The 72,089-nt window shown below is 40.5% G+C and overlaps 1 protein-coding gene and 1 pseudogene across 2 annotated transcripts; both read right to left on the minus strand.

Annotated features, from left to right (window-relative positions):
• Window positions 1-9,820: 9,820 nt before the first annotated feature.
• Window positions 9,821-45,275, minus strand: PI4K2B (phosphatidylinositol 4-kinase type 2 beta). Of its 2 annotated transcripts, none has more exons than XM_050790696.1 (10): window positions 44,814-45,275; window positions 37,196-37,350; window positions 34,382-34,582; window positions 32,987-33,118; window positions 30,135-30,273; window positions 28,744-28,811; window positions 24,850-24,949; window positions 20,807-20,940; window positions 20,180-20,239; window positions 9,821-11,887 (listed from the first exon to the last, which is right to left on the minus strand). In XM_050790696.1, exons 1-10 carry the CDS (start codon window positions 45,268-45,270, stop codon window positions 11,714-11,716), a joined length of 1,620 nt encoding a protein of 539 aa, XP_050646653.1. In that variant the 5' UTR covers window positions 45,271-45,275; the 3' UTR covers window positions 9,821-11,713. The 2 variants fall into 2 exon arrangements, with proteins under 2 accessions (XP_050646653.1, XP_050646651.1); XM_050790694.1 differs by having other exon boundaries at window positions 30,135-30,288.
• LOC126955907 (uncharacterized) lies at window positions 39,017-39,111 on the minus strand (annotated as a pseudogene).
• Window positions 45,276-72,089: the final 26,814 nt, after the last annotated feature.

The raw sequence follows: 72,089 nt of genomic DNA on the forward strand, positions 1-72,089 counted from the left end.
TGATCACATAATTGGAAGTAAAACACTCCTCAGCAAATGCGTAAGAACTGAAATCATAACAAACAGTCTCGCAGACCAAGCACAATCAAATTAGAACTCAAGATTTAAAAACTCACCCAAAACCACACAACTACATGGAAACTAAACAACTTGTCCTGAATGTCTCCTTGGTGATTAATGAAATTAAGGCAGAAATCAAGAAGTTCTTTGAAACCAAGGAGAACAAAAAGACAATGTTCCAGAATCTCTGGGATGCAGCTAAAGCAGTGTTAAGAGGGAAACGTATAGCAGTAAATGTCCACAACAAAAAGCTAGAAAGATCTCAAATTGACATCACAACTAAAAGAACTAGAGAACTGAGAGCAAACAAACCCTAAAGCTAGAAGAAGACAAGAAATAACCAAAATCAGACTGGAACTGAAGGAGATGGAGACACGAAAAATCCTTAAAAAAAATCAACTAACCCGGGAGCCGGTTTTTTGAAAAAATTAATAAAATAGACTACTAGCTAGAGTAGCAAACAAGAAAAGAGAGGAGAATCAAATAGACACAATAAAAAATTATAAAGGAGATATCACCACTGACCCCACAGAAATGCAAGCAACCATTAGAGAATACTATAAACACCTCTATGTGAATAAACTAGAAAATTTAGAAGAGATGGATAAATTCCTGCATATATACACCCTCCCATGACTGAACCAGGAAGAAGTTGAATTCCTGAATAGAACAATAACAAGTTCTGAAATTGAGGCAGTAAGAAATAGCCAACCAACCAAAAAAAGCCCAGGACCAGATGGATTTACAGTTGAATTCTACCAGAAGTATAAAGAGAAGCTGGTACCATTTCTTCTGAAATTATTCCAAACAACTGAAAAGGAGAATATCCTCCCTAACTCATTTTATGAGGCCAGCATCATTCTGATACCAATACCTGGCAGAGATACAACAAAAAAAGAAAACTTCAGGTCAATATCCCTGATGAACATTGATGCAAAAATCCTCAATAAAATACTAGCAAACTAAATCCAGCAGCAAATCAAAAAGCTTACCTACCATGATCAAGTTTGCTTCATCCCCAGGATGCAAGGCTGGTTCAGTGTATGCAAATCAATAAACATAATTCATCACATAAACAGAACTACAGACAAAAATCACATGATTATCTCAATAGATGCAGAAAAGGCCTTCAGTAAAATTCAGCATCCCTTCATGTTAAAAACTCTCAATAAACTAGGTATTGATGGAACATACCTCAAAATAATAAAAGGCATTTATGACAAACCCACAACAATATCATACTGAACAGGCAAAAGCTGGAAGCATTCCCCTTGAAAACCAGCACAAGACAAGGATGCCCTCTCTCACCACTCCTATTCAACATAGTATTGGAATTTCTGGTCAGGGCAATCAGGCAAGAGAAAAAATAGAGTATTCAAATAGGAAGAGAGAAAGTTAAACTGTCTCTGTTTGCAGATGACATGATCCTATACCTAGAAAACCCCATCGTCTTGGCCCAAAAGCTTCTTAAGCTGATAAGCAACTTCAGTGAAGTCTCAGAAAACAAAATCAATATACAAAAGTCACAAGCATTCCTGTCCAAAAACCATAGACAAGCAGAGAGCCAAATCATGAATGAACTCCCATTCACAATTGCTACAAGGAGAATAAGATACCTAGGAATACAGCTAACCAAGGAAGTGAAGGACCTCTTCAAGGAGAACAACAAACCACTGCTCAAGGAAGTCAGAGAGGACACAAACAAATGGAAAAGCATTCCAAGTTCATGGATAAGAAGAATCAATATTGTGAAAATGGCCATACTGCCCAAATTAATTCATAGATTCAATGCTATTCCCATTCAACCACCTCAGACCTTCTTCACAGAATTAGAAAAAACTACTTTGAACTTCATATAGAACAACAACAACAACAAAAAGCCCGTGTAGCCAAGACAATCTTAAGCAAAAAGAACAATACTGGAGGCATATTACTCAACTTCAAACTCTACTGCAAGGCTACAGTAACCAACACAGCATGGTACTGGTACAAAAACAGACACATAGGCCAATGAAACAGAATAGAGATCTCAGAAATAAGACCACACATCTACAACTATCTGATCTTCAACAAATCTGACAAAAACAAGCAATGAGGAAAGAATTCCCTATTTAATAAATGGTTCTGGGAGAACTGGCTAGCCATATGCAGAAAATTGAAACTGGACCCCTTTTTTACACCTTCTATAAAAATGAAAGATGGATTAAAAACTTAAAGGTAAAATCCCAAACTGTAAAAACCCTAGAAGAAAATCTAGGCCATACCCATTCAGGACATTCGCATGGGCAAAGATTTCATCACAAAAAGGTCAAAAGCAATTGCAACAAAAGCAAAAATTGACAAATGGGATCTAATTAAACTAAAGAACTTCTGCACAGCAAAAGAAACTATTATCAGTGAGAAAGACAACCTACAGAATGGGAGAAAATTTTGAAGCTAGACAAAGGTCTAACATCCAGAATCTACAAGGAACTTAAGCAAATATACAAGAAAAAAACAAACAACCCTGTTAAAAAGTGGACAAAGGACATGAACAGACACTTCTCAAAAGAAGACATTTATGTGGCCAACAAACATATGAAAAAAAGCTCAACATCATTGATCATTAGATAAATGCAAATCAAAACTACAGTGAGGCTGGGCACGGTGGCTCATGCCTGTAATCCCAGCATTTGAGAGGCCAAGGCAGGTGGATCACTTGAGGTCAGGAGTTCAAGATCAGCCTGGCCAACATGATGAAACCCTGTTTCTACTAAAAATACAAAAATTAGCCAGGCATGGTGGTGTGTGCCTGTAGTCCCAGCTACTTGGGAAGCTAAGGCAGCAGAATCGCTTGCACCCAGGAGGCAGATGTTTCAGTGAGCTGAGATCACACCCCAGCTTGGGCAACAGAGCAAGACTCCTTCACTCGCACACACAAAAAACTACAATGAGGCCGGGCGCGGTGGCTCAAGCCTGTAATCCCAGCACTTTGGGAGGCCGAGACGGGCGGATCACTAGGTCAGGAGATCGAGACCATCCTGGCTAAGACGGTGAAACCCTGTCTCTACTAAAAAATACAAAAAACTAGCCGGGCGAGGTGGTGGGCGCCTGTAGTCCCAGCTACTCCGGAGGCTGAGGCAGGAGAATGGCGTAAACCCGGGAGGCGGAGCTTGCAGTGAGCTGAGATCCGGCCACTGCACCCCAGCCTGGGCGACAGAGCCAGACTCCGTCTCAAAAAAAAAAAAAAAAAAAAACAAAAACAAAAAAAAAACTACAGTGAGATAACATTTCACGCCAGTCAGAATGGTGATTATTAAAAAGTCAAGAAACAACAGATACTGGCGAGGGTATGGAGAAATAGGAACACTTTTACACTGTTGGTGGGAATGTAAATTAGTTCAACCATATGGAAAACAGTGTGGGGATTCCTCAAAGATCTAGAACCAGAAATACCATTTGATCCAGCAATCCCATTACTGGGTATATACCCAAGGAATACAAATCATTCTATTATAAAGATACATGCACGTGTATGTTCATTGCAGCACTATTCACAATAACAAAGACATGGAATTATTATTATTATTGTCAACCCAAATGTCCATCAATGATAGATTGGATAAAGAAAATGTGGTACATGTATACCATGGAATTCTATGCAGCCTTAAAAAGGAATGAAATCATGTCCTTTGCAGGGACATGGATGGAGCTTGAAGCCATTATTCTCAGCAAACTGTGCAGGAACAGAAAAACAAATACCACATGTTTTCGCTTACAAGTGGAAGCTGAACAGTGAGAACGCAGGGACACAGAGAGGGGAACAACACACACTGGGGCCTGTTGCAGGGATGGCATGGGACAAGAGACAGCACCTGGATAAATAGCTAATGCATATGAGGCTTAATACCTAGGTGATGGTGATGGGTTGATAGATGCAGCAAACCACCATGTCACACATTTACCTATGTAATAAACCTGCACGTCTTGCACATATATCCTGGAACATAAAATAAAATTAAAATAAAAGAAAAGAAAAGTAAAAATATTTCCATCATCTCCCAAAGTTTCCTTATGCCTCCGTGCAATCCAGCCCTCCTTCAATGTCCATGCCGAAGCAACCACTGGACTGTTTTAACAATAGTTTTCATTTTAGAGAATTTTATATAAATGGAATTCATACAGTATGTTCTGTGTCTGGCTTTTCCAGTTACCGTAATGATTTTGAAATTCATCCATGTCACTGTGTATTAGTAGTTCATATCTCTTTACTGTATGGATATGCAGCATTTTGCTTATCCATTCACCTATCGGTGGACACTTGGGTTATTTTCAGTTCGGGGTCAAGGCTGCTATGAACATTTTCATGTGGATGTTTGCTTTTATTTATCTTGGGCAAGTATGAAGAAGTGGAATGACTGGGTGGTATGATAAGTGTATGTTTAATTTTACTCATGGTTTTTATTTGCATTTTCCTAATGACTAACAATGTTGAGTATCTTTTCATGTGCTTATTGGACATTCATTCCTACGTCTTCTTTTGTGAAGTGTCTATTTAAATATTTTGTTTCTTAATTAGGAATATTCTTTTATTATTGTTAATTAATTTTTTTGAGACAAAGTCTTGCTTGGTCATCCAGGCTGGAGTACAGTGATATGACCTTAGCTCACTGCAACCTCCGCCTCCCAGATTCAAGGGATTCTCATGCCTCAGCCTCCCAAGTAGCTGGGATTACATGCATGTGCCACCAGCCTGGCTAACTGTATTTTTAGTAGAGTTTTGCGATGTTGGCCAGTCTGGTCTTGAGCTCCTGGCATCAGGTGATTCATTTGCCTTGACCTCCCAAAGTGTTGGGATTACAGGCGTGAGCCACTGCGCCTGGCCTGGGAATATTCTTGAGTTGCAAGATGACTTCATGCATTCTAGAATTCTGGATACAGGTACTTTAACAGATATGTTTGGCAAACATTTTCTCTCAGTTTGTAGCTGCAAACTGATTCTCTCAGTTTGTAGCTAGAAATGTCAGTTTCTTAAAAGTGTCTTTTGAAGAGAAGTTTTTAATTTTCATGAAGCCCAACTTCCTTTTTTTTTTTTTAATGGTTTATGCCATTTGTAGTCTAAGAAATCTTTGCAAACCCAAAGCCATTAGATTTTCTGCTCTTTGCTTCTGGAAGTTTAGCTTTTATTAACTCTTTTAAGTCTATGAGGTGAAGGTGATGATTCATCTTTGATTTTTTTGCCTATCTCCCCCTACAGCACCATTTGTTGAAATGACTATCCTTTCCCATTGAATTGCCTTGGCACCTTTGTTAAAAAATCAGTTTACCACATGTATTGGGTTTATTTCTGGATTTTCTATTCTGTTTCATTGATCTATGTGTTTATACACCAATACTACAATGTCTGATTATTGTAGCTTTTTAAGTTTTGAGATCAGGTAGTATAAATCCTCCAACTTCATTCTTCTTGTCCAGCTGTTTTGGGCAAAACATTTCCATATACGTTATAGAATTAGCTATCAATTTTTACAAATAAATTCAGATAGGATTTTGAGTTGAATCTATAAATTTGGGAAAATCAAGGTCTTAATATTATCAATACCTAAGCATTGTATAGCCTTCCACTTATCAGAATCTTTCAGTTTTTCCAATGCTCTCTTATGGCTTAGTGTAGAGATCTTACACATCTTCATGGACTTATTTCAAGGAATCTAATGTGTTTTGATGCTGCTGTAAATGATATCTTTTTAAATTTCAGACTAATGTTGCTCACATGTAAACCTTGCAAAATTCACTTATTAAGGCTAATAGGTTTCTGTAGATATTTTTGAATGTTCTACATGCATAATTATGCCATCTGTAAATAATAACAATTTTCTTTCTTCCTTTGACTTCTCCTTGTTGTCTTACTGCACTGGTTAGGCTCTAGAGTATAACACTTGAGTAAAAATAGCAAGAGCAGGTGTCCTCGTCACATTACTGATCTCAGGAGGAAAGTGCAAAGCCAGAATAATAGTTCCCAAAGATGTCTCTATCTGGGGAATTAAAAAGTTGCAAATGGAATTAAGGTTGTATATTGGCCGACCTTAAAATGAGGAGATTATTCTAGATTATCTGGGAGGGCCCAATGTAATCACAAAGGCCCTTAAAAGTGGAAGAGGAAGGCAGAAGAGTCCGTTTAAGAGCAATGCAATAAGAAAAGGATTTAACCCACTGCCTCTGACTTCGAAGATGGAGGAGGAGAAACAGAGCTGAGTAATGTGAGTGGCCTTAAAAAGCTGGAAAGGGCGAGAAAATGGATTCTCCCTGAAGGCCTCCAGAAAGGAATGCAGCCCTACTGGCACCTTGATCTTAGCCCAGTGAAACCTGCATCAAGACATCTACCTACGGACTGTAAGATAATAAATCTATGTTGTTCTGAGCCAGTAAGTTTATTATAACTTATTAGAGCAGCAATAGAGAACGAACACCCAAAGCTTTCGATTTTTCAACACTAAGTACAAAGTTTGCTGTTGGTTGGTTGCAGATATGTTGTCTATTTGCACTTGTGTCCCTTCTAGTTTACTTATTTTGTAGAGATGGGGGTCTTCCTATGTTGCCACGGCTGGTCTTGAACTCCTGGGATCATGGGATCCTCCTGTCTTGGTCTCCGAAAGTGCTGGGATTACAGGTGTGACCCACCAGGCCTGGCCTTATTTTTATTGAGACAGATCTCACTCTGTCGCCTGGGTTGGAGTGCAGTGGTGTGATCATAGCTCACTGCAGCCTCAAACTCCTGAGCTCAAGTGATCCTCCTGCCTCAGCCTCCTTAGTAGCTGGGACTATGGGCATGCACAACCACACCTAAATTTTTACATTTTTTTGTAGAGATCGGGGGCTTGCCATGTTGCCCAGGCTGCTCTCCAACTCCTGGCCTTAGGGATCCTCCCACCTCGGCCTCCCCAAGTGCTAAGATTACAGGCATGAACTACCATGCCTGATCAGAGTTTTTCCAATTTTTGTTGTTCTTTCTTAGCTTCCATGGCTTCTTAAATTCCTTCAGCATGTTTTAAAACATTAGGTTACTGTTTTCCTCTGCTTTAAAGATGTTTCTGGGATACCTTCATTTTCTGTGGGTATGTTATGCAGATTGTAAACTTTTTTTTCTTCGAGCATATTGTAAGATGTAGTCTTACAATTTGTAAGATGTTTAAATCAGATGGATTTTCCTATATGTTTCTTCCTGTATTTTTTTTTTTTTTTTTTTTTTGAGACGGAGTCTCGCTTTGTCACCCAGGCTGGAGTGCAGTGGCCGGATCTCATCTCACTGCAAGCTCTGCCTCCCGGGTTTATGCCATTCTCCTGCCTCAGCCTCCCGAGTAGCTGGGACTACAGGCGCCGCCACCTCGCCCGGCTAGTTTTTTGTATTTTTCAGTAGAGACGGGGTTTCACTGGGTTAGCCAGGATGGTCTCGATCTCCTGACCTCGTGATCCGCCCGTCTCGGCCTCCCAAAGTGCTGGGATTACAGGCTTGAGCCACCGCGCCCGGCTTCTTCCTGTATTTTTAAAAGATTCCTGTGTAGGAGATGAGGGTGGGCCAGGACAGTTTCTGAGCTTCCTGGCTCTTAGGGCTCTCTCTTCTGTCGTTACTACAGAGTATTAGATAAGACGGTTTTGTGTGTTCCTCCCTCTTCAGTACTTTGAGTTGTCTCATTCATTTGGTCCCCTCTTCTCTCATTATCTGAGCCACTCTCCTTTACCCCTGGGGTCCTTCCCTCATCTGTGCATGTTCTATTCCCAGTAGTTTTTCTCAGTATAGCCCTATGTCCTCTCACTGGTTGTTTTTGAAAACTACAAAGACCAGATTGCCTTAGTACCTTCATACCTTTCTGCAGGCCCTTTTACTAGCTACCAGGTGAATGCTGGACAGCCTTCTACTAATTTTGATTACGGTTTTTGGTTTTACCAATTGAAATTTCCACCGCTAGTGGGGATCCTTCTTGTGGGGGCTTGGTACATGGTGGCAAATTCTGGGTTCTTTAGCTCTTAGGACCATCAAGAGTCCTAAATCCCCCTTCCCTTCTCTCTGCTTGATCCTCCGAAGCTGCTATTGCCACATGATCTTCTTGGTATTGATTTTATTTATTTTAAGAGATGAGGTCTCACTATGTTGCCCAGGCTAGTCTCGAACTACCTGAGCTCAAGGGATTCTCCGCCTTGGCCTCCAAAAGTGCTGGGATTACAGGCATGAGCTGCCATACCTGGCCATGTATTGATGGTTTTAACCCAAACTATTCATATTCTGGAATTCAAAAAGACAATCTTTCACCTAGCTTTAGTGAAGAAATGTTACGGTATGCCTCCTATATTTAACAGTGATTGGTACTTTTCTATTTACATCCTAATGTCTGGGATAGGATAGACTAAGCTAGAGTAACAATTACATTCAAAACTGTAGTGACTCAACACAGCACTTCTTTCTTGCTCATGTCACCGTCCAGTGTAGACAGGAGGCTCTCCTAGTAGCTTTCCCCAGCAGTGCCTCCTGTGCCCTGGCTGCTTCCATTTTGCAAATTCTTTGTTCATAGCTGAATGGAAAGACAAGAGAGTGGTCAATCCTGACAGTCTTACTGCCAGGCCTGGAAGTTGCATATATCACTTGTCTCCACATCTCACTGGCCAGAACTCAGTCACGAGGTCCCAAACTAATTGCATGAGAGACTTGGAAACACAGTACAGCACTAAGAATCTCTGGTACAACTCTGTACAGTTGCCCAAGCAAGTTGGTGAAAGAAGGCAGGCTATAAAACCTAGGATGCTGCCTGTCTCTTCAAACAGCTCTACAAGGATTTCAGATGTAATTTGATCAAAGAACGTGGCGCCATCGTTTTTAAAAAAGGTTTTAATTCCATATAATACAGTACTTCTGTTGTTGTTGTTTGTTTGTTTGAGACAGAATCTACTCTGTCACCTAGGCTGGAAGCAGTGGTGCGATCTCGGCTCACTGCAACCTTGGCCCTCCCTCCCGGGTTCAAGTAATTCTCGTGCCTCAGCCTGTCAAGTAGCTGGGATCACAGGTGTGTGTCACCACGCCTGGGTCATTTTTGTATTTTTAGTAGAGATGGGGTTTCACCATCTTGGCGAGGCTGGTCTCGAACTTCTGACCTCAGGTGATCCGCCCACTTCGGCTGCCCAAAGTATTTCAAATTTTGGAAAAGTTTTGTGAATCAAATTATCTTCAAGTATGCAAAAACCATGTCTCCACAAACAGTCTTCAATTGCTGACCAATTTTGCGGTGATAAGGTGTTGGCATATTTAATTAGGTACAATTAAAATGTCTTTAATTATAAAGGTTTCAGTTAAATATCTTTTGGAATTATAAAGAATTAGGCTAGGCGTGGTGGCTCACACCTGTAATCCCACCACTTTGGGAGACTGAGGTGGGCAGATCATTTGAGGTCAGGACTTCAAGACCAGCCTGGCTAACATAGTGAAACCCCATCTCTACTAAAACTACAAAAATTAGCCGGGCATAGTGGAGCACACCTGTAGTCCCAGCTACTCAGGAAGCTGAGGCAGGAGAATCGCTTGAACCTGGGAGGTGAAGGTTGTGGTGAGCTGAGATTGCGCCACTGCAACTCCAGTCTGGGCAACAGAGTGAGACTCCATCTCAAAAAACAAAACAAAACAAAAATTAAATTATATCTTTAATATATGAAGAAAATGGCAGTTTGGCCTCGTTTATAGTAAATGTGTTCACAAACATTCTAAATATTCCAAACACATACATACAGAAGAACATAATCTTATGACTTTTATTACCTTTAGTCTATCACATTTGACACTATAAATATACTCATTGGAAAAAAACCATACTATTTAAGAACTCAGTTCATGAAAGTTTACAAAATACAACCAATGTACTCTGACTTGTGGTTATAGCTTAACTATCTCAACTTCACTTTTCTGGTATGGTCAGATCTTTTGCAAATATTTCCATAGTATTGTAATTTTATGATATAAAACAGTAGCAATTTATTAAGCTTTCCATTATAAAAATTAATATGGCAATTCTCAAAATACTGAAAAAACTGTTTGATGAAAGGAGTACCCACATCACTGCAAAGTATTTCCTTTCTCTTAGAAAACATCTTCAAAAGGCACATTTTAATTACTAGTGTTTATCTAAAGATAGTAGTTTGAGTTTTGAATTTCCAGTCAATTTTCCATTACCTCAGAATCGAGCTAATGGAGGGTTGGAAGAGGTAGGAAAACGCAGGTTTCCAATGAACTCCCTCAGGGCAGCAGAATCCTCATTCATCTCATCCACGAAGACCAAAAGAAAGATGTAAGGGAAGTGGGAATGGCAGATCTGTTTTGCATCCTAATTTAACCTTCTACACAAAATACTTCATTAAAAGCAAATAAACAAACACAAGACAGTAAGCTTAGAAAACAAAAGGCCTAGACCACAAATTGCCCGGTTAAGCCCGAGTGGTGATATTGGTTTTAAGCCTCAAGAAAATGAAACTTCTGCTTCTGTAAAATCACATCTTCATCTGTTCAATTTAAATCACTTAGTGCAGTAACAATGTTACAAATTCCAATATGTCAGACATATGGATGATATTCAAAATAAAGTACAAAAATACATTTCAAAATCAAATATAAATGACTTTATGGTTATCTGCCATGCTCCCCTTTAATTTGACCTGATAGTCTATATTTGACTGTAATTATAATAACATCTGTAATTTCAAGTACAATAGTACAATAATAATAATTTTGAAGAACGTATGACCTAGGACCCCAAAATGCAATCCAATATACAATCTGGAGTATGGTTTCCTTTTTAGTGAAGTTTAATACTAATTGAAGTACTAAATTGAACAAGGCCAGTACTCTGAAGTACTAATTTCAAGTACTTGATCCCATGTAAGAAACAGAAGGGAATTTTTAAGGCAATTTTGGTATTCCAAAATATTGAGGATCTACCTTAACTTTCTATTATTCCCCTCAAGTCTCAATTGAGTGTTTCCACTTTTTTTTTAAAAAGGGGAGATTTCTTTAGATTTTTTTCCTCACTACAACAAAGTAATTCACCAAAAATATTCTCAAGTACAAAAACCAAAATGGTCCTCTATTACTTAGCCAAGATAAAATTTTCTGGTCCCTAATAATGGTCACTTTAGGAGTACTTATTCAAATTCTAAAATAGCAGCTTTTAAAATTAAGGCAACATTGCTTTATTCTTACCTGTTTTTCTATTAGCTAACTATTAAGTTTATAAGAGCAATTTCAGACATAGGCATCCTCAAAGGCCTTTTGTAATGTAAGAAGAGTTAACATGAACATTCTTCTAATATTAAAAGTTACTGTATTCTACTTGGAATTCTAGAGTAATTACAGTCATTCCAGCATGTGTAAAATTACCTTTTAAACTAACAACAACATAAAATACAAATTTTCTACAAAAATACAATATTGGAGATACAGCACTTCTTCCCTGAAATAGAAATTTAATATTTGGAGAAAAAACTGTAAACTTTTGGTTACATTCAAAATATAACCTTTTAAAGACTTAAATTATTTGAGGTTTTAGCAACTGGAGCTCCTAACAGCAGATTTACATTACTACAATGTTTTTACACCACAATAATTCTAAACAGTTTGTTTATCTTACTCTTATATTTACTACCAGGAGGAAAAAAATGGCTTCCTGCAATTGACAGTCTGGGTAAAGGAATTGCTCAGGTGGACAATCCGACCCTGACTTCCACCTTGACTGCGTTCCACAATCACGCAAGGCATCTGTACTAGCTGGAAAGGACTCTTCCCGTCTCTCAATGCCTGAGTAAGATTTAAGATCTGTGGGAAGAAGAGAGATTTTTACCAATTTAAAGAAGATAAAAAGCTTCACTTCACTGACATTTTTTAAACCATTTATTTATTGTAATTTTTATTTCATCCATTTATGAGCAACAGAGACTGTGATGATGAGTACCTGTTATAAATATGTATTATAAGAATGTGTGTATGTTTACACACACACACACACACACACACACACACAGCATTAACTTTTGCCAGATGGTAAGTTTAAAAATATTCTAGAATATCCTCCCTACGTCCAGAAGCAATGGAATCAAAGAACAGCAAGTGAAGAGGTCTACATACATATTCAATTTAACATAAAATCTCAACAAATACTGGTTTAAACAGTCTGGTTTTAACTAAATACTTGCCTTATCCATTCATTCAACAAATTTATTGCATGCCTACTATGTGCGAGGTTCTGCTCTAAGTGCTGGGCATACAATAGTTAAAAAAAAAACAAGCAAAATTGCTGCCTTCATAGAGCTTACACTTTAGCAGGGAGAGGAGTCAATAAACATGAATATGTAAATTATGCCATGTATTAGAAGGTGAAATTGCTATGGGAAAGCATGAAGCAGGGCAAATAGGTTAGACAATGGGAAGGGAGCCATTTCAAATAAAGGTACATTTAAGAGTTTATTCTTAATAAGAAAAATAAAATAAAATTATTTTATTTTAATAAGAAATTAAATTATTATTCTTAATAAGAAAAATAAAATTAGGGAAACTAAAATATATTATATATCATGTTCAAAGATACTCTGAGAATTTATACTTCAGCATGCAAATAAAGTTATGAAACACAATACATAGATTATAGTTTATTCTGTTCTCTGTTCAGGTAAAATAAAATTATAGCAATTCATTTTCTTTTTTTGCTGCATATTAGGAGAAATGTTCTTTATTGTATATTTTAGAAATACAGATTTCTCCTTCAGGTATTTGAAAATATCTAATATATACATCCTATGCATTTCACTGGTTCTTGTAAAGACTAGTCAATAGTGATAAGCACAAATGTTTTCACATAAAGCCATACTAATAAATAAACTTCACAATACTTTAAGTATAAACTAGATGGTTTATTGATTGATTGATTGATTTGATTGATGATTGTAGAGATGGGATCCTGCCATGTTGCCAGGGCTGATCTTGAATTCTGGGCTCATGTAATCCTCCCACCTTTGCCTCTTAAAGTGCTGAGATTACAGGTGTGAGCCACCACAGCTGGCCAAACTAGATGGTTTCAGTTTGTAGAATATTTGGAGTATTTAACACATCAGGAAAATAGATCTTTACTGGTAAGGTGTTACAGGGTTATAGGTTATATTTGTGTTTTAGGATCACTTTTAAGTTCTTCCCTTAAAATTTTCTTTTTCTTTTTTTTGAGACAGGGTCTTGCTTTGTCACCCAGGCTGGAGTGCAGTGTGCAATCACAGTTCACTGCAGCGTCTGCCTCCCAGGCTCAAGCGATCCTCCCACCCCAGACTCCAGAATAGCTGGGACTACAGGCACACGCCACCTCAGCTAATTTTTATACTGTTTGTAGAGACAGGGTTCCGCTTTGTTGCCCAGACTGGTCTTGAACTCCTAGGCTCGAGAGATCCACCCGCCTCAGCCTCCCAAAGTGCTAGGATTATAGGCATGAGCCACCACACCCAGCCTTCCCTTAAAATTTTCTAAATTGACTACATTTGGATAACAAGAAAAAAGTAATTTATGAAATTTGAGTTTATTATAAGCATTGTTCCTACCATGAATATAAAAGTGTGCACTAGCACAGTTAAGGAAGGAAATGTTTTGGTTAGTTTCCTCTTTGGGTTTTAAAAATTCTATTCTAAAAATGTTAGTCTAAATATACCAATTTAAGTAACAGCTAATATTTTCCTGACTCTAAGAACAATATGTGACTCTTGCAGAGAATATGGAAAACAGAAACGTTGGCCAGGTGTGGTGGCTCACGCCTGTAATCCCAGCACTTTGGGTGGCCAAGGTGGGTGGATCACTTGAGGCCAGGAGTTTGAGACCAGCCTGACCAACATGATGAAACCCCAACTCTACACAAAAATACAAAAAACAAAAATTAGCCAGGTGTGGTGGCACATGCCTGTAATCCCAGCTATCAGGAAGGCTGGGGCATGAGGATCGCTTGAACCCGGGTGGCAGAGGTTGCAGTGAGCTGAGATTGCGCCACTGCATTCCAGCCTGGGTTAAAGGGAGACTCTGTCTCCAAAAAAAAAAAAAGTATAGGAAAACGAAAATTGCCCTACAAATTATCAATTTTCAAATAGTTACAGAAATTGCATAAATTATTAAATCCTGAAATTAATCTATTAATATTTCTCTGAGAATTCAGAAGACACTTAATAATTCTGCATTTATTTACTAAGGAAACACTTACTGAGCACTCACTGTGTTGGGGAGAAGAGGTGACCAAATGAGGGAAAAGCTATGTAAGCCCTTAAAGAACTCAAGTTCTAGAAGCAGCCACATGAACAAGTAATTGCAGTATAGTGTGATGGAAAGGACCTCTGCCCTGACTTTAAAATCTGATCCCCTCCCCCCCATACCACCTATTTTTTCATTTCTCAAAGAATAACCAATCTATTACTCTGTTTAAATCAGAGAGGATTATTTAAAAAAATAGAATGGAGCAAATTCTGCAGGCCAGGGGAGACACTAGACTTCTCCACCCATGCCATAATGACAGCTTGATAGGGATTTGACAGTTGTGGTCCAGGCAGGTGGTATAAACTCGTGGGCTTCTACATATTGACTTTGCTTTCCTTTAGATTAGTTCACTGGTCTCTAAATTTCAGGGGGCCTGAGAATTACTGCACTATATACATCAAACCACATATATCCTACGTTATCGTAGATTTTAAGCTATCTCTCTATAGCAATGTACCCCCTATGATGATTTAAAATCAAATTTCTGAGTAAAATGTGACACCAGCATATTCCCAGGGAGTGCTGCAAAAATCAGAACAACTCCCTGTTGGCAGGAGGAGTTTAGGAAGACTGACATGGGGGCTGAAAGAAAAACTCTTTCCTAGATAAAGAGGGAAAGGCATCAAGGGGGAGAGAATGGCATGCACAAGGGCACCACTGGGAAAGGGGAAGGAAGAGCAGTTCAGATTTGCCCAGCCCAGGGAGAGGGGCAAAACGGCAAGAGATAAAGGTAGACACACTGTTTGGAGCCTGACTGTGAAGGGTGTTGTTGACTGTGCTGAAAGCCTGGACTTGAGCCTGTATACATGGACAAATTAGAGGAGTTTTAAACAACAGAAGACATGCTCAGATTTGTTTTTAGAGATTGTTCTTGTTTCAGTGTGGAAGAGGAATGGGAGAAGAGGTAAGGTCAACTTAGAATGTCAGTAAATCCGGAGAAGAGAGGATAAGGGCCCCGGGCAGAGGCAATGCCTGCATGCTGCCAACTGGCCAGGCTGGGAGCCCCCTCATTTCACAGATACATGTTATTCAAGCCCTTTGAGCCACAGTCGTTCCACCTAAAATGTAGATTACTCTGTGGAGGTGTTGTGAGGATAAACAATAATAAGCATCATTAAAGTGTCCAGTAAGGGGTCAAGCACCAGGAGGTACTAAAGGGTTAGTTTCACTCTCTTTAACACCAATTATTATTGAATCTGTAAATGAGTTTCTGGTATATAAATCTCTGAATATAAGTTCATTGTGTTTTCAGAAAAAGTTTTAGTTATTATTTCTGCATTTTTTCAGGTCACATGGAAAATATATTTCACATTGCTTGTAAGAAAATATATTCTCAGTTTCAGTGTTCCAAATTAGAATATTAGATGAATTTTACCTACCCTGATTATGACCTATTGCTATTTAATATAAAATTCAAAACATGGTTTATCTTTAACGTTCATAAACATTGCTACCAGCTCTGAATTAAAAAAAAAAAAAAAAACTTTCATATTGTTTCAGTCCACATCTTTATGTGAAGAATTAGAGCATGCCATTGATTATATGTGTAAAACTCACAGCTTACTACAAACTAGGGCAAAAGACTTGGCTGTAGAAAGCACAAATCATTAAGTTAATAGGTAAAACTGGAAGGGAGAGGGATTTAAATTATATTTATAAATGACAGAAATAACGCAAGTATTTCGACTCCAGGAATTCACTGAAGTAATTATTCTGTTGTTTGGAATACAGGTTAATTTTTTTTTTTTTTTTTTTTTTTTTTTTTTTTTTGAGACGGAGTCTCGCTGTGTCTCCCAGGCTGGAGTGCAGTGGCGTGATCTCGGCTCACTGCAAGCTCCGCCTCCCGGGTTCACGCCATTCTCCCACCTCAGCCTCCCAAGTAGCTGAGACTACAGGCGCCCGCCACCACGCCCGGCTAGTTTTTTTTTTTTTTGTATTTTTAGTAGAGACGGGGTTTCACCATGTTAGCCAGGATAGTCTCGATCTCCTGACCTCGTGATCCACCCGCCTCGGCCTCCCAAAGTGCTGGGATTACAGGCTTGAGCCACCGCGCCCGGCCTTTTTTTTTTTTTTTTTGAGACAAGGTCTTGCTCTGTTGGCCAGGCTGGAGTGTAGTGGTGTGATCACAGCTCATTACAACCTTGAACTCCTGGGCTCAAGCAATCCACCCACCTTGGCCTCCCAAACTCAGATTACAGGCATGAGCCAACACACCTGGCCCAATACCTGATTTTTTTTTAGATCTTTTTTTTTTTTTCTTAAGAGATGAGGTCTTGGTCTGTTGCCCAGGCTACAGTGCAGTGGCTATGCACAGGTGTCATCACAGTGTACTACAGCCTCAAACTCTTGGGCTTAAACAATACTCCTGCCTCAGCCTCCCAAGTAGCTGGGACTACAGCCGTGAGCCACCACACCTGGCCTTAGACTAACTTATTTTTAAATAAGTAAAAAACAGCCAAAACCAGAGAGCTACACAATCATGTACATAGTCAGGACATATTATCTTTTTTGGCTATCAGAAAGTTCAAAATCAAATTAAAATTAAAAAACAAAACAAAATCAAATGACAACGTGTAATAACCAAAGTATCATCATTTTATTTCTTTCTCTCCTAAGTTATTGACCCTGTCATCTTCATATTTTATTACATTCATTTTTATAATGCCTTTTTCTTTTGTGCATGAGATAGGATATGAGTAAATAAACCTGAAATAGGAGACAGCCACGGACACATCTTTGTAACAGATCTCAGAACTGGAACACTCCCACACCTTCTTAGACAGGCTTTTTTTTTGAGACAAGGTCTTGCTCTGCTGCCCAGGTTGGAGTGCAGTGGCGCAATCTCAGCTCACTGCAATCTCCTCTACCTCCGGGGCTCAAGTGATCCTCCTGCCTCAGGCTCCTGGCAGCTGGAACTACAAACACATGCCACCACGCCCAGCTAATTTTTGTATTTTTTTGTAGAGATGGGGTTTCGCCACGGTGCCCAGGCTGATCTTGAACTCCTGAGCTCAAGCAATCTGCCCTCCTCTGCCTCTCAAAATGCTGGGATTACAAGCATGAGTCACTACACCCAGACAGGCACTTTTTTTTTTTAAATTTAAATTCCTCGGGTGTTAACTTTAAACCACAATTAAAGCTTACAAAATTATTTACAGCTTTTATTTACTTCTTTATTTTAAATCAGATTCCTAAAATAAAAATAAAGTTTTAGGGATAAGAAAGTTCCAGAAGATGAAGCATATTGATATGTCAAGTCAATTTGTTTCAAGCAAAAAGGTCAAATCAAGGCATACTTATCTATGCCTAAAAAATTTAGCTCAAATAAGTTTTGGGATGGCAAAACTCTGCAACATAATTATGATCATTGATCACCAAATCCTTTCACTGATGCCTGAATTACCAGAAAAAGCCTCTTAGTGAGGCTGCTTGGCTGTCGTCTCCTCATCTACTAAGCAAATCTGTACCCCACTGTCCAGCCCAGCCTTCTGCAGCAGTCCTTAACTTTTTTTGAGGGATATAAATATTTTTGCTGAGATATAAATCCTATCTTCTCTCACACCCAACCCAAAATGCACATATTAACATTTTATACATAGTTTCAAGGAGTTCATAGAAGAATCTCAGAATTAAGATCTCCTTTTCAAAAACTTCTGTCTCACCACAGCCCTTCTTTAATGCGGAATTTCTAACTGCTCCAATGCCTTCTTTGTGGAATCTATCTACATTCTGGGGTTTAAGGCCCTCTATACTCTGGCTCCATCCTATTTCTCGAGCCTTCACTTAACTACTGGAAACTCACGACTGCATTAAGCACTGCATAAATGTGACAGAGCAGAGAGATGCATGAGCTGATAATCACCTGTCCCTTTTCACCGAGCCCTGGCCTTCTCTGCAGAGCAAAACTCCATGACAGCAGAAACTTGGTTTTGCTTACTGCCTTATCTCCAGTAACTAGCTGCCAGCACTAGTTCTGTCAATAAATACTTGGTGAATGAATGAATGATTCTCTGATGTAATTATATGTACTTGTTAAAGTTGTATAATATAATAATCAGTGCAAAAACTTGACCCACTTTGTTTGCTACAGGTATTGTGGCAAACAGCTACCTTAAATTAAATGTATATTTTAGGAAGAGAATGTTAATTTATAAGACACTAAAAGACAATGTTTACAGTACAATTTATTTCTGTTTCAAGCTTTCCTTTTGGAATAGAAATACCATTCATAGAGTCCAAGAAGCAGCAGTCATCTGAGAGTGAGCCCGGCCTGCAGGCCCACATCAGCAGACTTAATGCCTTGTACTTCTAACCTTTAACTAAAGGTGAGGAGGGGCTGGGCATGGTGGCTCACGCCTGTAATCCCAGCACTTTGGGAGGCTGAGGCGGCTGGATCATGAGGTCAGGAGTTCGAGACCAGCCTGACCAACACGGTGAAATCCCATCTCTACAAAAACATTAGCCGGGTGCGGTGGTGCACGCCTGTAATCCCAACTACTTGGGAGGCTGAGGCAGGAGAACCGCTGGAATCTGGGAGGCAGAGGTTGAAGTGAGCCAAGATCACACCATTGCACTCCAGCCTGAGCGACAGGGCAAGACTAGGTCTCCCAACAACAACAACAAAAATGTGAGGGGGGGATCAGGGAGAGGACTGAGTTACAATTAGTTTTTTCATGTTACAATCGACGCTCAATCTTGGTGACATGGTTATTCAGTGACTGCTCTAGCAAAAGCCAAACATATTCCGCAAAACAATAATAATAAATAATAATAATAATAGTAATCTATTGGCAACAGAACTTGGTACTGAAATGTCTAAGTGAATGGATCTGAGGGGGAAAGGGTAGTGATGCCCAAAATAGCTACCAAAATGGGGACCAACAATTCACAGCAAGGGAAACATTGAGCTAAATAAACAGTACACAACAAGGTCAGAACTACCTGATTTTTTTTTTTTTTTTTTTTTTTTTTTTGAGACGGAGTCTCGCTCTGTCGCCCAGGCTGGAGTGCAGTGGCGCAATCTCGGCTCACTGCAAGCTGCGCCTCCCGGGTTCACGCCATTCTCCTGCCTCAGCCTCCCGAGTAGCTGGGACTACAGGCGCCCGCCACTGCGCCTGGCTAATTTTTTCTATTTTTAGTAGAGACGGGGTTTCACCATGGTCTCGATCTCCTGACCTTGTGATGCGCCCGCCTCGGCCTCCCAAAGTGCTGGGATTACAAGCGTGAGCCACCGCGCCCGGCCAGAACTACCTGATTTATAAGATAATAGAGGGAAGAAACCACTGAGCTAAATAAACAGTACACAACAAGGTCAGAACTACCTAATTTATAAGATAATAGAGGGAAGAAACTATTGGAGTCAACTTCATTTCTTTTTTTTTTTTTTTTTTTTTTCTGAGATGCAGTTTCGCTCTTGTTGTTCAGGCTGGAGTGCAGTGGTGTGATCTCAGCTACTGCAACCTCCGCCTCCCAAGTTCAAGTGATTCTCCTGCCGCAGCCTTCCAAGTAGCTGGGATTACAGGTGCCCGCCACCACACCCAGCTAATTTTTTTGTGTATTTTTAGTAGAGATCGGGTTTCACCATGTTGGCCAGGCTGGTCTTGAACTCCTGACCTCAGGTGATCCACCCGCCTTGGCCTCCCAAAGTGCTGGGAATACAGGCGTGAGCCACTGCACTAGGCCGAATCAACTTCATTTCTAATCATCTGGGCTATTTTGGTTCAGCATAAGAGGTAGTATTAAAAATTCCATCTCCAGATCACAGTGGAGAAAACAGTTGACTACTGTTTCAAAGAGATTTTTTCCTTATGAACAAATAAAAAGGTAACTTACCTGACCCCTCATCACAGACATCTGACTTTCAAAAGTGGCTTTGTCAAATCCTTTGTCAGTCTATTACAGAAAAGAAAAAAACAATTCCCAAAATAAAGACTTTGATATAAATATCTGAAAACAGATGAACTCTTCAACTCAGCAAATAAGGCCATTAAAAAGCTTTCCTAATCGATAAAATAAAACAAAAATAATATTTTTACCTGAGGTATTTTTGTATACTCCCAGAATGACATGAATAGACTTATTTATTTGTACCCCAACTTGTTCCAGAAAGGATTTAAGATGACTTTCCAGCCAATGAATTTAGGCTTTTTAAGAGAACTAAATCATAGCAGGTCACCAAATATGTATTATAATTTATAGAGTCTTCTTGTAAAAATTCAACTTTTGAAGAAAACAGCAAATTAAATTTTAATGTAGTCTCACTTCAAAGAATGCTCATAGTAAGTATAGCTTTATGAATGTATGCTCCTGTAAATAAAACTGCTAATTCCTCTCTCTCCTGTCAGGTTTTATGGCAAGCAGCAATACAAGAAATAGTGCATTGCAAATTAGCTCTATTAAGCAGTCTCTTCTATTTTAAGATTTCATTTTCTGCAATAATCAAACTAAGCATTAACTTACCTTAAAAAGTTCATAGAGATCTTCACATAAATCTTGCACAAAGTTCATGTCAGAAATATATGGTAGAATCAAGCTTCTTATTTCTTCAGAAAAAGGAACTTTTGCTTGAGGAAGCCAAGCCCAGTGAAATGGATCTAATAGGGAAAAAAGCATTCTCCTCATCAGTGGTAGGAAATGGTTTATTTAGACTCACATTTTTCCTGGTTCTTTCCTACAACTCCTAGGTTCTCCCCAAAAAAGGACAGGATAAGAACTTAATCAGAGTAAAACTATGCACTGCAATCCAAATTACTCAGATTTGGACAGTCAATTCAGATAGTAAACTCGTAATGTCTCTAAGTTTTAGACAGTAAAGAGTAAGAGTTTGGATAATGAATCTATCTCAAACAGTTCTAAATGTATCTCAATCTATCTGGTTCCTCAGTTCAGAAACTGATGAATACCTATACTTTGTACACAGCCCCAGATTGTTTTTATTATTATATATTTCTAAGAGAATGGGTCTCACTGTGTCACCCAGGCTGAAGGGCAGTGGCATGATTATAGCTCACTGCAGCCTCGAACTTCTGGGCTCAAGGGATTCTCCCACCTCAGCTTCAAAAGTAGCTGGGACTACAGGTACGTATCACCGCACCCAGGCACAGACTGAATACCACGGCTGAGGTCTGCCTGCCCTCCGCAGCTACAAATCATCAGGAATTGACCACTGACTTGTATACAGATGTTCTGAACTTTGCAATCATTAGGAGGTAAACAGGTGGGTCACTTTAAGAGACAAAAGATCCACGACTCTGAGCTAATTCTAGTTCTCCCTCAAGAAGACCATTAAATCTACACCGTGCCAAGACTAGAGAGATTTGTACAGGTTTAATCTTCTAGAGAGGGTGCATATTCAGATTCCTGCAAGAGTGTAAGGTTTCTGACATGATCATCCACAGAGCTAACGTGAGCATATCCAATGAGAATCCCCAGCTTTTGGTGGATCCTACCACTTTGAAAGCCCTGAAGAAGAAATCTGCCTTTGGAGTCATTTCTCCTCAGTCACCCAGGTGGGGTGCAGTGACACAATCATAGTTCGCTATAGCCTCAATCTCCTGGGCTCAAGCAATTCTCTCGCCTCAGCCTCCCAAGTAGCTAGGACTACAGGAGCTCACCTCAATGCCTGGCTCTCACTTCTCGATCTATCTCATTGCACACAGTAGGAAGGTTACTTTGCATTCTGAAGAAAGTGTTTCCCCTGGCTCACATCTCCTTGTAGATATGTCCAATTTTTTTTTTTTTAGTTTTCCCTGAATAATTTCATAGAAGAAAGGCCCTTATTTTTCATCTGCCTCTACCTTTAATCCCAACACTTAACTTCTAGTACTACCATCTAAACTCTCTCTCCTAAGGCCACCAGTCACCAGACCCAAGGGTCTGTCCAAAGGCTCACTTGCTGTTGTCATGCTACTTAATCTCTCTGTTGTATGTAGCACTGTTTTCTATCATCTCCTTTATGAAATTCTCTCCTCTGTGGCGTTGGAGATACCACTCTAAGTTTATCTTGTCTTGCAAGCTACTCCTTCTCTCTTTTGCTAGTTTTTCCTCCCCTCTTTCAATGTCACCATTAGCCGTGATTCCACACTTAGTCCTTTCTCTTCTCTATTTGTTTAAGCATTCATAAAACATTTATTGAATACTTATGTACCTGGCATTGTGCTAAGCAATAGTGTTTGTTCTCTGTGATTTTCCTGGGTAATAGCAAACACACCATGGCTTCCACCAACAAGATGATAGCGTTTTTTTTGTTTTGTTTTGTTTTCTGTTTTGAGACGGAGTCTTGCTCTGTCACCCAGGCTGGAGTGCAGTGGTGTGATCTCGGCTCATTGCAAGCTCCACCTCCTTGATTCACGCCAGTCTCCTGTCTCAGCTTCCCGAGTAGCTAGGACTACAGGCACCCGCCACCACGCCCGGCTAATTTTTGTATTTTTGGTAGAAATGGGGTTTCACTGTGTTAGCCAGGATGGTCTTGATCTCCTGACCTCATGATCCACCCGCCTCAGCCTCCCAAAATGCTGGGATTACAGGCGTGAGTCACCGTACCCAGCCAAGATGACAGTTTAAAAGCTGTTTCCTCTCTCTCATATCCCAGGAATCAAAAAAATAATAATAAATAAATAAATATATGTCATACTGATTAAAAAAAAAAAAGAAGAAGAAGCCACCAGGAAGATAAACCACTGGACCTCTACACGTGAAATACAAAGCAAAAAATGCATAGAAATTGAAGAAAAAACTGGCAAAATCACAATCACAGTGATCATTAATTTCCTCTGAAAATTAACAGATTATATAGTCAGAAAATAAGTAAAGGATATGATATGACTAACAACCTTTAGGTTAGTAGACAGAATTTTGTGCTCATTCTTTTCAAATACTATCCTCTAAATAGGCCATATATAGGATCATACAGAAATTACTAACAAACTGTAAAACAGAATTTACACAGGCCATATGCACAGATCACAATGCAATAATGCTGGAAAATAACAACAATGAACAGTTTCTTAAAAATAGTAATAATGTACAATTAAAATAAGCTGACATAGAAATTTTAAGATCAAACAAAATACTTCTAAATTATTCCTGTCAAAAAGAAAATCAGAAAAAATGAGTATGTAAGGCAGAGTCATAGCGTAGCACCTGTGCAATCCGTGGTTTAGCCAAAATTATACCCAGAGGAAAATATGAGGCCTAATATGCATTTATAGGAAAGCAGTATAGTATGAACATAATAGGAAAAAAGAATAATGATGGAAAACATAAATCTATAAAAGAAAAAGCAAACAAACTAAAAGCCTGATCTATAAAATAAATAGGCAATTATCTGGGGGGGGAAAGCATAAATAATTAAATAAATAGAAGAGCCAATGCTTAACAACAGACAAATCTTTGGCAAGCCTAATGAGTAAAAGGCTCACTAATAAATTGAAGGAATTTAAAAGAGACATATCATGGATATGAAGATTTTTAAAACATACTATATATTTTACACTGTGTCACCCAGGCTAGAGTGCGGTGGTGCCATCTTGGCTCACTGCAACCTCCACCTCCCAAGCTCAAGTAATCCTCCTCACCTCAGCCTCCCAAGTAGCTAGGACTGCAGGCATGGGCCATCACACCTGGCCCATTTTTGTATTTTTTGTAGAGATGGGGTTTCGCCATGTTGCCCAGGCTGGTCTTGAATTCCTGAGCTCAAGCGATCTGCTAGCCTCAGCCCCCAAAGTGCTGGGATTACAGGTGTGAGCCACCATGCCTGGCCCATATATCTTAAACACATACAAATGTCAGAAAACGACTATAATAAACTCCCATGTTAATTCAATTATTACCAATTTTTTTTGCAAAATTGGCTTTATTTATCTCTCCTGTCCACACCACCACAAGTATTTTAAGGCAAATTTCAGACATCATTTCATTTCACTCCCTAAACACTCAATATGCACAGAGGGAATTGTTTTAATTATAAGATAATTCTAATAAAATGCTATACTCATAAATTTAAAACTCAAGAAATCATGGAAAATTTTAAGCAAAATAAAAGTGTCTAAAACTGGTTCAAGAAGATGTAGAAAATGTAATCATTTACCACAAAAGAGACTGGGAAGGCAATTAAAGCACTACTCCCTAAGAATGAGGTCAGGTGGAGGGCAGGCCTAAATTGTTTTATAAGTGAATACAACCAAAAACTTAAAATATAGTTCTACCAAAATATTAAAATAATTTCAATGTTATATATATATTTAAAACTGGAACACTACTAAACTCATTTTCCAAGGATAACACAAAGCCTAAAAATCAAAACCAGTCATCCCAAACTAAGCAAACAATTCATAGCAAGACCCTGTAGTATACATTTGCATCCCTAATGCCTAAAACCGAGCCTTAATGAATAATCATATTTCATCTACTTTTTCCTCTTCTATGGTATCTGTAAATTTTTTTCCCTTCTCATTCTGGAAAAAAGATAATTATAGAATCCACAGAAGGTTCTAAATACTCACATGCTCTCCATTCATCAGGATGTTTAAAAGGAAATGCTAGACCATTATCAATTGCAGCTATTTTAATAAGGAATTCTTCATCATCAATCCATTTTGATTCCTATAGAGGAGAAAAATGATATGTTGATAAAAGAACCTATATAAATATTCCCAAAGAATAAATTATTTATAATAATTATTGATGTTTAAGAACATATTCTCTCTGAAAAGCCTACAAAAATTAACAATGCTACCAGAAAAAATACAAATTCACACAGGAATGGAAGAGACTGTCTGAAAAAACATGTATTTCCTAACCACTGTTTTTTAAAATTTGATATTATACCATTACTCAGTAATGGTTTTCTCTTTAAAAGGCTTGAAAATATTGTGACTTTAAAGTGATGTTCTAGATAATTTACTGCTAGATGCATTGCTTAAAAGTATGATGTAAAATATTACTGATTTTTTTAAACACAAAAATCACCTTATTAAGACCTAGTCTTTCTTAGGGTCCCAAAGAAATAAGTCAAATACAAAATATTTCTAAATGAAATTCCTTCAAAGACCATAATTAAATATAATAAGATCTAGTAGAAGGAACCTCAAGATATTCTTGAATGTAGGTGTTATAGTTTGGCCGTGTCCCCACCCAAAATCTCATCTTGAATTGTAATCCCTGTAATCCTTATGTGTCAAGGGCAGGACCAGGTGGAGGTAATCAGATCATGGGGGCGGTGTCCCCCATGCTGTTCTCGTGATAGTGAGTGAGTTCTCATGAGATTTGATGGTTTTGTAAGCGTCTGGCATTTCTCCTACTCGCACTCATTCTCCTGCCGCCCTGTGAAGAGGTGCCTTCTGCCATGATTGTAAGTTTCCTGAGGTCTCCCCAGCCATGCAGAATTGTGAGTCAATTAAATCTCTTTTCTTTATAAATTACCCTGCCTTGGGTATTTCTTCATAGCAGTGTGAGAATGTACTAATACAGTAGGCTGTTCCTAACTTCTGTATTCTTCCATAACAGAAATAAAGATCTCAGGAGAAAGAGGGTTTTCATGATAAAGAGTATTTCTGTGGAAGGTGATTTATCAAGCTGAACTATCTTTAGATGTAATTATTGTGAATATCTGTTTTATTTTATCATGGTGGTTCACATGGCTCTGATGTTAACTTCATATTTTTGGAATTGCTTTACTTAGAAATTAAAACAGACTAAAGTGAAACGTGTGTATTTTTTAAAGGAAAAAAAAGAGTATTCTGATTACTTAAACACAGATGGCCATTACTACTAAGTGGCCCAGATAAAATAAAAAAAAGTAAAACAGAAATTTTTTTTTTTTTTTGAGACGGAGTCTCGCTGTGTCTCCCAGGCTGGAGTGCAGTGGCGTGATCTCGGCTCACTGCAAGCTCCGCCTCCCGGGTTCACGCCATTCTCCCGCCTCAGCCTCCCAAGTAGCTGAGACTACAGGCGCCCGCCACCACGCCCGGCTAGTTTTTTGTATTTTTAGTAGAGACGGGGTTTCCCCATGTTAGCCAGAATAGTCTCGATCTCCTGACCTCGTGATCCACCCGCCTCGGCTTCCCAAAGTGCTGGGATTACAGGCTTGAGCCACCGCGCCCGGCCAAAACAGAAATTTTTTAAGTTAAAAGTACTACAGTGAAGGCTGATGTGAGGTATGCCAACTTTATTTCTTTTAGTATATATCAAATGTCTTACACCTCATTGAAAGTGCACAAAATACTCGAGCAAAAGAATTTTCAGCAAAATCTAACTGCTCAAAATATACAAATAAAATAATTTCGGGAGCTTACGTTTATTTAATTATCTTTAATTTTTTTATTTTTTTGAGACAGGGTCTTGCTCTGTCACCCAGCTGGAGTGCAGAGGCACAATCACGACTCACCGCAGCCTTGACCTCCTGTGCCCAAGCGATCTCCCACCTCAGCCTCCCGAATCTCTGGAACCACAGGTGTTTGCCACCATGTCAGGCTAATTTATTTCATTTTACTTTTTCTACTCTCTTAAAGTCTTTTATTCTTAAGTGGTGCTTTAAAAAAATTTTTTTTTAATTCTTTGTAGACACAGGGTCTCAGACTCCTGGACTCAGTCAATCCTCCCACCTTGACATCCCAAAGTGCTGTGATTGCAGGCATGAGCCACTGTGCCTGGCCCAGGAGCTTATACATATGTGCATTTATGTTTGTATTTTAAGCCCATTTCTGCTACAACTGGCATTTATTTTTATTTCTACCATCTTCCTATTTACAACTTTATCAAGGTATAATTTACATACAATTAACTTCCTATATTAACAAGTACAATGTGATGAGCCTTGACATATGTGAAACTTTCACCCCAAAGTTTCCTTGTGTCCCTTTGCAGTCCAGCCTTCCCCCTACCCCAAGACCAGGCAACTACTGGTCTGTTTTCACTAGAAACGAGTTTGCATTTTCTAATTTTTAAATATAAATATAATCATACGATATGTTCCCTTTATGTGTAGCTTCTTTCACTCAGCATAATTTTAAATTTCATCCATGCTATTGTGTGTATCAAGTTTGTTCCTTTTTATTGCTAAGTGCTGTGAATATGTATATTTAAATATCCTTGATAAACATTTAAAAGTACAAACTTTTAAAAATGATGCAACAGCTTTAAGTCATTACTTGAGAACATAAATTATAAATATTGAAGAAATATTTTTAATCACTTAAAACTTTCCCAAATGTACAAACTGTTTTAAACTTGTAAAAGTATTTTGAAAAAAAAAAAAATCTTTTTTTTTTTGTTTTTTTTTTTTTTTTTTTTGAGACGGAGTCTCGCTCTGTCTCCCAGGCTGGAGTGCAGTGGCGGGATCTCAGCTCACTGCAAGCTCCGCCTCCCGGGTTTACGCCATTCTCCTGCCTCAGCCTCCCAAGTAGCTGGGACTACAGTCGCCACCTCGCCCGGCTAGATTTTTGTATTTTTTAGTAGAGATGGGGTTTCACCATGTTAGCCAGGATGGTCTTGATCTCCTGACCTCGTGATCCGCCCGTCTCGGCCTCCCAAAGTGCTGGGATTACAGGCTTGAGCCACCGCGCCCGGCCGAAAAAAAAAATCTTATGTAAATATCTAAAACTTGAACTTGGTACTCAAAGTCGATAGCAATGACTCTAAAATCTGTAACTCTGATATCAGTGTTGAGGCTCTATGCAGTCCATTATATATGTTAAAACCAGCTTCTTATAAATAGTAAAAGTACTTAATAATTTTTTGAAGTTCAGTGGACGTGATTCACAGGTTAAGCACACACGTTCCATTTATTAGGTAATATTGTATTATTTAACACTGAATGAAAAGACTCAGAAGAAAGTGAATTAGTAAAATACAAACATGGTGAACAAAAATCCCAGAAGCCTTTATTACATAAAAGCAAAATACGGGGATTCTATAAATTTCTGAAACTCTAAAGTACTAAGCAGGTATTATTCTTCTATTCTAATATGAAATAAAAAATAAAGCTGCCCAACAATTGACAAAAGAAAAAACAGAACTGGCTGGGCGTGGTGGCACACGACTGTGTTCCCAGCACTTTGGGAGGCTGAGGCGGGTGGATTGCTTGAGGCCAGGAGTTTGAGACTAGCCTGGCCAACATGGCAAAACTCCGTCCCTATTTAAAACAAACAAACAAAAAAAATCAAGAATCAAGAATGCAATGTAAACAAGTGACAAAAATTAAAAGTGTGAGAAAAACAGAAAAAGTAGATGTAAAAACCAAAGATTAAGTGAAAGAAGGAGGAAATGGTGAAGAATAACTTAAAGGAATCTTTTACAGAAATTGAATATATATATTCACAAGTTATACACAATTATATACATATATGTGTGTATGTGTGTATATATATATAAACATATAAAATTGTAAATTTCCTTACCTTATGGTCAATTTCCTTTTCACATTTCTGCTTTTCATATCTGACTAACCAATTATCATTGCCCCTGTCTTTCAAAACAAACAAGAAAATCTGTTACTTCATTTCTATGGACATCATGGCTTAATATCAATGAGAAAAATCTAGTGATCTCCTGATTTTTGAGACTTTCACTGGTTATCCACAGCATATTAAAGGTCACAATTTAACACAAAGAAACTTAAAAAAAAACAAACCCATAAATGTGAGTTAACATTTACTGAATATTTTCTCTGGGCCAACATTGTTTTAAGTGCTTAGTATCTAATAATTCATGTAATCCTCAAAACTACTACCCTGTGAGGTGATACAATTATTAAATCGAGGTTATTAAAATCAAAGAGCTTTTCTTCACTTTAGGAAGAAAAAGCATTAACCCCTATTTCTAGGCAAATTTCTAAGCAGGCTAACCTCATGTCAGCATAGAAGTGGTCTAGACTGTAAATATATATACATATAAATTAAGACAGTAAATCTGGAAAATTATTTGATGCTTTGCCAAAAACTAAATAAGAAAACATTTTGAACCAATGGTTCTCAAACTTCAGAATGCATCAGAATTACCTGGAGGGTACCTTAAAACCCAGCCTGCCAGCACTCACTTGCAATTTCTGTTCCAAAAGGTCTAGCATAGTGTCTGAGAAGATGCGTGTTTAACAAATTGTCACGTAATGCTGACCCTGAGAGTCCAGGGACCCACAGTGGGGAGCTCCTGCTTTGGATAATCTACATCAAGGTCAACCCGAGGCCTGCAGGTCACATGCTGCCCAGGATGGCCTTGAATGTGGCCCAACAAAAATTTGTAAACTTTCCTAAAACATTATGAGTTTTTTTTGAGACTTTTTTTTTTTTTTTAAGTTCATCAGCTGTCATTGGTGTTACTGTATTTTATATGTGGCCCAAGACAATTCTTTCATTGTGGCCCAGGGAAGCCAAAAGACTGGACACCCCTGGTCTACATCATTGCCCCTTTATAGCACAGGAAAAATTAAGAGTTTAGTGTCTTTATAGACTACACTAACAGTTACATAATGTCAAAATAAGCACCTAACATAATTTACACAATGAAGCCTTAATTACTCACACTGTGCAGATAACCAATATCTGACTTTGCCTTGCCCCTAGGAAATTCCTCCCTAGGGGACAGGAACTGATCTAAGAGCCTGCTTTGAATCAGAATCTATCCCACACAGGATGACTTCTGCCCAGGAGAGTCAATACTAGGTAGACAGAGGTAGACAGAGAAAGTGGCTTCAAGACTTCAGCAACAAAAGTTTACCACTTTGGTTTAGATAACAAGAATATAGTTTGAAAATGAACAAGATTTGAGTAAACAAATGAGAGAACTTCAATACCTGTATTTCTGATGATGTAATCCAAAACAACCAATCTTTCAAATTGTGACTGAAATTGTTTTCTAATATTCTCAGGCAAAGGGTCAGCTTCAAATTTCCTAAGCCAATATTCAGCCTCCTTGTAACCTTCAACAAATAACTGAAAGGAACCAATCTATAATTTTAAGAACTATAGTTAGAAGAGAAAGTACAAGAACAAGGGGATTAATATTTATATTTCTCAGCAGTACTGTCAAAAAATACGTCATGTAAACACAATAAGAAAGAAGACTTAATACTAATTTAGATAAGCCATATTTATCAAGAAAACTATTTTTATACACTAATTTTAAATAATTGCATAAAGAATACATAGCAGATAAAAAAATGCTTACCCCTAGAGTTTCAAGGAGCATAGCAGTTATTTTGGGAAAATTTTAAAAAAGAATAAACATGTATCTCCAATGTGACACTCTGAAAAAGAATGCCGTTTTCTAAAAATATTCATTAAGATGAATGTAATTATGGAGGCCAAATTTTAAACCTATTCTGCTTATTCAATAACAGTGCAATTTTATCTTACTGAATAAACTTTTCCAGATTCTTTTTCTGACATAAAATACAGTACATAATTTTTTTATTTTTTCATTTTTTCTTTTTTTAGCTGTTAGACTCTTTCTTTGAATTCTAAATAAATCATTTTATTTTAAAAATAGGATGAGGCCAGGTGTGGTGGCTCACACCTGTAATCCCAGCACTTTGGGAGGCTGAGGCGGGTGGATCACTTGAGGCCACGAGTTTGAGACCAGCCTGGCCAACATGGTAAAACCCCATCTCTATTAAAAATACAAAAAATTAGCCATGTGTGGTGGCACGCGCCTGTAGTCCCAGCTACTCAGAAGGCTGAGGCAGGAGAATCGCTTGAACTTGGGAGGCAGAGGTTACAGTGAGCCAAGATGGCACCACTGCACTCCAGCCTGGGTGACAGAGCGAGATTCTGTCTCAAAAAAAAAAAAAAAAAAAAAAAAAAAAAGGACAGATTCCTTAACCACACAGATTCACAGATTAAATACCCTGTCTAAAATTGTAAAGAACAAATCTATTAATCATAATATTGATAGTAGTTTTGAAAAAGTCCTTTCCTTGAAGATATGACCATTTAAAAAGGCATTTTTGTTAACAAGATTACTAGTTAACAGTAAACAGTTTGTTGGAGAAGGAAATACAAATTTAAGTAGTATGTGACAAACAGGTAATAGGTAACCCTAGTTTCCTTCAAAAATACAAACAAATCACCACAAAGAAAATCTGCTTTTTATTCTAACGCTTTATGTTTTTGTTGTTGGCATGAAATTTTAATGATTTCCTAAAGGTGTTCTTCAAAATACTTATAACTAAGAACTAGTAGTCACAAATATGGAAATAATATCCTCCTTTAGGCCTTTTAAAAACTTTCAAACTCCCTGCCCACTTTGAGTAAAATTTATCTTAAAAGTTAGGTTAACGATGAATTCCTACTGAAATTCTTTTTATCTAGATAAATGTACAGAAGCAAGAAAATCATAAGCCAAATACATTTCTAAAAAATAAATCTTGGTCGGGCACAGTGGCTCACACCTGTAATCCCAGCACTTTGGGAGGCCGAGGTGGGAGGATCACGAGGTCAGGAGATCGAAACCATCCTGGCTAACACGGTGAAACCCCGTCTCTACTAAAAATACAAAAAATTAGCCGGGCGTGGTGGCAGGCGCCTGTAGTCCCAGCTACTTGGAAGGCTGAGGCAGGAGAATGGCATGAACCTGGGAGGTGGAGCTTGCAGTGAGCCGAGATAGCGCCACTGCACTCCAGCCTAGGTGACAGAGCGAGACTCTGTCTCAAAAAATAAATAAATAAATAAATAAATAAATCTTAAAGCTTTTTCTAGAATGCCTTTCCCATTAACCCTCTCTACCCTTGTTCAGCTGGCTGCTTACCATCCCTCAGGTTTATTTAAAGGTGATAAGAAAAAAGAAAATCTAATGTGTAGTAAGTAAATATAGCTGCTACCATTTACTTAACCTTTACTATGTACCAAGTACTTGACATGAATTTCTTAGTTTTATCCTCACAACAACCTAAGAGATAGTTTTTATCATTCTCATTTTATGGAAACTGGGGCTTAGAGAGTAAGGAACTTGGCCAGGCACAGTGGCTAACACTTGAAATCCCAGCACTTTGGGAGGACAAGGCGAGAGGATTGCTTCAGCCCAGGAATTCAAGACCAGCCTAGGCAACATGGTGAGACTCTATCTCTACAAAAAAAAAATTTAAAAATTAGCCAGGCTGGTAGTGTGCACCTGTGGTCCCAGCTACTCAGAAGGCTGAGGCAGGAAGATTATTTGAGCCCACGAGGTTGAGGCTGCAGAAAGTACCTGTTCACAACACTGTACTCCAGATGGGGCAACACAGTGAGACCCTCTATCAAAAAAAAAAAAAAAAAAAAAAGAGAGAGAGAGAGAAAGAGAGAGCGAATAAGGAACTTGCCCAAGGTCTCAGAGCAAACTAGCAGAGAGGCTGGGATTAGGTCTGATTCCAGACCTGTGCTTTTACCCATTATTTTATAAGCCTTTCATGCAACCTCTTCCTGGAAACACCTCCCATCCCTCTAAACTGGGTTAGGTGTCCATCTATCCTCTAAGAGCTCCCTGAACTTACCATCATCTCAACAGCTTTATATTACACTGAAATTACCTGTTTACTATAAGCTCCTGGAAGATGAAAAATCTGTGCTATAATAATATCCACAGCTAACAGCACAATACGCATTCTAGCTCCTAGAGCTCGGATGTATGTGCCCGATTGCCCTCTAAAGAAAGCTTATCAGAGAAACTTACCTTAGGAGGGAGTCCTATCCTATGAAACTTTCTACCCACTTTTGGCACTTTTTCTAAAGCATATTTTTTGCCTCTTGATTTTGCACGGTCAATCGCATTATAGTTAAATGTCTCACTGACAAGCCAAACCACCTAGAAACATATAATATAGAAAAATGGTTAGAATTTGTATTATAGTATCTCTATTCATATACACCATGAAATTCACTCTAATGATGAAAATTAGCAAAGTGTAACCCTGTAATAAAGGCCCTAGAAAATCTAAAACAGAAAAGCCAGGGAATTTTGCAAAGCCTTGTTAAATGAATGGCACATATTTCCTTCTGAGAGTGGTATAAAAGCCTTTCAGAGGCCTAAAATTTGCCAGTGGTGAAAGTAACAGCATTAAAATGTAGACTTAGGAATAAACATTTTAAGAAAGAAGGCTTCAAGTAAAAATTTAGAAAGGACGCCAGGTTAGCTGGGTGCAGTGGCTCACGCCTGTAATCCCAGCACTTTGGGGGTCTGTGGCAGGTAGACTGCTTGAGCTCAGGAGTTTGAGACCAGCCTGGGCAACATGGAGAAATTTCATCTCTACTAAAAATACAAAAACTGGCTGGGTGTGGTGGTGCATGCCTGTATTACCAGCTACTCAGGAGGCGGAGGTGGGAGGATCACTTGAGCCCAGCAGGACAAGGCTGCAGTGAGCCATGATTGCATCACTACACTCCAGCCTGGCACGAGACCCTATCTCCAAAAAAAGAAAAGAAAAGAAAGGATGCGGGTGCCAGGCACATGATGGTATGTGCCTGCAGTCCCAGCTACTCAGGAGGCTGAGGTGGGAGGATCACCTGAGCCCAGCAGGACAAGGCTGCAGTGAGCCATGATAAAGAGAAAAGATGTAGATGCCAGGCACATGCTAGTGTGCCAGTAGTCCCAGCTACTCAGAAGGCTGAGGCAAGAGGACTGCGTGAGCACAGAAATTTAAGGCTAGTCTGGGCAACACAGCAACACTCTGTCTCTTAAAAAAAAAAAAGAAAAGAAAAGAAAAGAAAAGAAAAAAATTTTGTATAAAGGCTGAAAGGACAACAATAGTAGTCTTCAAGCACATTGGCTATCTCTGCCTTCAATAGGATCTCTGGATCCCCTGATATTTTCCTGCCTTCTGAATGCTAGGTCTTTATCCTCTTTTTGTTAGCATTGTCGGATCTCACAGGGACAAGACACATTCCCTTAAATACTTTGTGGATCTACACTAGAATCAATTTACTAGTTACCAGTCACTAATGACTCTTGGAGTACTACCAAAAAAGGGGCTCCACTTTAGGTTCTATCATTAGGAATAAATACTGAAATATTCAGATATAAGCAGGTTGTAAATTAAAAGTCCATGGTTAAAAATAAAGTCTGGCTTACCTTTGTTTTAGGTACGATGCCCAGATGAAGCTTGTTGTCCACAAAATAGGCACCCGCTTCGGAAAGGTACCCCTGATTAGGAATCAGGCAGCCTCGGCCAAAGCAGCAAGGGCAGCAGACCTTATGGACATATTTGGTCCATTTTGGATTGAGTTGACCATAAGGCTCTTCTGATTTGGGTTTAAACACACCAATAATTTTCTATAGCAAAAAGTAAAAATCTTATTAGACTTTTTATATATATAGATAATCATCCATAAAATGCATTCTAATAAATTGTTTTCTACTGCTTCCCACCAAAGATACAGGCACAAATCCTCAAACTATTAAGAGGATTTATAAACCTCAAATATTAATATATTTAGTTCAAATCACATTTTCGTATTCATTCTCATTCAACAATCTAAAATCAAGACCAGTAGTTTTCAAACTGTGTTCTGACAAACCCTGGGAAGGTGAAGGCAAGGCTCTAAGACCCCATGCCCCTTGACCAGATTAACTCTAATTTCACCTGTTTTATATTGCTGGATTTCCAAGTTAAGAAAGAGTTTCACTGGGCCAGGCGTAGTGGCGCACACCTGTAATGCCAGCACTTTGGGAGGCCAAGGCAGGCGGATCACAAGGTCAGGAGATCGAGACCATCCTGGCTAACACTGTGTAACCCCGTCTCTACCAAAAATACAAGAAATTAGCCGGGCGTGGTGGTGGGCACCTGTAGCTATAGTCCCAGCTACTCAGGAAGCTGAGGCAGAAGAATGGCGTGAACCCGGGAGGCGGAGCTTGCAGTGAGCTGCGATTGTGCCACTGCACTCCAACCTGGGTGAAAGAGCGAGACTCTGTCACAAAAAAAAAAAAAAAAGAAAAAAGAAAAAGAAAAAGTGTTTCACTGATTTTTAAATGTTTGAAAATCACCATTCTAGGTCAAACAATGTTATTATTCAATATCTATTACATATCCACATTACATGTTTGCTGTTTACTTTCCCCACATTAAAGTACATTGTAATAAGCAGGGACTTGGTTTGTTAGGGCTGCATTTCCAGTACTCAGAACAGTACCTGATGCACAGTAGACATCCAAGTATGTGTTAAATTAACGAATCCAATGACAAAAACCACCTCTAAAATACAAAGATGATAAGATACAGTACACATCCATGCTGTCAGATTCTCCTACCTTAATTCTTTTCCAGTTATTTTTTCAGGAACCAACTTAAAGTAAACTCTTGGCCAGGCCCGGTGGTTCACACCTGTAATACCAGCACTTTGGGAGGTGAGCAGATCACTTGAGGTCAGGAGACAAGCCGGCCAACATGGGGAAATCCCATCTCTACTAAAAATACAAAAATTAGCTGGGCATGGTGGCGTGCGCCTGTAATCCCAGCTACTCAGGAGGCTGAGGCAGGATAATCACTTGAACCAGGGAGGTGGAGATTGCAGTGAGCTGAGATTGCACCACTGCACTCCAGCCTGGGCAACAGAGTGAGAATCCATCTTAATAAATAAATTGATTAATTAAATAAAATAAACTCTCTCCTCTTAAAAAATCTTTTTTTGCTCACGAATGTCTAAAAGTCTCTATACTCTTATCGTTTGATACAATATATTCATATTCAATTTAGAAGCTTAATTATCCTTAGACAAGAACAAGTCTTATTATAAGTATATAATTGCTTTATAACACAATAAATATAATGCAATACAGTCTGAGTCACTAGTAAAAAAGTCAGCAAGATCAAATTAAGAAATCAAGCTTAGAATAAAGATTGAGAGATTGACAGTACCTACAAATACATTTTAATCTCAAAAAGGGTTTATGCTTTAAAATCATTTTTAAAATATAACTTCAATCTGCAAAAAAAGTGAGGGTGAAATTATAAATGTTATTCCCCCAGAGAAAAGAACTGCTCATTATGCATCATTCAGAAAGCTTTTAGAAAAAAAAAACAATGTATTTTTGAAAAATTCTAGACTAAGTGGAGCAAAGTGCCACATCAACTTCTCTTTTCCGGTCTAGAATCATCCTGTGGTTCATTTCACTTTCACATTCCAGTACTTTCAAACTTCAGATTGCTGAGCCTCCTTCCCCTGGTAAAATGCCAGAAAAGGTATTCACTACCTTTGAAAAAAATCAAGTACTTTGGAAATGACATTAAACAAGTTTTGAAGGTTTAAACTTCCACTGTGTTTGGCTAATAAGGTTACAGACTTCCATAAGATAAGGACTTGTGAATATATATACTCAATAAGGCTACAGCGGAATGTGGGTATTCAATAAATGCTTGAAACCAAGTATAAAATAACAAAATAGCAAACTGTGACTTGAAATGATTAGCTCTGTTTGTAAACACCAGAGTGCTTTAGTAAAAGCAAAAAATTGAGGCCGGGCACAGTGGCTCACACCTGTAATCTCAACATTTCGGGAGCCAAAGCTGAGGTTTGCTTAAGCCTAGAAGTGCAAGACCAGCCAGGACAATATAGGGAGACCCCTGTCTCTACAAATAATTACAAAAATTAGCCCAGTGTGGTGGCATACTCCTGTGGTCCCACCTACTCGGGAGGCTGAGATGGGAGGATTGCCTGAGCCCAGGAGGTCAAGGTTACAGTGAGGTTATGATTGCACCACTGCACTCCAGTCTGGGTGAGAGAGGGGGACCCCATCTCAAAAAACAAACAAAAACTGACCTTTATTTTGGAAAAGAGGTTACAATCAGACTTAACAGGAAAATATCTTTAGAAACTCACAATGATTTCATATTTAAATTAGTATTTACCAAAGTTTCTATTACATATAATAGGTCTGTGAAATTCTCACCCTCTTAGGATCCTTCACAAAGTAACTTCCACTTGAACCTTGAGAGATCCTTTCTGGAAAAATTCCAACTTCTATTGCTTGCTCTGCTCTCAGTATAATATCTGCAAATTCTGGGTCATCCAAGAATGCATTCATCTCTGAAGTACCAGTAGTTACTGCATTAAGAAGAAATACCAGCTATGAGAATGCTCATGATATGGACCTGCAATATGGATTGGCTTGCTGGTATCAGGACATAAGGTACAGAAAAATGTAATCAAGATTTGTATAGACTGCTCCGATCCTCCTTCCTCTCCACTGCCTAACAACACCCACTTCTCTTCAATTTCCAAATAACATGGGGGCTGGGGCAGGCACAGTGGCTCACGCCTGTAATCCCAGCACTTTGGGAGGCTGAGGCGAGTGGATCACTTGAGGTCAGGAGTTCAAGACCAGACTGGCCAACGTGGCAAAACCCCGTGTCTACTAAAAATGCAAAAAATTAGCCAGTGTGGTGGTGGGCGCCTGTAATTCCAGCTACTCGGAAGGCTGAGGCAGGAGAATCCCTTGAATCTGGGAGGTGGAGGTTGCAGTGAGCAGAGACTGAGCTACTGCACTCCAGCCTGGGCAACAAGAGTGAGACGCTGTCTAAAAAATAAATAAATAAATAAATAAAAATAATAACATGGGAGGAAGTTCACTGTTCGTTAAAATAATACTAATACTTATTTACTTGAACTTCTGTCCTGCAATGATTTATCCTCCATCCTACTTCATCCTCTAGTTCCCCAATCATACCTCAGATCTTGTCAATACCAGTAACTGCAACCTCACCACACTTTCAATGTCAAGCACCTCCTGTCTTCCCAGTTCAGTCCCTCTGGCACTCCAAGTCCAAATATTCTTCTGCCCTACTAGAACCTATGAAGGACTGCTCCCCCACGTCACTGGAATTCTCTCCCTTCAAGTCCTTGCTTCCCGCCTCCTTGGCCAGCTTAAATTATGCTGGGTCTTCACAGAATCATTCTTTCTTCCTCCCCTCATCATGGTCACCTGCAAAACTCCCAGTCCTGGTAAAACCCTACTGTCTACCAACTCCATGCCTGCACCAGGGCAGCGGAATTGAAGAAATGCACACAAGCCAATTCCTCTCCTCAAATTCCCAACACCTCCTCTTCCATCCTGTCTCTCAGGAGAGGATCTAGCTTCCTATTTCATTAATAAGCAGCAATCACAAAATACCACGACCAGCCCCCAGCATTTATCTACCCACTACTTAACTTTGGAATGGCCCAGGTTCCATTCATGGTCCTCTTCTCTTCGTTACCAACACTGATGACTCCCAAATTTCTAATTCAAGTCTGGACTTCTGCCCTAAACTCGACTACTGTATTCAACATCTCCACTTGGATGCTTAATAGACATCTCAAACTTTACCACCCAAAACTTCATTCTTCACCTTTGCCACACCTCCCAAAGGCTTCATCCCTACGTTTCCCATATTGCAGTTGCTGGCACCTTCAAATCTTCCAGTTGCTTAGGCCAAAAACCTTATAATCATCCATGATCTCACACTCTTACCCTCTACATCCAATCAGCAAGTTGTATTGACTCTACCTTAAATAAATACCCAAAATCCAACCACCTCTTGCCATCTCCATTCCTTCCACATGATTCAGGTTACCATTGGCTCTCACCTCGATTATTCTAAGAGCCTCCTAACTGGTCTCCCTCTCTCACCCATGCCCTCTCTATACCTAACAGAGGAGCTAGGAATCCTTTTTCTTTGTAACTTTTAAGTTCAGGGGTACAAGTGCAGGTTACATAAGTAAACTTCTATCTTGAGGGTTTGTTGTACAGATTATTTCATCACCCAGATATTAAACTGGTAAGAAGAGATGCTACACTTGATCTTAGCCAAAAGATCGAGAAGCGATCACCCGGGTATTAAGCTTAGTACCCATTAGTTACTGGTCCTGACTCTCTCCCTCCTCCTACCCTCCACCTTCCGAAAGGCCCTGGTATATGTTGTTCCCCTCTATGTGTCCGTGTGTTCTCATCATTTAGCTCCCATTTATTAGTGAGAACATGTGGTGTTTGGTTTTCTGTTCCTGTGTTAGTTCGCTGAGGATAATAGCCTCCTGCTCCATTCATGTCCTTGCAAAGGACATGATCTCGTTCTTTTTTATGGCTCTTAAAACATACATCATGTCACTCTTTTGGACCAACCAGCCCATTTATTTCCCATCTCACAATAACTCCAAGTCATTATGACCCCCAAGACCCTTATCTAATCTCTAACCTCCACTTTACTTTTCTATTTAGCACTTACCATCTAATCTACTACGTATTTATTTTGGGTGCTCCAAGAAACCAGGGAACTCCAAGACAAGAGAAACTTCAAAACAAGGATTTATTTCACCGCTGTATCCCCAGAACTTACAGAACTTATTATGTTCCTGGAACATAATAAGCACTTAATAAACACTTGCTGAATGACCTTGCCCTGACCACACCTAAGGGTTATTACTGGTCCTTTAAAATGCAGAGACTAAAAGTGGAGAATAAAAATAAGAGAACTCATTGTATAACCTTTTTTATTTAGCACAGTTGAAGTATGTATGAAGTGAGTATGTATGAAGTATGTAAGTAACTTATCGAGTTTCCATCTCAAACAAATAAATCAAAATGAACTCTCTCTTGAGGATTAGAACTATAAACCTAAACCTGCCCATCTTTACCATATCTTACCCACTAACCAGAATATTTTCTAGAACAAAATAGATGTTCACTGGCCGGGTGCAGTGGCTCACGCCTGTAATCCCAGCATGTTGGGAGACTGAGGCAGGAGGGTCACTTGTGTCCAGGAGTTCAAGACCAGCCTGGGCAACATAGTGAGACCCTATCTCTGTAAAAAAATGAAAAATTAGCTGGGTACAGTGGCATTTACCTGTAGTCCCAGCTACTTAGGAGGCTAAGGTGGGAGGATCACTTGTGCCCAGGAGTTCAAAGCAGCAGTGAGCCATGATCATGCCACTGCACTCAGCCTGAGTGTCAGAATAAGGCCCTGTCTCAAAAAAAAAAAAAAGGAAACTTGAGGTGTTCACAAATTTGGTGCACTGAACCCAGCCTCAGGGCTTTTGGCGCTATTCACCCTTCAGGTCTGGAATTGGATGCCACTTTCTCTAAGTCTTCCCTGGCCCCTACATCTAGGGCATGGCTCCATGCCTCAATGCACAGCTTTCCCCATCCAAGCACATATACACAGTCTGTTAGGGCTGTTTGTTTTGACTGTTTCCTCCATTAGGCTATAAAGCTGTGAGACGATAGGGCAGGTTAACAGGCATCCATCTAATACAGGTCACTATTGTTTCCCCAAAGCCTTGATTTCCACTGCACCCAGTAGGCACTCAGAATATTTGATGAATGATGCACGTCTGCAATGGATGGAAAACAATGTATTTTATGCACTGGTTGAGAAATACTCTCCAACACACTGCCACTCACTGTCTTTCAAAAGCTCACTTATGGAAAATGGTCAAAACACATGGAACATCTACTCTGCTAAAACCTTCCTCTAAATTAAACCAGATTATCAGTATATTGAACCTAGATGAGGCAATATAAATAGCACCAATAGTTAAAAACTATTTCTGCTGAAATGGGCTTCAGGGAAGTTTTAAGAACTACCTCTATAAAATTAATCACTTTTATCACAGATATTGTTTAGCATACAGCATTCACCAAGAGTCTGTGACAGGCTATCCTGTGTCCATTCTGTTTTGGTTCAAATAACCAGTTTATTTTAACTTTATAGACCTCGTGATTGTGTTTCTCTCAAGTTAGCTGATCAGTAATCTTAAAAATTAAATTGATGGGTTGCCTGCATTAAGCATCTGAGGTGCATCTTGTGTACTCTTATTCCAGGATCCATCTTCTTCTCATCTTTCTTCCTTTTAAATGATTTTCTTATTCTATTCACGTATTTATAAGCCACCATGAATCATTAAATGACTTACAAATTCATTTTCTTTTACTTTGGCAGCTCCTTGTGAATTCCAACACTGTTTTCTAACTTTTAGGCTCTCTAACAGAAGTTAAGTGCGTCTGATTTGTATTAACTGGGACCTTGGAGAAGTCACTTCACTTCTTTGTGCTTTTTGTTGTTGTTGTTTTTGTTTTTGAGACAGGGTCTTGTTCTGTAACCCAGGCTGGAGTACAGTGGTGGAATTATAGCCCACTGTACTCAGTGTAACCTGAAACTCATGGGCTCAAGCAGTCCTCCTGCCTCGGTCTCCTGAGTAGCTTGGACTACAGGTGTGCATCAAAGAGGCCTCCCAAAGTGTTGGGATTACAGGCATAAGCTACCATGTCCAGCCTCTCTCTGTACTTTCTTAAAATGAGAACAAGGCCAGGCATGGTGGCTCACACCTATAATCTCAGTGCTCTGTGAGGCCAAGGCAGGTGGATCACCTGAGGTCAGGAGTTCAAGACCAGCCTGACCAACATGGTGAAACCCCGTTTCTACTAAAAATACAAAATTAGCCAGGCATGGTGGCGCGTGCCTATAATCCCAGCTACTTGGGAGGGTGAGGCAGGAGAATCACTTGAACCCGGGAAGTAGAGGTTGCAGTGAGCCAAGATCATGCCATTACACTCCAGCCTGGGCGACAAGAGTGAAGCTCTGTCCCCCCACTGCCACCCACTGCGCCCCCCCAAAAAAAACAGTACTCACATCACAGGGTTGGTTATGAATTAATATATATGAAGCATATAGAAGTATCCCTAGCACATATTAACTGCTATGTAGGCATTAGCTATCATTACTACCCAATTCACTGATTAAAATAACTAGAACAAGGAACGCACTAATCCTTCCACTTTGACACTGATCCAACAACACTATGGTTTATGCTGTTTGTAGATTTTGTTAAATGCCTTGTTAAAGATAACAGACATGACATTCTTCCACTGGTTAAAGTACATAAACCTCTTGCTTATATGAACAAGAGTTAAGCATCATAAATGATGTTCATATTAATCTAAAGGCAAGAATTTCTTGGAACTAGTGAGGTAGTTTCATGGAAATCAGATGGTAAAGGACAAATGAAGTTAATGGAGTCACTTAAAAAATAACTAAACTTAAAAATCGAGTTAAATTACTCAATCATGAACATTTTAATCTTTAAAATTTTTTTAAAGTTTTCACAGAAACTATTTTAAAGTCCCAATAAAGGTAAAAACCTCCAAAATAACCAGAGACACAATTATTTTATAACACTTGCGGACCCACGGCAAAATGGAAAAAGGGCAGAACATGAAAAAAGAACTAGGCTTTTTTCTGTTTTATTACTTCCTGGGTGATTTATCACTTCCTGGGTATCTGACTTCAGGCAAACCATTTACCTCTGAAGTCCTACGAGCTACCAGTCATTACCAGTTTATTAATTCTGAATCCTCATAACGAGAATAAGGGTGAATAACAACTAACTTGCTGTGCTGTTGTGAGAATAATTTTTTTTTTTTTTTTTTTTGAGACAAAGTCTCACTCTGTCGCCTAGGCTATAGTGCAGTGGAGCTATCTCTGCTCACTGCAACCTCCACCTCTCAGATTCAGCAGCGATTCTCCTGCCTCAGCCTCCCGAGTAGCTGGAATTACAAGCGCCCGCCACTATGCCTGGCTAATTTTTGTATTTTTAGTAGAGGTGGGGTTTCACCATGTTGGCCAGGCTGGTCTCAAACTCCTGACCTCAAATGATCCACCCACCTAGGCCTTCCAAAGTGCTGGGATTACAGGCGCGAGCCATGGCACCCGGCAGAGAATAAAAAATTTTTATTTATTTATTTATTTATTTATTTATTTATTTATTTATGTTTTGAGACAGAGTCTTGCTCTGTCTCAAGACAGAGCCAGGCTGGAGTGCAGTGGAGAATAAAATACTTTTTAAAAAAGATCTTAGCAAATTGTAAGCTGTGATATAAGTAAGATACTACCTTTAAAAAAGGTAGGAATTCTAAGAATCCATTTGCATTCTAACACTATATCCTCACTTTGACTTTTTGTTGTTGTTATTTTTAATAGAGATAGGGATCTCACTATGCTGCCCAGGTGGGTCTTGAACTTCCAGCCCCAAGCTATTCTCCTGCCTAGATCTCCCAAAAGGCTGGGATGGGATTACAGGACTGCCATCTCGTTGGCCTCTCGCTTTGATTTTTTTCTAGCCTTAATACTGTTTGTTTATAAAATACCTCACTTTCACAGAATAAGTGCATTTTGAAGGCTTTAGGCTCTTTTAAAAATCCAGGTACACAAGGTAGCTTACACAAGGTAAGGGGCGGAAAAAGGCAAGCTAGCTATTTTACAGATTAAATTCTAAGTAATATATGCCCAAATTGCCAATGTAGCTAGGCGAATGCAGGCCCGTTTGTGATCTGGTTCGAGCTTCACGTTATCTGGTTAAACGACAATGCATCCATTAGCAAACATTATAACGGGAGCAGACTTTGGTTAAAGCTTAAACCATCAGACAAACGGCTCCCCTTGGGCTTCTCTGATTTATTTACTCTAGAATATGCCTGAATGTAACTTCCAGCTAGAACTTGAATGACCGATTCTATCCAAAATTCTTTAAACTGTAGAGGACACATTAGTGTACCACTAACAGTACATTTAAAATCTAACAACTCCAAAAAAACTAAGCAGTGTTAAAGAAACTTCCATTTTCTGTGGCTTTTAAGCTGTCATGTGTGAAGCAATAAACCAACGGGGTGCACAACATCTCATTTAATCCATCCTCACAACCAGCAGGGAGGTGTTACCATCGCCTTTTTACAAACAAATCTGTCTCACCTCTAGCTGAGAGTCTTACAAGTCTGCTATTTCCATTACATTAGTCTAACTCCACTCAACACGCCAGAAAAATCTCACTTTATTAACAAATATCCAGGCCTGCACAGCATACCTAAATTTAACTAACGTTCAACATCGTTTCAATTGCCCTGTTTCACCTGAGGGTATCAGTCCACTTAATAGCGAAAAGAGGTTTTTCGTTTCGTTTTCTTACGTATTAGAAGTAAATCAAGAAAGAGAAACTAAACTGTAAGAGGGCAGGAACAGACTTTCAACTGCTTTTTGCCCCCTGTGGCTAACGTCACAATAACAACATTTAATGGAAAAAGGTTTTAAAACGTGCCCCAGTGGCAACTGGATATTCTGGTTGTCCATCTCTCTCCTGTCATCCACTTCGCAAATTCACCACTCCGGGAACTTTCCTGAGAGTTCAAGGTTCTTAATTCAAAGTCAAGTCCAAACTTGAGCAAGGACTGACGTCATTTTACAGCGTTAACCTCTCCCCAGTGTCTGATTCTAGAAGTTTAGACTCACTTTGCGGGGAGGTCTAAAGAATCGGTTTAATGACAGCCACTGGCCTTAGGAGAGCAAGTTCCCGGAGACAGAGCGAGCAGGCGAAGCGCACGCGGTGCGTCTGCGGCTGGCCCCGGTCCGAACTTGGGAGCCGCTGCCCAGCGATCGGGGAAAGCCCGTCCACCTCGGCTAGCGCGCGCGGGAGACAGGACAGAGCCGGGCGACAAGCGCAGCCGCCTGGAGGGGCGCGGGGAGTGGGGCAGGGCCGGGTCGCACCTGAAACCGCGGGGCGGCTCCGGTCCAGGTCGGCGGGCGAACTCCGGGAGACCCCCACGTTCCCGGGCGGGAGCGGCAGCTCCTCGTCGCCGGCCGCGCCCTCCTCCCCGGCGGCGTCCAGCAGCCTCACGGCGCTGCCTGGGGCGCCTCTCCGCGGGTGGGCCCAGGCGATCCGCGATAGCAGCGGCTCCCGCTCCCCATCTTCCTCCTCCTCCGGGCTCCCGCTGTCCGCGGACGCCAGCCGGTCGGGCTCGGAGGGATCCTCCATGGACTCCCTCTGCTCCCTCCGCGCTGAGACCAGATCACAGCAGCCAGGTGCCCGAGACTGGGCTCTGCATGGCGGGGAACGGGAGCAACCGGGTGGAACGGACGCCACCTCACCAGCGCACGGGCCCGCTTGGCGCCCGCTTGGCGCCCGCCCAGCGGTTGCCCCGCCCCGCCGCCGGCCTCGCCCCATTTCGCGCCTCCGCCGGGCGCCTCCCCCGCGCCTGCGCAGAAGGGCCGTGGCGGGCGGCGGCGGCGGCGGCGGCGGCGCGCGTGGGAGTGAACAGAGGGCGGGGCTTTTGAGGGGGCAGGTGGGGCGGGGCCGCCACCTGCCTCCGTGAGTGCGGAGAGAAGCTGGGCACAGCTCGCTTTACTCCCAGTGGAGGGCGGGAAGCTGAGTAGTTTCCAAAGAGGTTCCCTCTTGCAACCAAAATCGGCCCCTCCGCGACAGAATTCTCTCTTAGAGTTTACCATAATCTATAACAATAGATTTAATTGTGCGACATTTCTTTCCTCCACTGGACGTCCAGGAGGGTTTGTATGTTCTTTTTTTTTTCTTACTAATCTAGGTAGAAATTTATCAGTTTTTAAATCTTTTCAGAATATCATGTTTTGGTTCCATTGATTTTCTGTTTTCTAGTCCATTGGCTTATTTTGCTCTTTATTCCTCACTTGAAGTTTGATTTCCTCTTCTTTTTCTAGTTACTTAGAGTAGAAGAGTATTGATTCTAAATCTATCTGCTTTTCCAATGCAAGGATTTAAGGCTATAAATTGCCCTCTAAGCACTGCTTTAGCTGCATTCTCCGTTTTTTGTTGTTGTTGTTGTTGTTGAGACGGTCTCGCTGTGTTATCCAGGCTGGAGTGCAGTGACACAATCATAGCTCACTGCAGCCTCAACCTCCTGAACTCAAGGTATCCTCCCACCTTTAAACTGTAGAAGACACAGTAGCTGGAACTGCAGGCATGCATGATCACACCCTGTTAATTTTTAAATTTAAATTTTTTGTAGAGATGGGGTCTCACTGTTGCCCAGGTTGGTCTTGAGCTCCTGGTCTCAAGTAGTTGTCCTGCTTCAGCATCCCAAAATTCTGGGATTACAAGCATAAGCCACCTTGCCTGGCCTGCTACTGTGCTTTCATTTTCCTTCAGCAGAAAATAGTTTTTAACTTCCTTTATGATTTCCTCTTTGACCCTGTAAAGGAAAATAAAAATCTCAGAACCATCCCCCACCCTCAACTTGTTATGTCAGGGGGAGATTTAACCCTGGAAACTGAAGTCACCCAGCACTACAATCCTTTTCCCAAATGGATAGCGGTTACTTCCCATCATTGTATTAAAACTTTATACGTTAGCCAGACCCTCCTCAAAATGCAAAACAAGCCTTATGTATCTCAGTCTCAGGATGACTGTCCTCAACAAATTAATAATAGTGAATTCTTTACCGGCCATTAAACCTTTCAAGATGTATATCCTTCCATAAAACAAGGACATGTCAATTGTATAACTTTAAGTCTGCAACCTAAATCAAACGGGTACAATTAAAGTCTGTTAAATTTCACATGGATGATTTCAATTACAAGTTTATCTTCCCAGATGCAGAACAAGGATAAGATCAATCATTCCTTCACCTGAGATATCTGCATAATTAACTTCCTTCACTCCATTTTCTTTGAATGTTCACCTTAAGCATAGCATAGAGTTACTGGGCACTACTTAAAGTCTAGCAAAAATGTAACCATTTGCCTCACCACCTACAACCCTCTTCCTTGATGCCTTCTCCACTTTAAAGAAAGAATAGCTGGAATTACAGGTGCCTGCCACCATACCTGGCTAATTTTTGTATTTTTTAGTAGAGATAGGGTTTCACCACATTGGCCAGGCTGGTCTCGAACTCCTGACCTCAGGTGATCCACCCACCTCGGCCTCCCAAAGTGCTGGGATTACAGGTGTGAGGTACTGCACCCGGCCTGTAGCTGCCTTTTAATTGCAGTTTTGGGTCCATTTACATTTAATGTAATAATGATGTGGTTGAATTTAGATCTATTATTTTGCAATTTGTGTCTTATTTGCTTTAACCTTTTCGGTTCCTCTGTTCCTCCTTTCCTGCTTTCATTTGGATTAAATTCTGATTATTTCATTTTCATTCCATCATTGGCTTTCTGTTATACTTCTTTTTTTTTTTTTTTTTTTTTTTTTTTTTTCGTTTTTTGACATGGAATTTCACTCTGGTAGCCCAGGTTGGAGTGCAGTGGCGAGATCTTGACTCACTGCAACCTCCGCCTCCTGGGTGCAAGCTATTCTCCTTGCCTCAGCCTTCTGAGTAACTGGGACTACAGGCATGTGCCACCATGCCCGGCTAATTTTTGTATTTTTAGTAGAGACAGGGTTTCACCATGTTGGCCAAGATGTTCTTGATCTCCTGACCTTGTGATCCACTGGCCTTGGCCTCCCAAAGTTCTAGGATTACAAGCATGAGCCACCACGCCCAGCCTCTGTTATACTTCTTTACATTAATTTTCAGTGCTTTACATTAATTTTCAGTGCTTACACTGGGGTTTTCAATATGCATCCTTAAAATATCTCAATGTACTAAGAGCCGATATTGTACTATTTGACATAAGCGGTAAGAACTTAGCAAAAGTGTCATCCCATTTATGCCCCATCCTTTATGTTATTGCTGTCATGTATACTAAGCCTATATATTTAAATACAGTGAATAATTTTTGCCTTAATTGCTTTTTTAGAGAAATTACCCACATAGTTACAACTTCCGGTATTCTTCCTTCCCTTTTGTAGATCAGAGTTTCTATCTAGTATCATTTCCCTTTCCTCTGAAGAATTAAAAACAAATTCTTGTAATGCAGATTTGCTAGTTAATATGGCTTGGCTATGTCTCCACCCAAATCTCATCTTCAATTCCCACTATAATCCCAGCCCTTTGGGAGGCCAAGGCCAGAGGATTGCTGGAAGCCAAGAGTTTTAAAGACCAGCCTGGGCAACATAGTGAGACCCCATCTCTACAAAAAAACCCAAAATTTAAAAATTAGCTGGGCATGGTGTCACATACCTGTAGTCCTAGCTTATGGGGAGACTGAGGTGGGAGGCTTGAGCCCAGGAGTTAGAGGTTACAGTTAACTATGATCATGCCACTGCACTCCAGCCTGGGCAAGAGTGAGACCCTGTCTCTAGAAGAAAAAAAAAAGGTTAATTGGAAAAGCCAAGTTTCATTATCAAATCCATCAGCCAAAGAAGACTTTTTCCAATTCACATAAACATGTTAAAATATATTATTGTATCAACATCTCGGTTTTAAATTCTAAGGATCTACCACCTTCAGTATGCCTTACTGATACTTTCTTCACTTGGTTCTCATGGGGTACTCTGCTAGGAGTGCAATCTTTGATAATAGTCAGGATTTAGAAGAGGCAAGCTCTTTAAATGAAACTTGTCATCACTTCTACAACCTTGTAATCACCTGATGGTTTCTTACTGCCTACTGCACAGACAAAATCAATCCACTGAGACCACAGCCTTGCAGTAGAGAAAGAATTTAATTGACACAAGGTTGACCCATGTAGAAGAACTGGAGTTATCATTCAAACCAGTCTCCCTGAAAGCTCAGAACTTAGGGTTTTTATGGACAAATTGGTGGGCAGGGGCCTAGGAAACTGGTATTGCTGATTGGTTGAAAATAAACTCACAGGGGCGTGGAAACCAGTCCTCATGCACTGAGTCCACCTCTGGGTGGGGCCACCGGATCAGTTGAGTCATGAGTCATGAGTCCTGGTGGGGTCAGTCTGAAAGATATTTTAAGAAAACAATATTAGTTTCTTCAATAGTAATGTTATCTAGAGGCGCAATTGGGAAAGTCACACATCTTGTGATGTCCTAAGCAGAAAGGGATTTTACGTGACTCCTGAGCAGTAAGGGAATGTAGAAACTTCATATTAGCAGAGTTCAGGGCCCTCCCATAATCCTATTCTTGTGGCCATTCATTAGTCTTATTAAAATGGTTTTGGTCCCTGAGCAAGGAAGGAGTTAGTTTTAGGGAGGGACTATTACCTTGCTTTTAAGTTAAACTGTACAGCAACTTCCTCCCAAAGTTAGTTTTGCCTACCCCCAGGAATGACCAAGGACAGCTTGGAGGTCAGAAGCAAGATGGAATTAGCTATATCAGATATCTCTCACTGTCATAATTTTGCAAAGGTGGTTTCAGTCTCTCTCTACAATACATATTAGTATTCAGAACATCCTAACATAGGCCTAAATGCACCGTGTCCAATGCCACTGTCACCTTTAAAGGAATTTTTTTGGAAACAGAGTCTTGCCCTGTCACCAACCTGGAGTGCAGTGGCGTGATCTCAGCTCACAGCAACCTCCATCTCCAGGGTTCAAGTGATTCTTCTGCCTCAGCCTCCTGAGTAGCTGGGACTACAGGCCACCACGCCCAGCTAATTTTTGTATTTTTAGTAGAGATGGGGTTTCACCATGTTGGCCAGGATGGTCTCAATCTCTTGACCTCCTCAATCTCTTGACCCACCTCGGCCTCCCAAAGTGCTGGGATTACAGACAAAGAAATATTTATTTAACAAAAAAGAAAGAAAACACTGCTGCTACTTTAGGGAACCTTTGTTAAAGAGGCTTTGCCGACACACCTGTATTTCAAATCCAGCCTTTGTTGGGAGCCTCGGGTTTGTTTACACCTTGGGGCAAAAAGCCATTGGAAGATTCAGAACAGGTGTTCTGACACCAACTCATGCCCTGCTATTCAATTCTGGCACTAACTACCCAGAGTTAGTACAGAACCCACAAGTTAAGCATTTAGTTCTCCACAAGTTTGTCCTCATTTCAGATGCCAGCCATGTTTCTGGGGTCCCCTGGCCACCTCCCCTTATGAACAACTAGATACAAATTCAGGCGTCAAGCCTGACCCCCTCAGATTTGACAATTTGGTAGAATGACTCACAGAATGCAGTAAAGATCTCAAGGTTCTTGCCTTCATGAAGATTTCGATGAGATGGGATTTACAGACCAATGAACAGATGATTCCAATACAGTAAGATAAATGCTCTGTAGAGGAAGTACGGGCTGCCAAGAGGGCATAGAAGATGGACCAATATTTGGGAGGATCAGGAAAGAGAGTTAATAAAGATGAAACAAAGGTAGGGGAAGGACTTGACTGAAGTCAAACTCCACCTGAGATTTTGGTCATTTCTTTCAGAAATTCAGTTGTTTCTTTTTGCTGGTCAAATAAATGGTCAGGGTAGGCTTCAAGGGGCAGATGACATGTAAGTAGAGACTGAAAGGATGAGAAAGAGCAGTTTATACAAAAAAAAAAAAAAAAGAAGAAGAAAAGAGAAAAAAAAGAAGGAAGAGTGCTCCTGGCAGAGACGACCAAAGGCTCTGAAGAGTGCTCCCTGGAGCTCTCTGGTGACCAGAGCGGGAAGCATAAGCTTCAAGAGGTGGTCCAGGGCCTCACTGTGTTTTCTTTCTCAACCTGAAATAATCCAGAGGATTAAAATCCAGTTTTGTTTTTGTTTTTGTTTTTTGAGACGAAATCTCGCTCTGTCGCCCAGGCTGGAGTGCAGTGGCACAATCTGGGCTCACTGCAACCTCCACCTCCCAGGTTCAAGCGATTCTCTTGCCTCAGCCTCCCAAGCAGCTGGGATTACAGGCACGAGCCACCAAGCCAGGCTAATTTTTGTATATTTAGTAGAGATGGGGTTTCACCATGTTGGCCAGGCTTGTCTTGAACTCCTGGCCTCAAGTGATCTGTCTGCTTTGGCCTCCTAAAGTGCTGGGATTATAGGTGTGAGCTACTGCGCACAGCCTAGAATCCAGTTTTGAAGAGGTTATTCAAATGCAAACCTGAGAGTAGTCATTCAGGTAACACACACTCCAAGAGAATGGGGTCAGTGCTTTCAAGTTAAAAGTTAAGGTCTTACTTATATAGGCAGGAAACAAAGACATTTAGTAGGATTATAATACTTTCTATAAAAGGCATGTTTATGAGCTACAACAATTTAATTAGTTACAGTTTGTTTTCTTTTTCTTATGGCTTGTTTTCATTTCCTTTCTAATTTAAAAGAGAATATTTAATCTTCTATCTTAAGACAACCTAATAGTCATGAAGTTTTTATGTGAGAGAAAAAATGGGAAGTTAATCTATAATGAAGATTAACAGTTGATATGGTTTGGCTGTATCCCCACCCAAATTTCATCTTGAACTGTAGCTCCCACAATTCCCACATGTCCTGGGAGGGACCCAGTGGGAGGTAATTGAATCATGGGGGCAGGTCTTTCCCATGCTGTTCTGTGATAGTGAATAAGTCTCATGAGATCTGACAGTTTTATAAAGAAGAGTTCTCCTGCACAAGTTCTCCCTCTCTTTGCCTGCCACCATCCATGTAAGACATGACTTTGCTCCTCCTTGCCTTCTGCCATGATTGTGAGGCCTCCCCAGCCATATGAAACTGTGAGTCAATTAAACCTCTTTCCTTTCTAAATTACCCAGGCTCAGGTATGTCTTTATCAGCAGTGTGAAAATGGACCAATACAACAGTAAATATGCAAGGGGTCTTCCCTGGCACCCTTTAGTAATTTACATTTTACAACACAATGTAGGTAAGGAAGAAGGCTAATCCACAATCAGAGAAACAAAAGTTACAGCTGCCTAGGTTATAAGTGCCTGTAATGTGACCCAGTTCCCATAATCACATTCTTTTAAGGCTCAAAATAAATTAAGGCTCCAACAGTTTAAATTTTCTATTACTTGTTTTCACATCTTTAATATAGTTCTTGTGTCAAGATTTTCAGCCTTTTGGCTAAAGATCCTGACCACCCCTCTACCCACTAGCTAGAACCTATAGGGTGAAAAATAGCACAAAATGATGATGTTAGAGATCTTGGGGATTTACAGAGCTGGAACACATGAGTCAACAACGTTTGGATTTAACTGGAAATTCAGTGGGACTTTTTGTTGTTGTTGTTTGTTTGTTTGAAACAGCGTCTCACTTTGTTGCTCAATCTGGAGTGCAGTGGCACAATCATAGTTTCTTGCTACCTTAAATTCCTGGGCTCAAGGGATCCTCCCACCTCAGCCACCTTTGTAGTGAGGCAGGAAATTAAACAAACATAAAATTAAGAAGAGAAAAACGAGCTTTCTATATTAGGCTGACTCATCCCAAAGGCAGTAACAGGCAAAGCCTAAATCCAGACGAAGTCTCAGTAACATTCTCAAAGAAGCCAGGGCTCAAAGAGATGTGCTCTGGAGACTCTCGCAGCACTCCCTCAACATAAGGATAAGAAAAAGTGAAGTTCCCCCTTGAATCCCACCCCCTTCCATGTGATTGTACCTTGCTTTGCAAGTGTTATGAGTTTATAGATTCCTGTTTTCTGTAGCTAGTAACTTTAAGTATTCTGTTTTATCTAAGCAGCACAGTGAAGGTTATAAGACATGCCTGAGCAGGCCTGGGCTGCAGCCGTCTGGGTGCCATAGCAAAGGTTATGCAATAAGCCATTGCAAGGCTCTTTTGAGCAAGCCTAGATAACAGCCATCTGGGCTGCATAGCAACAGTCAACTGTCACAATTTGATTAACTGCCTTTGTTCTGCCTCTGTATCCTTGCTTTTGTGCTGCTTTGTGTCCCTGTAAGCTTGTTTCAAGCTAGCCCACCACCTTTTAGAAGTGTGTGTAAAAGTCAAGTGCTGTCTTTGTTCTGGGCCCAGTTTTTGGCTGTTAATCTGCTGGTTCTGGGTGCACTCAATAAATCCTCCTATCTCACCCCATGGTCTCTCTAGTCCTCCTTCATTCCTGCAACAGTAGCTGGGATTCCTGGCATGTGCCACCATGCCGTGCTTTTTTAAATTAATTAATTAATTTGTTTGTTTATTTATTTATTTATTTTGGTAGAGACTATGTCTCCCTATGTTGCCCAGGCTGGTCTTGAACTCCTGAGCTCAAACAATCCTTCTGTTTCAGCCTGCCAAAGTGGTGGGATTATAGGCATAAGCCACCATGCCTGGCCAATTTTAACTTAATTTTAGATCCATATATGTTCATGTAAAATCCCTGGAGCCTATTAATGTTATCTGGAAAAAGGATCTCTGCAGATGTTATTAGGTTTAGAATCTTGAGACGAGATCATCTTGGGTTAACATGGTATGCCCTAGATTCAATGACAAGTGTCCTTATAAAAGAGAGGTAGAGGGGGATTTGAAACACATAGAAGAGGAGAAGACACACACAGAGATGGATATGAAGATGCGGTGCAGATTAGAGTGATATGACCACAAGCCAGGGAAGCCAAAGAGCACCTGCAGCCACAGGAAACTCATTACTGTAGTCAAACACTTGAAGAGAGTCTTGACGTAAGGACAGAAGTGGGCTATTAGGCTATACGGGGGAAGAACATTCCACACACATTGTTGCCTTTAAATCCCTTCTATATTGGAATGGTGGAGGTTCCACTTCTGCATATATTTTCACAGTGCTTAATTTTTTTAACAAACAAGCAAAAAAAGCACATCAAAATTATTTATTTATTTATTTTTGAGACAGGGTTGCACTCTGTCACCTAGGTTGGAGTCCACTAGCAGACACAGCTCACTGCAATCTCAATTTCTCAGGCTCAAGTGAGCTTCTTGCCTCAGCCTCCTGAGTAGCTGGGACTACAGGCATGCACCATCATGCCTGGCTAATTTTTTATTTTTTATGTATGGGATCTCACTATGTTGTCTAGGCTGGTCTCAAACTCTTGGGCTCAAGCAATCCTCCTGCCTTGGCCTCCTAAAGTGCTGGGATTACAGGTGTGAGCTACCATGCCCAGCCTAAAAATAATATTAGTAAAAGGTTTTTATAGCATTGGAGGGATAAAAAGAAATAAGAACTACCTAACTATGCCAAAAGTGTTAATTAAATGTGGTTGGTATTTTTCCTGGGCTCAAGCTATCCTCCCACCTCAGCCTCCCAAGTACCTGGGACTACTGGTGTGCATCACCATACCTGACTAATTTTTTTAAAAAATTTAAAAAATTGTTTTAAAGAGATGGTGGTGTTGCTATGTTGCCTAGGCCAGTCTCAAACTCCTGATCTCTAGCAATCTTCCTGCCTCAGCCTCCCAAAGTGCTGGGATTACAAGCATGCACCACTGTACCTGGACAGATGTGGTTGATTTTTTAAGGCTGTGATTCAACTTGTAAGCAGGGAGAGCAGAGAGAATACTAGCCTTTGAGTAAATCTGATAATACCCCCTTGGATGATGTCTTTATTGGCTTTGTTCAGCTAGCTGCAGTGGACTTTTGATCATAGGAATCTACTGTTACCTTGCCCTTGAAGAAACTGTAGAGGTCCTCTGAATGAGCCTGCCAACCTTTATATCTGCCCTATTTTTAATATTTACATGTATGTGTTGTGATTTAAATATACATACATTTAGAAAAAACTTAATACCTGGTTTTCTGTCATTTTCAGAATTTATTTTGCACTAATACTGGATCTTGCTTTAAGCAGTATCCTTAGGTGCAAACAAAATGCTTGTGAAACAAATGCTGCATGTAGTAATGATGAAGGCTACAGTTTCTTGAGAGCTAGACTCTGTTCTGTGTGCTTTAAGTTTACTAGCATGTACACCCTGACAACAACCCATTTAGACAGGGGTTCTTATTATCCCCTTGATATGATTTATTTGTGTCCCCACCCAAATCTAATCTTGAATTGTAGTTCCCATAATCCCCACGTGGAGGGATCTGGTGGGGGGTAATTTAATCAAGGGGGCAGTTACCCTCATGCTGTTCTTGTGATCGTGAGTGAGTTCTCACGAGATCTGATGGTTTTATAAGGGGCTTTTCCCCCTTTGCTCAGCACTTCTCCTTGCTGCCACCCTGTGAAGAAGGACAAGTTTGCTTCCCCTTCCACCATAATTGTAAGTTTCCTGAGGCCTCCCCAGCCATGCTGAGCTGTGAGTCAATTAAACCTCTTTCCTTTATAAATTTCCCAGTCTTGGGTATATCTTTATAAACAGTGTGAGAATGGACTAATACACCCCGGTATATAAAGAGAGAAACTAAAGCACGTAAAAGTTAAGTAATTTGTCCCCGATCAACCTGATATAAGAGGCAAAGGTAACGTTGAAACACAGGTGGTCTGGCTCCATTCTCTTAGCCATTCTATTAGGCAGCTATACCCTTCACTTAGGAAACTAGTGGAAGGTTGTTTTTCAATCACAACTCTGATCGCTGTCAGTAACTTATTCTAATGTTATTCCATTGCTCACCAAAAAACAAAACAAAACAAACAAATAAAACAAAAATCTAAAAATGTACAGTCTAAATGCTAATCTCTAATATAACCCTATGTTTCACTTATTTCCAACTAAGGCCACCCTAAATGCCCTATTTCCAGAACGAGTTATTTCAGGCCTCTGTGTCTTTGTTCTTGCTCTCAGGATACCTTACCTTCTTCTCTACTTGACTAACATCTACCTAGTCTTTAAATCCTAGTTTAATGTCAATGTCTTTGGAATGCAGTCTCCAGTTTCCTAAGCAGATCTTGTCTCTGTCCTGTGTGCTCTGCAAACTCTTGTTCTGACCTTTAATTAAACACTCTCCCACTGAAGTTTAATTATCTCCCTATCAGAAGGTGTCTTGAAACTGTGATCCCCTTGTAAATAGGAATCTGATGTTCTCCTCTCTGTATTTCTCTCTCATTTCCTTCAGTTCCTAGGGGAGTAACCAGAACATATTGTGTGTTTGACAAAAGTTTTATAACTAAATGAATGAGCAAATGAATAATGAGTAAAATTGTACTTAAAGGAGTTCTGTAAATAACTTTTATTGTGAAAGCATCCACCTCCAACTTTTCTTTGGTAATGTTGATATTTGCTGCCCAAATATCACCAAGACAAGCTATGTTGGAGGTGCCCAAGACAACCACAAGGTTGTTCACCAGAAGGACTCACAGGGCTCAGATATAGTCATATTCACATCTGTGACTTACTATGGTGAAAGAATACAAAGAAAAGCAGCAAAGGGAAAAGGCACATGAAGCTAAGTCCAGAGGAAACCAGTTGTCTTCTCTCATTTGAGTCACACAGGACACTCTTAATTCCCCAAACTACAATTTGTAGCGACATATGTGAAATGATGTCTACCAAGGACGTTCATCAGGGACTCAGTACCCAGGGTTTTTATTGTGGATGGTAATGTAGGCACACTTTACCTAGCAGGTACCAAAATTCCAGACCCCCAGAAGCAAAGCAAGTGTTTAGCATAAATCATAAGATCTGCACAGTTTAGGCACAGGTTGCCATTTTTATCAGGAATGGTGGGAACCCTCCTAAAATCCAAGTTCACAACTGCAGCGAGGGACAACCCTTCCAAGCTGGCCTTTCTAAGGATAGCAGTCTCAGGTCTGCTGTGTTAACTTTTCTTTGCAACACAACCTATCAATAAGGCAAGCTGAGTTTTTGCTTACCATGGTAAGGAAGACCACCATCTTGGTAAAACTTGGCAGCATCCCAGAGAAGAAAGGGCAAGGTCAGAATGTATTGATATTGGGAGTTTTGTTCAGGTAGGTGTTTTCAATGTGAGGCCTAGATTAGGATTGATGGAAACAGCAAGGCAAGGATTTTTGAGACAAAGGATTCAAAGAATTTTAGGGCTCAAACTATCTTTGTTTTTTTGTTGTTTTCTTTTGTTTTGTTTTTTGTTTGTTTGTTTGTTTGTTTGTTTTTAGAGACAGAGTCTCACTATGTTGCTCAGACTGATCTTGAACTCCTGGGCTCAATAAATCCTCCTGCCTTTGCCTCCCAAAGCGCTGAGTTTGCAGGTATGAGCCTCTGTGCCTAGCCTTCTGATGCTTTTTATTGAAGAGCTGGTAGGTCATTCAGAAAGTTTCTATAATGAACATTAAGTGATTTGACTAGACAAGAGTCTACTAGAATAGTAAAGTTATACCAGTGAAGACACTGAAATAGTAAAGTTCATGCAGTTAGATGTGGGAAAGTAGGTAGGTTCTTTTCTCAGTAAATATACATTTTTTAAAAAAATCAAACATCTTAATCAGAAAGTACAGTTGACCTTTGAACAACATGTGTTTGAACTGCATGGGTTCACTTACATGTGGATTTTTTTCTACCTCTGCCACCCCTGAGACAGCAAGATCAACCCCTCCTCTTTCTCCTCCTTCTCAGCCAACTCAGTGTGAAGACAAGAAGGATGAAGGTTTTTATGATGATCCACTTACACTTAAAAGAATAGTAAATATATTTTCTCTTCCTTATGATTCTTCTCAATAACACTTTCTTTTCTCTAGTTTACTGCATTGTAAGAATACAGTAATACATATAGTATTGAATGTACTGAATACAGTAATACATATAAAATACATATACATATAGTATATGATACATAACATACCAAATATTTGCTAATTGACTGTTATCAGTAAGGCTTCTGGTCAACAGTAGGCTGTTAGTATTTAAGTTTTTGGAGAGTCAAAAATTATACTCAGATTTACAACTGTGAGGAAGGCTGGCGCCCTTAAATCCCACTTTGTTCAAGGGTCAACTGTACATTCTTTGCTAGTGAAAGTTGAAGTTAATTTATACCTGAAGTTTCTTTCTTTTTTTTGAGAGAGTTTCAGTCTTGTTGCCCAGGCTAGAGTGCAATGGTGCAATTTTGGCTCACTGCAACCTCCACCCCCCAGGTTCAAGTGATTCTCCTGCCTCAGCCTCCCAAGTAGCTGAGATTCCAGGAACCTGCAACCACTCCTAGCTAATTTATACCTGAAGTTTCTAAGAAACAGTAATACCAGTCAACTCAATGTACTCCATGGTCATGGGGAAATTAGACTGTTTTCTTCCAGATATTTGATATCCAATCTACCATCATTACAATCTGGGAATGACCTTCAACAACAAAGTGAATGTGTTCTTCTGATATGAAAAATGATTTGCAGGAAGAAGAGAAATTATGAACGACAACACCAAGCATTTACAGAGACCCTACAACACAACAAACACACACTCTATTATATTGCCTCCATCTTTACCCAACCCCGACAGGTAATTATCATCTTTATTTTACAGATGAGGAAGCTGAGATTCAGAGGAGCTAAATAACTCACTCATCTTCCCATAGCTAGTAAACAGAAGAATTGGGATTTGAACCCAGGTGTCTTTATACCTCCAGAGCTCATGATTAATTTGCTTTTACATAGTTACATCCCATCAACTCAGAGCACTTTGATTTTCATACATACCCACAGGTGCTGCATTGCTTGGACAATATTCAACGATGTGACTTTTCTCCACCTTCCATTTGACCTCTGCACAAAAAATTCACCTGTCCTCTGTTTGATTGGCTTATTAATCAATCACACTGTGAAAAAGGGTACCAAAATGCTAAAGCGGAGGATTTTCTTTCCACTGAACTAAACATGTATCTACCACCTATTGTGTATCAGGGACTTTATCAGGCAAAATCCTGGTCTGTGATGAGAACAGGTTCATGGGATGTGAGGCTATGGTGGTGATTAAAAATGTATATACTTAATTATAATGCATTGGTATTATACAGCTTGTGCTGTTTTATATTATTTTTAAGAAAGTTTTTAAATTTTATAACTATATAAGTATATAATTCAATTTTTGTTTGTTTTTCATTTTAACAGAAAACTAAAATATCCAAGGCTAATTTAATTTCATATGCTGGACAAATTCAGGAACTAGAGTGCAGGAACTGAGGTTTAACAAGTTATATAGGCTGGACACAGTGGCTCACGCCTATAATCCCAGCACTTTCAGAGGCTGAGGTGGGAGGATCACTTGAGCTGAGGAGTTTGAGACCAGCCTGGGCAACATGGTGAAACCCTGTATCTACAAAAAGAAAAAAAAAAAAATTAGCTGGATGTGCTGGTGCATGCCTGTAGTCCTAGCTACTCGAGGGGCTGAGGTGGGAGGATGGCTTGAGCCTAGGGAGGTTGAGGCTGCAGTGAGCTGTGATTGTACCACCACACTCCAGCCTAGGCAACAGAGTGAGATCCTTTCTCAGAAACAACGTGTATCACTCTGCTGCTGGACTGGGTGAGAGGAAAGAGTGAGTGATGGCAGTTGCTGAAGTAAAAGGAAAATAAGCCAAATCCCTAAACCTGTGGCAGAGAGAAAGAATGGAGTGAACAGGTCTGGGCCTGCAGAGAGGCCTGTGGCTCAACCCTCGAAACCTATGTTAGTTTCCTAGGGCTGCCATAACAAATTACCACAAATTGAGTGGCTTAAAGCATCAGAAATTTATGCCCTCACAGTTGGAAATCAAGGTGTTGGCAGGACCATGCTCCCTCTGAAGGCTCTGGGGGAAAATCCTTCCTTGCTTGATGTGGTTTGCTCTGTGTCTCCACCCAAATCTCATCCTGAATTGTAATCCCCACATGTAGAGGGAGGGATCTGGTGGGAGGTGATTGGATCATGGGGGCATTTTCTTCATTTTTTTTTTTTTTTTTTTTTTTTTTGAGATGGAGTCTCGCTCTGTCGCCCAGGCTGGAGTGCAGTGGCGGGATCTCAGCTCACTGCAAGCTCCGCCTCCTGGGTTCACGCCATTTTCCTGCTCCAGCCTCCCAAGTAGCTGGGACTACAGGTGCCCGCCACCATGCCCAGCTAGTTTTTTTTTTTTTTTTTTGTATTTTTAGTAGAGACGGGGTTTCACCGTGCTAGCCAGTATGGTCTCGATCTCCTGACCTCGTGATCCGCCCGTCTCGGCCTCCCAAAGTGCTGGGATTACAGGCTTGAGCCACCGCGCCCGGTGGGGGTGTTTTCTTCTATGCTGTTCTCATGACAGTGAGTGAGGTCTGATGGTTTAAAGTGTTTTACAGTTCCCTCACTCTCTCTCTCCTGATACCTGTGAAGAAAGTGCTTGCTTCCCCTTCCCCTTCCACCATGATCATGAGTTTCCTGAGGCCTCCCCAGCCATGCAGAATTGTGAATCAATTAAACCTCTTTTCTTGGCCAGGCATGGTGGCTCACGCCTATAATCCCAGCACTTTGGGAGGCCAAGGCTGGCAGATCACTTGAGGTCAGGAGTTCAAGATCAGTCAGGCCAACATGGTGAAATCGTCACTACTAAAAATACAAAAACAAATTAGCTGGGCATGGTGGTGGGTGCCTGTAACCCCAGCTACTTGGGAGGCTGAGGCAGGAGAATCACTTGAACCTGGAACACCGAGGTTTGCAGTGAACAGAGATTGCGCCACTGCACTCTAGCCTGGGCAATAGAAAAAGACTCCATCTCCAAAAAAAAAAAAAAAAGCCTCCTTTCTTTATAAATTACCCAGTCTCAGGGTGTATCTTTATAGCAGTGTGAGATCAAAACTAATACAGAAAATTGGCACCAGGATAGTGGGGTGCTGCTATAACGATAATCCAAAAATGTGGAAGTGGCTTTGGAACTGGGTAACCAGCAGAGATTAGAACAGTTTGGAGGGCTCAGAAGAAGACAGGAAGATGAAGGATGAGGGAATATTTGGAACTTTCTACAGATTTGTTGAATGGTTTTGACCAAAATGCTGACAGTGATAATAACAGTGAAGTCCAGGCTGAGGTGGTCTCAGATGGAGATGAGAAACTTCTTGGGAACTGAAGTAAAGGTCATTCTTGCTATACTTTAGCAAAGAGACTGGTGGCATTTTCCCCCTTCACTAGAGATCTGTGGAAATTGAAACTTGAGAGAGATTATTTAGGGTATCTGGCGGAAGAAATTTCTAAACAGCAAAAGCGTTCAAGAGATAACCTGGCTTTTTCTAAAAGCATACAGTCATATGTGTTCACAAAGAGATGGTTTGAAATTAGAACTTAGTTCGAAAGGGAAGCAGAGCATTAAGGTTTGGAAAATTTGCAGCCTGACCTTGTGGTAGGAAAGAAAAACTCATTTTTGGCTGGTTGTGGATGGATCACCTGAGGTTGGGAGTTCGAGACCAGCCTGACCAACGTGGAGAAACCCCATCTCTATTAAAAATACAAAACTAGCTGGGCATGATGGTGGATGCCTGTAATCCCAGCTACTCGGGAGGCTGAGGCAGGAGAATCACTTGAACCTGGGAGCTGGAGGTTGCAGTGAGCCAAGATTGCACCATTGCACTCCAGCCTGGGCAACAAGAGTGAAACTCTGTCTCAAAAAATAAAAAAAGAAAAGAAAAGAAAAACTCATTTTCTGGGGAGGAATTCAAGCTGGCTGAAGAAATTTGCATAAGTAATGAGGAGGCAAATGTTAATCTCCAAGACAATGGGGAAAATGTCTTCAGGGCATTTCAGACCTCTTAGCAGCAGCCCCTCCCATCACAGGCCCAGAGGTCTAGGAAAGAAAAAATAGTTTCACAGGCCAAGCCCAGGGCCCTGCTGCTCTGTGCAGCCTCAGGACGTGGTGCCCTGTGTTCCAGCCATTTCACCTCTAGCCGTGGCTAAAAGGGGCCAAAGTACAGCTTGAGCCATGGCTTCAGAGGGTCCAAGTCTCAAGCTTTGGCAGTTTCCACATGATGTTGGGCCTGCAGGTGCACAGAAGACCAGATTTGAGGTTTGAGAACCTCTGCCTAGATTACAGAGGATGTATGGAAATGCCTGAATGTACAGGCAGAAGTCTGCTGCAGAAATGGAACTCTCATGGAGAGCCTCTCCTAGGGCAATGCAGAGGGAAAATGTGAGGTTGGAGCCCCCACAGAGTCCCCATTAGGGCACTGTCTAGTGACCTGTGAGAAGAGGGCCACCATCCTTCAGACCCCGGAATGGTAGATCCACTGACAGCTTATATCATGCACCTGGAAAAGCTTCAGGCACTCAATGCCAGCCTGGGAGCTGTACCCTGCAGAGCCACAGGGGCAGAGCTGCCCAAGACCTTGGGAGCCCAGCTCTTGTATCAGCATGCTCTGGATGTGAGACATGGAGTCAAAACAGATTATTTTGGAGCTTTAAGATTTAATGAGTGCCTGGCCAGGTTTTGGACTTGTATGGAGCCTGTGGCCCCTTTGTTTTGGCCAATTTCTCCCATTTGGAATGGGAACATTTACCCAATGCCTGTACCTGCATTGTATCTTGGAAGTAGCCAACTTGCTTTTGATTTTACTGGCTGCTGGGGGAAGGGACTTGCCTTGTGTCAAATTAGACTGTGGACTTGGACTTTTGGGTTAATGCTGGAATGAGTTAAGACTTTGGGGGACTGTTGGGAAGGCATGATTATGTTTTGAAATGTGAGAAGGACATGAGATTTGGGAGGAGCCAGGGGCAGAGTGATATGGTTTGCCTCCGTGTCCCCACCCAAATCTCATCTCAAATTGTTATCCCCACATGTTGAGGGAGAGACCTGGTAAAAGGTGATTGGATTATGGGGACCATTTCCCCCATGCTGTTCTCATGATACTGAATGAGTTCTCATGAGATATGATGGTTTGAAAGTGTTTGGCAGATCCCTCCTACCTCCTGCTGCCCTGTGAAGAAGGTGCTTGATTCCCCTTCACCTTACATCATGATTCTAAGTTTCCTGAGGCCTCCCAGTCATGCAGAACTGAGTCAATTAAACCTCCTTTCTTTATAATTACCCACTCTCAGGTAGTGTCTTTACAGCAGCATGAGAATGGCCTAACACATTGCCTCTTCCCAGCTTCTGGTGGCTCCCAGTAATCCTTGGTGTTCCCTGGCTTGTAGATAATCCCTCTAATCTCTGCTCTGTTGTTACATGGTCTTCTCCTCTCTGTGGATCTCTGTGTGTCTTCTCCTCTTCTTATAAGGAAATCAGTCATTGGATTTAGCTCCCACCTTACTTAGTCCAGTATGACCTCATCTTAAGTAATTACATCTGCACAGACCCTATTTCCAAATAAAGTCAAGTTCTTGGGTTTCCAGGGGACATGAATGTGAGGGGGAAGCTATTCAACCCATTATAAAAACATGTTGCAGTAACTACCTGTTATTATCAGATAGACAGTCTCATCAAAAGCCTCAGTGTGTCATTAGTATAACTTTCCTAGAATCTGTGACTATCACAGAAAGAGAACCACTGAGCAAACCTAAGAAGTGGTCACAACAAAGACAGTGAGCGTAAGAAAAAACACTTCCTGAATGTGACCAGATTTATGCTGTTTCATGGATGAAAAGATCATGATTCCAAATTCTGAGAACAAAAGCTCTTTGTTGAAAGAAACCTTCCATAAAATCTGCCTATGAAGTACTGGATACTGAATGTAGTTCCGTGAACTCTGCAGAACATCTTGGATGTGCTCAGAGCTTCATCAGCAGGGTCCCTTCCCTACTGGGTGTGTGACAGGCCTACTCCAAGACAGGATAGGGAGAGAACAAGGTGTACACGTTTCTAAACATCCTAGACCCACGAAGATGCCCCAGCTACGCTAACAACGTGAGAATTTTCTTCTGCTAAGCTTTCTTATCAAGCTGACTTCAGGATAAAAGAAAACTTAATTTGTCCAGGGAAGCTCTGGCAATGGAAACTGACACTCTTGGCTTTGAGGAAACACTCCACAGTGGCTGCAGAGTAGTTTCTGCTCCTTGAATTAGACTTTTGGACTCTGACATAGGTTAAAAACTAACCTTACATGATGATACTATTTTTAACTTCTAATCTCAGAGTTGGTATTATTGGGCAATGGATTAGATTAGATGCAAAAGAACATCAGAAGTACAGTCATAATCATTCCTGTTTGATAAGAAATTTTCAAATGGCATTTTAATCTATTAGTTGTCAACATGTACAGAACTTTCCTAATGACTTCATCTATATGGATCCATACATTCCTAAACCCTTAACCATGTTGATTCAACTTCTGAAATATCTTTTGAATCATCTGCTTTTCTTTCTCCCTACCACTACCACCATAGTCCAAGTCATCATCATATCTGTCCTGACCACTACAACTGTCTCTGAACTGAATCTCACTTCCACTCTAGTCCTGCAAATAGTTAGGAAGCCATGGGCAGCAAAAGCAGATATCTTGATTCCAGTTGGTTTAAAGGAAATGTATTATCTCACATAGGAGGAAGGCCAGCAATAGGGCAAGTTTGGGAGCTGGCCGACTCAGCAATTCATCATTGTCACCAGAGTCCCAGGTTCTTTCTATCTTTTAACTCATCTATGCTTAGTTTGTCATCTTTACTCTCAGGCTGCTACCCTCATGGGTCAAAGATGGCTGCAGCTGTTGTCAGCAGCTTCACACCCAGACATGGCCACATTCAGATGCAGGAAGAGACTGCCTCCTAGTGCGTTCCTATGAATGAGGATACTTTTCCCAGAAGTCTCCCACAATAGATATTCCCCTCAAAGCTCACTGGTCAAAACAGGTTCACATGCCTACTACTAAACCAATCAATTACTAACAAAGAGAATGAGACCATCTCTACTAACTTAGACCAATCAGGATTTATCCCCAGTGTTGGGAATATGATCCTATTTCTGTGAGTTATCTGGAGAAAAGATGGATACCTTAACAAAACTATAATTTTGCCTGTGAGAGCTAAGAGAGGAAAAGATATTGGACAAGAAACTAAAGGTGTCATCAAGACCCTCTGCCACAAATCTCTTTTCTGTTGAGCAAGCTTGTCCAACCTGCAGTCCGCACATGTCCGAGAATGGCTTTGAATGCAACCCAACACAAATTCATAAACTTTCTTAAAACATTATGAGGTTTTTTTGTGACTTTAAAAAAAATTTTTTTAGCTCATCAGCTATCATTCATGTGTTTTATATGTGGCCCAAGAAAATTCTTCCAATGTGGCCCAGGGAAGCCAAAAGATTGGACACCTCTGCTACAGAGCAACCAGAATAATTTTCTCAACTTGTATTTCCAATTATGTTCTTCCTCTGCTAAAAGCTTCAGTGGCTTCCTGTGGTACATAGAATGTAATCCTGATATCCTATTTGGGTTTACAAGGCCTTGTGGACTCTGCACACTGCTTTCCTCATTAATTATAAGCCAGTCCTTCTGGCTTCCTCTCCATCTTAGGGCTTGTGTGTATCCCTGAACTTGGACTGTACAGAAACAGAACCAATAGGATATATTAGATTGGTGCAAAAGTAATTGCAAAAGCCTCAATTACTTTTATACCAACCTATAAAAGATTTATTTCAAGGAATTGGCTTATGTGATTGTGGGGGCGGGCAAGTTCAAAATTTGTAGGGCAAGCTGGAAACTCAGGCAGGAGTTGATGCTGCAGTCTTGAGGCAGAATACCTTCCCTGAGAAACCTGTTTTTGCTCTTTTGGCCTTTCAATAGACTGGATGAGGCCCACCTACATTGTGGAAGGTAATACCCTTTACTTAAAATTAACCAATTGTAGATGCTAACCACATCTACAAAATACCTTCACAGCAACACTTGGATTAGTGTTTGATTAGACTGGACACTATAGACTAACCAAGGTGTGATACTATTTTATATATATATATATATGTATAGAATGTATATATATGTAGGTTTTTATCCATGGTTCCTGGTTTATAACTCCCATAGCCATTGTAACAGCCTTGATATAATGTTGGTTGTGTTAGTGTGTTAGGCCTCAGATTAGGCCTCAGAAAACAGAATTTGTCTCTCTAATCTTTTCCTGCCCTCCTTTCACATGCCTCAAGGCAGGATTCTAATCATTCCCCTCCTTTCTTCTGGCCTATACTCCCAACTTTGTCGGGCCCTGTAACCTGGAGGAAGGAATCCTGCCGTCATGTAGCTTCCATGATGAACCAAGAGGACTGGTTACTGGTTTTGGAGAGCTTCTGGTTAGCTAAACACATGAGGGTTCCTGGAGGGTGGGGGTTCCAAGGCACGGAAGCTCCATGCACCTTGACCATACCTCACCCTATTTGTCTCTTCATCTGTATCCTTTGAAAAATCCTTTATAATAAGCTGATAAATGCGTTTCCCTGAATTCTGTGAGCTTTTCCAGCAAACTAATTGAACCCAAAAGGAGGGTTGTGGTAATCTCAAGTCGAAGCCAGTCATCAGACATTCCACAGGCCCAGACTTGTTACTGGTGGGGAAGGGGCAGTTTTGGGGACTGAGCACCCACCCTTGGGATCTGATGCTGTCTCTTGGTGGATAGTGCTGGAATTGAATTAGAGGACTCCCAGCTGGTGTCTGCTGCTTGGTGTGTGGGTAAAACTCCCCACATTTGGTCACAGAAGTCTTCTGAGTTGATTGTTGTTGTGTTGGTGTAAGAGTAGAGGATGAGAATGGTTTGCAAGATATCCCCCTTAAAAGATATCCCCCTCAAAGCTCACTGGCCAAAACAGGTTCACATGCCCACCATGAAACCAATCAATTACTAACAAAGAGAAAGAATAAGACCATCTGTATTGATTTGGATCAATCAGGATTTATCCCCAGAGTTGGGAATATGATCCCATTTCCCTGAGTTACCTGGAGGAGACATGGACACCTTAACAAAACTATAATTTTGCCTGTAAGAGCTAAGGGAGGAAAAGATATTGGACAAGCAACTAAAGGTGTCACTAATTCTTTGCCACAAATTTGTTTTCTGTAGAGCAAGCTTGTCCAATCCTAAACACAAACTGACACATAACACTAATGAAGGAAATAAAAATATTTCACCAGAAAATATAGCTCCCTGGTATAATGAGTATTTTAAGGTAAAAACCCTTAAAGATCAACAAGCTCTGGAAGGAACTTTCCCCTATTTACATAAAGATAGGACTGGCCCTCCTTGTTATCTTATGATCCATTACAGGAAAGAAGACCAAGAATGTAACCACACCTGAGCAGACCTTATTCAAGGTATTGACTGTCTCAAGGTGTCATATACATTCCAAGGAGAACTATTTACAAGTTAATTTTTATTCTCCTATCCAGTCATTCTCCCTAGTAATCATTTATTGCCCCTCAATGAAATTCCCCTTCTCCCCATCCCATAATCCATTTCACCAGGATCCAGGCCCCTATTCTTTCAGTAAACTCAAGATGGTACATAAGCTTCTGTACCTCATTGGGAGGTTGAGTCTTCATTCTGAAGCCTCTTGTGTTAAATAAATTTGTATGCCTTTTCTGCTATTAATCAATCTGCCTCATGTCGGTTGATTTTTCAGCTAACCTTTAGGCGGCCAAGGACTTTGGCCTTGTAAACCAAAAATAAAATTCTAAGTACCCCCGACAGGCTGAATGAACCCCTCCTCCTAGTCAAGGGAATTCCAAAGAAACCTGAAAAACTAGTTCAGGCCATGATGGGAAGAGGGGTTGAATATGCCTTATTATACTCTCCTCCCTTTGGAATTCAGGCCCATTTGACCAGCATTAATATTAAAACAGAGATCTTAAGACTGAAAAAACAGGCTATTTTTAGCAATAAGACACCAAATTCCAACCTGACTCTAGTATAGCATCACATCATTGATGACAGGCCTTGAAAGAAATTAAAGTATTTTACCTCAAAATATATATATATATATTTTCCTTTCTTTTTGGTTTGAGATGGAGTTTCGCTCTTGTCACTCAGGCTAGAGTACAATGGCGCAATCTTAGCTTACTGCAACCTCCACCTCCCAGGCTCAAGTGATTCTCCTGCCTCAGCCTCCAAAGTAGCTGGGATTACAGGCACCCACCACCCTGCCCAGCTAATTTTTGTATTTTTAGTAGAGATGGGGTTTCACCATGTTGCCCAGGCTGGTCTTGAACTCCTGACCTCAGGCAATCTGCCTGCCTCAGCCTCCCAAAGTGCTGGGATTATGAGCCACCGCGCCTGGCCTCTTTTTCTTTTCTTTCTTTTCTTTTTTTTTTTTTTTTTGTTTTGAGGAAATGTCTCACTCTGTCACCCAGGCTGGAGTGCAGTGGCATAGATCATGGCTCACAGCAGCCTTAACTTCTGGGCTCATGTGATCCTCCCACCTCAGCTTCCCAAGTACCTGGGACTGTAGGTATACGCACTACCATGCCTGGTTAATTTTTTTGTATTTTTTTGTAGAGACAGGGTCTCACCATGTTGTCCAGTCTGGTCTCCAACTCCTGGGCTCAAGCAATCTGCCGAGCTCAGCCTCCCAAAGTGCTGGGATTACAGGTGTGAGTCACTGCAACAACCTCCAAAATATATTTATTTGACATATTTTGAAAGGGCCCTGCAAAGCTGTCTCTTGTGGGGGAAATTTACATTCTGTAGAGAATCCTCTTCCCTTTCCAGGTCTTTTTCTGATCCTGAAGAGATTAGCTGGGAGTGTGGCACCTTTCAAAGGTCTGAGTAGGAAACATTTGCCATCTATTGCCTCTAAGATGCAATAAGGGCAGCCACTTATGAGACTTCAGCTACATAATAACCTTGGTCTCCACAACCCAGACACTCACTTCTGTTTATTACAGGTCTTTAGATAATAACTTAACTGTTTCAACTAATTGTCAATCAGAAAAGTTTTGAATCCACTTGTGACCTGTAAGCCCCCACTGGAGTTGTCCCACCTTTCTGAATTGAACCAATGTATACCTTACATGTAGTGATTGAGGTCTTATGTCTCCTTGAAACATATAAAACCAAGCTGTACCACAACCACCTTGGGCACAGGTTCTCAGGAGCTCCTGAGGCTTTGTCATTGGTCGTGGTCTCCACATTTGGCTCAGAACAAATCTCTTCAAATATTTTATAGAGTTTGGCTTTTTCATCAACAGTCCCACACTATCACATGGATTATTCTTCTTTTCTTCTGTCCTGACAGAAGATGCCCACCCACTCAATGTTGTAGACCAACATTTCCTCATCCAGGTCTTAATGTCCGCTAGGAAGACCTCTGTGAGGGTCTCCTGCCCCATCCGGATTAGGTACCCTCTTTTGGCTCCAAAGATAACTCTCTACCTCCAACATATGCTAACATTATACAATTTTTTAATAACCTGTTTACCTATCTGTACTGCCAACTATGACATAAGCCAGAAGAACCAAAAAATGATGCTTAATTCACTGTTATGCTCCCATTAGCCAGCACAAAACTAGTCACATAGTAGTCACTCAGTAAATATTTACCAAATGAATGTATCTCATCCAATTCCATTTTCTGGTTGAAGTAATGATTTAGAGATAATAAGCCCCTTATCCATGACTACATCATACACAGTAGTTAAACTGGGTTAGAATTTGCAACTCCTGCCTATAAATGTGGGCTCTTCTCCACTTTGCTAGTCCTCTTTGTGATGGAAGGTTAAGGTTCTCCAGATGTGGTGAGGTTTATTTTTAGAGGGGTGTCTGTGTTTGTGTGTGTGTGTGTGTGTATGTGTGTGTGTGGGTATGCCCAGCTCTTTTGTATTAAAAAAGAGAGGCACACTCAGGATCCTGCAAGTAATAGGATTTTTGGGGGGAGTTTCCTTGTTTTCTTTTTGGATATACCCATGTTAAGGATAATGGAAAGCACATGTGACAAGAATTGCCATCCAGCCAGGCCAGAAGGAAACCTGACCAGGAACTAGGTTTTCTCCTTGTCCCTGAGCAGCAAAATGTCACCAGTTCCCTGCCATCCTGAGGACTCAGCTCTGCCTTATTGCTTCTGTTCTTGTTGCTGCTATCTACCAGTGACCCGCCTTCTGTGCATGCCTTCCTGATGGCTGCTGCTTAATAGGAAGATGAGCTTGCACATGCCTTCTCTTTGCAAGTTTTTATCATCTCTTATTGCTACCCAACTGATTTTCTCTTCTGTATTTTCTAATTCTAGTTTCTGATCACGCTACTCTCATTGGCTCCTTTGGCTACAGTCTTTTCTGTTTGGTTTTTTTTTTTAATGCCTGGCCACTCCATAGGTTAGCCCATGGGCTGGTGCTTTTGCAGTCAATTGGCTATGATGTGGGAGGACAAAAGGCCGGTCATATGGAATATAACATGTTTTTTCCATGAAGATTGTAGAGGAGGCATTTTTTTCTTTCCTTGTGATTGAGAGTGAGGCAGATAACATCACTGATGTATCCAGTACAGCAAAAACCAAAAAACAAAAGAACACTTCAAACCACAGTTTTTGGATAACAGTCCAACGTATTCTCTCATGGCAAGGTATAGTAGTATCTTTAAAAGGCTCAAATGCTTTCAGGTTAAGGGCCATGTGGTGGGTCCCAGTTTTCTTTTTCAGGTTAAGGGGCTGGGGAAAAAACATGCGAGGGGTGGTGTAAAGAAAATGGAAAGTAAAATAATTCAGATTGTAACATTATTTGACTTAGACAATAACAAGTGAATTTAAATGAAGCTAGATCTCAAAGTGATTTCTATGAAAACAGACAACTAAGTTTTATTTTTCTTTCTTTTTAAAAAAGATTTTAATCTAATCTGGTAGAGTAGGAGAAAATAACTCAATGTTCTGAAAATAAATTTCCCAGAGGAAGCCATTAAGGCAGCCCTTTTGTTTCCTGTCATACTCTGAATCAGCTACAAGGACAAACTCTATTTGTTTGGGTACATTAATTTTGCTCAATGGCCTTTCTATAAAATGAGCATCAAATTGATGGGACTGGACCTCAGTAAAGAAGAAGTTCCAATTTTCTCTGGATGGATTGTTCTGGACGTGCAGTGGAAAATTATTATTAATAGCAATTCATGTTTACTATCCAGTGAGCACAAGAGAAAGATGGAGTTTAGAAACACAGCTGTATCTGACTAAGCACTGAGCACCACAGGACAAGTTACTAGGGAATGATGAGCTCATCTTTGTCTTCGGTGTTGCTAGTCTACTTGGGCCATATTGGGTATGCTGGACCACAGGTTTTCTCTGACTGTGTCTTGGTTCAGTAACTTAAGGGAAGCAAGATAGGTTTTTAATATGATCTAGTCATTTGGGTTGGGTTGTCTTGTTGCAGGTACTATGTGGTGCTGATGTGTTGGATGCCTCCATGTGTTAATTTCAATCATTCAACTGGACACATGGTGAGCGACTGAACAGACATGCTTCCTTCCCTCATGGAGTTTATACTGCGATTGAATCTGGTTCCTAGACCTTCCTGATTCTGATTCAGCCTTCTAAGTTCAAACCAAAGCAGAGGTATTCAATGGCTTTTGATTTTCCTTCTCAAGTTAAGGGTTTGGAAGTAAAGCATGCTGAAAGAATGTGTGAAGAAGGAAATTAATAGAAGGAAAATAGGCCAGGCACAGTGGCTCATGCTTGTAATCCCAGCAGTTCGAGAGGCCAAGTTGGGAGATCACTTAAGGTCAGGAGTTCAAGACCAACCTGGTCAATGTGGTGCAACTCCATCTCTACTAAAAATAAAAGTATTAGCCGGGTGTAGTGGCGCATACCTGTGGTCCCAGCTACTCGGGAGGCTGAGGCAGGAGAATCGCTTGCACCCTGGAAGTGGAGGTTGCAGTGAGCCAAGATCATGCCACTGCATTCCAGCCTGGGAACAGAGCGAGACTCTGTCTAAAAAAAAAGGAAGGGAAGCAAAATAACTTCATCTTCCTGGGGCTCAGTCAGAATCCAGCAAGTTCCTGCAGACAGTGAGGTATGGAGAGCTGCTATAATTCACATTTCTCATAAATGTATAAGACTTTGCCATTTGCATTCTGTGTGCTAAGCTCATTCCTGATTCTACTTATCTTCTCTTCCATGGAAATAAACAAAGACCCACTCAAATAAGAGCAGGCAAAAGCTCGTTATTTATAGCTGGTTATAGCAAGGGAGTCAGCCGCCATCACTTGGGTTTGGCAGATTCAAAGGCAGGTAGAGGAGTGGGAAAGTTTCATGGTAACAAAGAGGGAAGGCTTCCGGTACACCCTGATGGGAGCCTGTTGGCATGGAGAAGTTGGAGGCAGCAAAGCAGAAAGAGGGCATCCTATGTGATTGATTTGGGTATCATATTTGGCTTTCTCTGGTTGGCCTTGGGTTGGAAGCAGGGATTAAAATTAGGAAAGCTGGCAGTTATTAATCAAGTCTTGGCCGTTTTGGGCCAATGGCTACAGGGGTTATTGTTTAGCTTCCTGGGCTATTGGCTAGAGATAATGGGTTGTTTACTATAGACGGTGGGTCAGGAAGTTCTACTTAAAAAATATATATATATATGTA

This window comes from Macaca thibetana, chromosome 5 (assembly GCF_024542745.1).
Source record: "Macaca thibetana thibetana isolate TM-01 chromosome 5, ASM2454274v1, whole genome shotgun sequence".
Taxonomy (NCBI): domain Eukaryota; kingdom Metazoa; phylum Chordata; class Mammalia; order Primates; family Cercopithecidae; genus Macaca; species Macaca thibetana.

Bases quoted from the DNA above. Each gene is read 5' to 3' on its own strand.
- PI4K2B (XM_050790694.1), bottom strand. From the start codon at position 45,270: ATGGGGCGAGGCCGGCGGCGGGGCGGGGCAACCGCTGGGCGGGCGCCA. The intron at 37,351-44,813 runs GTGCGACCCGGC...TTCTTAATGCAG, and splicing joins GAGCCGCCCCGCGGTTTCAG to TAACTACTGGTACTTCAGAG. The intron at 20,240-20,806 runs GTAAGTTAATGC...TTTCTGTAATAG, and splicing joins ATCTCTATGAACTTTTTAAG to ACTGACAAAGGATTTGACAA.